General features: G+C 36.7%; 7 protein-coding genes across 14 annotated transcripts; 1 reads left to right on the top strand and 6 right to left on the bottom strand.

Moving 5' to 3' along the window:
* Nucleotides 1-16,525: 16,525 nt before the first annotated feature.
* Nucleotides 16,526-17,335, bottom strand: LOC107770126 (uncharacterized). The gene has a single exon (XM_016589399.2). The coding sequence runs from the start codon at nt 17,333-17,335 to the stop codon at nt 16,526-16,528; it is 810 nt and encodes a 269-aa protein (XP_016444885.2).
* A 6,589-nt stretch (nt 17,336-23,924) lies between these two features.
* LOC107770145 (cytochrome c1-2, heme protein, mitochondrial) lies at nt 23,925-29,039 on the bottom strand. 2 transcript variants are annotated; one of them, XM_016589418.2, is made up of 8 exons: nt 28,890-29,039; nt 28,590-28,664; nt 27,297-27,517; nt 26,097-26,376; nt 25,950-26,021; nt 24,570-24,686; nt 24,403-24,468; nt 23,925-24,320 (listed from the first exon to the last, which is right to left on the bottom strand). In XM_016589418.2, the coding sequence occupies exons 2-8, from the start codon at nt 28,647-28,649 to the stop codon at nt 24,204-24,206; spliced, it is 933 nt and encodes a 310-aa protein (XP_016444904.1). In that variant the 5' UTR covers nt 28,650-28,664; nt 28,890-29,039; the 3' UTR covers nt 23,925-24,203. The 2 variants fall into 2 exon arrangements, with proteins under 2 accessions (XP_016444904.1, XP_016444912.1); XM_016589426.2 differs by having other exon boundaries at nt 28,759-28,901.
* A 2,180-nt stretch (nt 29,040-31,219) lies between these two features.
* On the top strand, nt 31,220-35,417 carry LOC107770173 (kelch repeat-containing protein At3g27220-like). 2 transcript variants are annotated; one of them, XM_016589449.2, is made up of 7 exons: nt 31,221-31,661; nt 32,013-32,204; nt 32,324-32,553; nt 33,304-33,474; nt 34,283-34,388; nt 34,502-34,708; nt 35,043-35,417. In XM_016589449.2, exons 1-7 carry the CDS (start codon nt 31,458-31,460, stop codon nt 35,211-35,213), a joined length of 1,281 nt encoding a protein of 426 aa, XP_016444935.1. In that variant the 5' UTR covers nt 31,221-31,457; the 3' UTR covers nt 35,214-35,417. The 2 variants fall into 2 exon arrangements, with proteins under 2 accessions (XP_075090693.1, XP_016444935.1); XM_075234592.1 differs by lacking the exon at nt 32,013-32,204 and having other exon boundaries at nt 31,220-31,661.
* Nucleotides 35,418-36,027: 610 nt separating this feature from the next.
* Nucleotides 36,028-42,075, bottom strand: LOC107770159 (COP9 signalosome complex subunit 3). Of its 3 annotated transcripts, none has more exons than XM_016589434.2 (11): nt 41,670-42,075; nt 40,980-41,095; nt 40,636-40,882; nt 40,043-40,100; nt 39,825-39,914; nt 39,283-39,348; nt 37,749-37,838; nt 37,421-37,579; nt 37,222-37,343; nt 36,480-36,552; nt 36,028-36,417 (listed from the first exon to the last, which is right to left on the bottom strand). In XM_016589434.2, exons 1-11 carry the CDS (start codon nt 41,864-41,866, stop codon nt 36,349-36,351), a joined length of 1,287 nt encoding a protein of 428 aa, XP_016444920.1. In that variant the 5' UTR covers nt 41,867-42,075; the 3' UTR covers nt 36,028-36,348. The 3 variants fall into 3 exon arrangements, with proteins under 3 accessions (XP_016444920.1, XP_016444927.1, XP_075090692.1); XM_016589441.2 differs by having other exon boundaries at nt 36,503-36,552; XM_075234591.1 differs by lacking the exon at nt 36,480-36,552.
* Nucleotides 42,076-42,914: 839 nt separating this feature from the next.
* Nucleotides 42,915-50,629, bottom strand: LOC107770136 (sister chromatid cohesion 1 protein 2). 2 transcript variants are annotated; one of them, XM_075234590.1, is made up of 13 exons: nt 50,270-50,629; nt 48,121-48,406; nt 47,952-47,989; nt 47,841-47,884; nt 47,192-47,250; nt 46,574-47,115; nt 46,244-46,355; nt 45,605-45,741; nt 45,038-45,528; nt 44,826-44,862; nt 44,691-44,712; nt 44,422-44,554; nt 42,915-43,671 (listed from the first exon to the last, which is right to left on the bottom strand). In XM_075234590.1, the coding sequence occupies exons 1-13, from the start codon at nt 50,391-50,393 to the stop codon at nt 43,549-43,551; spliced, it is 2,148 nt and encodes a 715-aa protein (XP_075090691.1). In that variant the 5' UTR covers nt 50,394-50,629; the 3' UTR covers nt 42,915-43,548. The 2 variants fall into 2 exon arrangements, 1 of the variants encoding a protein (XP_075090691.1); XR_012701323.1 differs by lacking the exons at nt 44,691-44,712; nt 44,826-44,862 and having other exon boundaries at nt 44,422-44,584; nt 45,023-45,528.
* Nucleotides 50,630-56,463: 5,834 nt separating this feature from the next.
* On the bottom strand, nt 56,464-60,316 carry LOC107793940 (transcription termination factor MTERF5, chloroplastic-like). The gene is made up of 4 exons (XM_016616390.2): nt 60,044-60,316; nt 58,674-58,723; nt 58,329-58,544; nt 56,464-58,179 (listed from the first exon to the last, which is right to left on the bottom strand). The coding sequence occupies exons 1-4, from the start codon at nt 60,118-60,120 to the stop codon at nt 57,071-57,073; spliced, it is 1,452 nt and encodes a 483-aa protein (XP_016471876.1). The 5' UTR covers nt 60,121-60,316; the 3' UTR covers nt 56,464-57,070.
* A 576-nt stretch (nt 60,317-60,892) lies between these two features.
* On the bottom strand, nt 60,893-66,592 carry LOC107793939 (uncharacterized). 3 transcript variants are annotated; one of them, XM_016616387.2, is made up of 4 exons: nt 66,024-66,592; nt 63,557-63,832; nt 62,939-63,076; nt 60,893-62,616 (listed from the first exon to the last, which is right to left on the bottom strand). In XM_016616387.2, exons 1-4 carry the CDS (start codon nt 66,351-66,353, stop codon nt 61,087-61,089), a joined length of 2,274 nt encoding a protein of 757 aa, XP_016471873.1. In that variant the 5' UTR covers nt 66,354-66,592; the 3' UTR covers nt 60,893-61,086. The 3 variants fall into 3 exon arrangements, with proteins under 3 accessions (XP_016471873.1, XP_016471874.1, XP_075090690.1); XM_016616388.2 differs by lacking the exon at nt 66,024-66,592 and adding an exon at nt 63,937-65,160; XM_075234589.1 differs by lacking the exon at nt 66,024-66,592 and adding an exon at nt 63,942-65,160.
* Between the last annotated feature and the right edge of the window lie 3,345 nt (nt 66,593-69,937).

Below are 69,937 nucleotides of genomic sequence, written 5' to 3'. Positions count from 1 at the left end.
GACATACTCAGGCGATATGGGATAAAACTAAACCCCGAAAAGTGTGCGTTCAGCGTAAAAATAGGTTCAGAAGTTGACCGGTCGCATCGCTTAGTCGAGATTCATCTCGCGATCGTCTGACAGGTGTCATAAGTTTTTCGGCGTACTCAAAAAGGACAACGGTCTCCTATGGACTTTCGAGTACGTTCAAGCCCTGAAGGAGTTAAAGGCTTATCTATCATCACCACCATTGCTTGCCAAAGCAGATCTTGGGGAACGTCCCCTCGTCTACCTCGCCGTATCCGAAGTAGCGGTGAGTGCAATCCTGGTCCAAGAAGACAAAGGTACGCAATCTCCCATCTATTACATTAGCAAAACCTTAATCTACGCCGAGACGCGGTACCCTCACCTTGAAAAACAGGCACTAGCCTTGGTTGTAGCTTCACGAAAGCTTAGACCCTACTTCCAAGGTCACCCCATCTTGGTAGTCACGACTTTCCCCTTGAGAAGTATTTTGCATAAGCCCTAGCTATCGGGAAGGTTATCTAAGTGGGCCATAGAATTAAGGAGCATGATATAACGTATCAACCACGGATGGCAATAAAATCACAAGTCCTCGCCGACTTCAGCACAAAAATAATGCCTGAAGTCGAAAAAGAAGCCGCCCATGCTTCTCCGCAAACACAAGATCAATAGATTTTGTATACCGACGGCGCTTCCAATGCGTCAGGGTCCGGACTGGGACTCGTGCTCGAGGTCCTGATAGGCGAAGTAATTTGCCAGTCCATAAGGAGCCTGTATATGACTAACAATGAGGCCGAGTATGAGGCCGTGATTGCAGGATTAAGGCTAGCACTCAAGTACAGAGCGAGGCGGGTCATCCTATGCTGCGACTCGCAGCTCGTCGTCAACTAAGTCACAAGGACTTTCCAGATCAAAGAGCAAAGGTTGCAAAAATACCAAGCCGAAATTTGCAAATTACTACCCGAGTTTGATGAATGCAAGCTCGACCAAATCCCTCGGGCACAAAACACTGAAGCCGATGGCCTCGCCAAATTAACGGCAGCCACCAAAAGTATAACCGGCAAAGGAAACGTGGTTACCCTACTCCACTCGTCGATAGATCAAATTGAGGTAAGGACTATAAATCTAACTTGGGACTGGAGCAACCGTATCATTACATACTTGCAGGATGGCGTACTCCCATATGATAAAAAGGAAGCCAAGAAACTTTGGATGCAAGCGGCCAGGTACAACATCATTCACAATGATCTATACAAAAGGATGTACGGCGGCCCCTAGCGAAATGCTTGGGCCCAAATCAAACGCGGCGCGTCCTAGAGGAAGTCCACGAAAGCCATTGCAGGGCTCATTCCGGCAACCGAATGCTGGTCAGATACCTTATACGGGTAGGTTACTACTGGCTTACTATGAAAAAAGGTCAAGGTCAGACCACTCAAAGTCGGGGATTACGTGCTCAAGGCCAAAACACAAGCAAGCAAAGACCCGCGAGAGGGCAAACTGGGAACGAATTGGGACGGCCCATACAAAATCACAACAGCAGAAAACAAAGGGTCATTTCAACTAGAAACAATGGAAAGAAAACTGCTACCGAACAACTGGAACGTCGCCCACCTTAAGTACTTCAACTTTTAAGAACAAGCGTCCTCCAAGTCATACTCATTTTCCCTCGCTTGAGTTTTATCCCAATTGGGTTTTCTCAAGGAGGTTTTTTGACGAGGCGATAAGGGGGACACTCCAAGCCGAAGTACAGATGGAAAAGGCACGGGACAGTCAATTCATCGCCCAACCTCTCGACATATCTCTAGGTTGCCCAATGAAGGGACTAGATAGATCGGGACTGGAATGCCAGCCTAAAAAATATGAAAATTTCTCCAAGTATGAGCAAAGCACAAATGTAGGTTCGCTTATGTTTCCAGAACATCATTGCCTCAGTATCCACTCGGCCCACGACCACAGTCGAATAAATAACATTCGACCTCGCTCTAATTAACTCACATTTGACCTAGCTCGAATTAACTAAAGTGACATTCGACCTCGCTCGAATTAACTCACATTCAACCTCATTCGAATTAACTAAAGTGACATTCGACCTCGCTCGAATTAACTCACATTCGACCTCGCTCGAATTAACTAATATTCGACCTCGCTCGAATTAACATATTCGACCTCGTTCGGATTAACTAATATTCGAACGCGCTCGAATTGACTCACATTCGACCTTGTTCAAATCAACACCTACCGGCCTCGGCCATGACCAAAACCAAAATTCTTATGATTAAGCCGACCAAATGATAAAACAAAGAAAAGAAGCATACAAGACCAAACAGAGAAAAGAATCATAAACGAGCAGCGAAAATAGCATTTCATACTTCAAAAATATTCTTTACAAGGGCTAAACAGGCGCCCACAAAAGTATGCACAAAAGTTACAAAGCAAACGAATAATTACTTGCCACCAGATCCAGCAGCGCCATCGCCATTAGGATATTCATCCTCGTACCAGGCGTCCTGCTCAATCCCATCCAAGTCTTCCTCGCCATTGCCGGGCCCCAGTGTAGCAGGGTCATAGCCGCAGGCGATCCGAGCTGCACGTGCCTTAGTACGGGCATTCTCAAAATCAGCCTCAGGAACTCTCCCCGCCGTCATCAAATCTCTGAATATATCTAGTTGGGCCTCAGCATAGATCCACTTCTCATATAAATCCCGCGAAACATCAGGATAAGCATAAGTGTGAGAGGACGGTTGGGACAACAATTGCGTCTTCTCGGCCTCGAGAGCGACGATTTGGTCACCAAGGATCGAGACCTCTTTCTCTAACCCCCATATTCGCTCTTCTCTGAGTCTGGCCATCTCCAAATCGTTTGCCCGCTTAGATCGGAGGACACGGATTGCATCCTCCAAAGCCTCCACTTTTGTCGAAGCCGCCAACTCGGCCTTCTCCAAATTCGTCGTCTTCTCGGCAACCTCGCTATTCAAAGCATCGGCGCTGACCAAACATTGCTCGAGTTCAGCACGCAGAGACACCACTTGGACCTGAAGGTCCGCACATTGTGCCTCAATTCCCTTGCTCACTTCGAGCTCCTCTATTTGTCCCTCAACGCCGCTTCGAGGACGCTGCACTTGCCGATGACCCTCATCAGCTCGTCATCTTTCTGCTTTAGCTCGTCCCTGATGGCTTGGAAGTTTCGGTTCTCACCGAACAGCTTACAGATGTCGCGGTACTTGGTGCGGTATTCAAGGTACTTCCTCTTCGTCTTATTAAAAATGGTCTTGCGCCTCTCTTCTTGGAGAGCACTCTCAATCTCCAAAATAATGATCTGAAAAGAAAGAAGGAAAAGAAGAAAATCAGTTAAAGTCAAAGAGTAGAATGTAAGGCACGGAAATTAGAAAGGTCGGAAAACTTATACCAAGGGCGAGGCCGGCTATGCCCGATGACATGGCGGCATCGTCCAACGTCTCAAGGGTCCTGCCCTCCATTTCGGAGCAAAAGGGACTTAAGGAGGGGACTACATCTTCTGTATTTACCAGTAAGTCCCGATCCATAGGAACCAAGATGGTCCTCGAAGACCCAACTAACCTAACCTCAATGCAAGTAAACCCCTCGCTCAGCATCCGGACCTCGTCAGGATCTAGATCGGACCCTGTCTCATAGCGGCCCTCAGTAGCTCCTTCGCCTCTCTCATGAGTAGACATGGTGGGAATGTCGACTGGCCTCGAAGACGATGGCTCCTCTCTCAATACAGTGCCCGAGACTTCCGTCGATGACCCGCCAACTCCGACCCCAGCCTCAGGCAAAGTCACGCCTTCCACGGCCACCGGTGATAGCGGAACTTCAGACGGCGGGCCAGCGTCAGTTTCAAACATGGCAGTGGTCGGCTCATGATCATCCCTCGAAGAATCCACTGCTCGGATGGTTCCATCACCCATATCTACCGACCTCCTTTTGCAAGGAATCAGATCTCCCTCACTCGGCGATGATTCATCTATTAAGTGCAGCACGAGAAAGACCGAAGTCTCTACTGCTGAGGCCGCCGACGATCGGCTAGATCTAGTTAATACTGGAGGTCGAGCAAAAGTGGTCGGCTGGGTAGGCTTGTCCGCAGTCGCAGTAAGGGCGGATCCCGTCGTAGTACTTATTTGGCGGAACGTAGGAGTAAGAGCCCTCGACCTCCTCGAAGCTCTCCGGCCTAACAACAAAAAGAAGGTTAAGAAGTCAACCCCCACAATACGATAAGAAGCAGAAGGCCGCAGCAATAAAAACTTAAAGCAAACAACTCACCGATCGTTGGGGGCTTGGGCCTAAACTTCTTGTGGAAGGCCGACCATTCACGGATCCCCACCGTATGGGGCAAGACCTGGAAAACCCAGTCATGAATATCTGCAACCAATTGAGGGGCCTCGGCCTCAGCTGAATAAAGAAAAAATGGAAAGATTACGCTACAGCCAAAATAAGCAAAATAAATACTTAGTATAGATACTTACGAGCATAATTTCATGCCTTAGGAAATCCATTGGCATTTGTCACTACGTCCTCGGTCTTGACGTAGATGAAATTTAGCCAGAACCGACGATTTGCTTTAACATTCATCTTCACTACCAGGCTCTTACTTCTACGGTGACGAAGGTGTAACATCGTCCCCCTATGAAAACTGGGCGCAAAGAGATGCATCAGGTGGCGAATAGAAATTCCGCGGCCGGCCAATTCCGCGTACTTTGTCAGCATAAGGATGAGTTTGTAGATGTAAGGAGAAAGATGGGTCAGGCAGATGCCGTAATAGCGGAAGAATTCCTCCGCCAATGAGGGAAGAGAAAAAATATATCCCACGTAGAACGGATATGCGTAGAATGCGCAATATCCACGGCGGTGAATCTGCACCACATCACGATCGGCCGGGACCAGGTCGATATGGACCGGAATTTTGAACTTAGCCCTGAAGTCAGCAAGGGCAACCGCATCCATCTCAGATTTCACGGCCTTAGGGTCCTCCTCGAGCCGCTTTGAGAAGCCCGACCTAGCCTTCTCGTTGCGAGGAATTATTTCCTCTACCGTAGGGAAGCTTTCGTCTTTTGCAACAATGGCAGCCCCATCGTCATGAGAAGGCATGCTCACTGCCAATGGAGCTGGGTCAGATATCCCCCCAGAATTAGAAGATGTATTAACCATCTTTAGTCGTTTATATATGAAGAAGATGCAAGCATAAAGGAGGTATGAGTAACAGAAGTTATCAAAATCGGAGAAAACAGGGATGCAAAGGTGAAGGTAACGAAAGCAAGAACACTAAAAGAAAAAGAAAGAAAGAAAGAAAGAAAGAGATAGAGATTCAATATTTGAAAACAAAGGATCAGGCATAATCGAGAATACAAATTTTCGATGCCTAGCACGAATATTGAAACGGCAGAGGCATGGGAAACGACGCAATACATCAGGAAAACGTGTAATAATGACGCATGATGTCATGACGTCATTCTGAATTGACGTAACGGTAGGTTATGGCTCACGAAGCGCCACATTACCATCTCGCCAAGAGCGTTACTACTCGACCTGCTCGCCTAAATCTCTGAACTACGACTAGCGAAGTCCGCTCATCGAGGTCGTCTGAAAGACGGCCTCGATAAGTGGAGGGACTAACTCTATGGGTCAAAATCTGCCTAAGGATATTCGACACGAAGTGGTATTACCAAAAGTAATTTGGCCGAGGTCGACTAGTAAATAATTAGACTCACCGTCGAGCAGCCAATCATGGCCGAGGTCGAGTACCAAAGGAGGCAGTAACGGCTAGTTTAGTAGCATGATCTTAAAGAGAATATTCCGTTGGATATTCTCTATACTTGTACTTTTAGGGTTAATTGGGGGCATGTCCCTATAAATAGAAAGTGGGATAAGGTGGAAGGCATGTACTCCTTTCGTTTCAATTTAGATGAGGTAGTTTGACTCGGCACGGAGTATAAGAAAATAAAGAAGATTTTTGAAATTTGTAGTCTTAAAAGTTTAAGGGGTAAAAGCTTTATGGGGTCATGATATTTGTGTGGTTATAAATGCTTCTCATTAAGAGTAAAGTGGGTAAAAATGAAGGGTTTAAAGTTGAGTTATTTCCAAATTTAGAAATGTGTTATTTATTTTGGAACAGACTAAAAAGGAAAGTACCTCATCTAATTTGAGACGGATGGAGTAATATTCTCTGATAAGAACATTATTTGAAAAGCAGACTTTCTCTCTGGATAGAATACAAATACTATCTTTCCAAAAAGATTCGATTGTCTATTATTCCACACTTTTTTCATCAGATCCGAGAAGGGCCCCAATAATCTAGTATTTGTCTATCATTCATCATTGTCATAAGAAGGAATCATCCACCTCATTCAATATTGGGTGAATCGTGTTCCATATTTACTTTAATGTCATTTATTGTTATTTATTATTTGATATTCTTCTTCATTAATGATTTTGAAACATTAAATACATGTTGCATTTAATCTCCTTTCAATGTTGCTCTACGTTATTCATATTAATCGATTATAGATCTGAAGTTATTATCATTAACTAGGTTTAACCTCTCGTTATATGATTTTTTTTAATTTAATCAAAGATCTATATTTATTGGACAAACACTATCATTGTTTAAGCTTATCAAGCAAAAGAAGATCTACTTATAAGATTCATGAAATCTGCTGAATGTGTTATCTGTTCTTATCCGTAGTACTATAGTATAACGAAACACTGATGTCAGGATAAGAGGCATACCCATTAGGAATGAAAAACTTCTTCGGTAAAACATTTTATGCTAATTCATATTTCATAATTGAACTTTATTCCCGAAAACAGTAAAGACACATAATTTTATCTATTATAACAGCAAGTAATAAAATTTTACCACCTATAACAATAACATCACAAACTTTATTTATTATAACACTAAATTCATGTCGTCAAGACAAAAAAGTAAGTAATAGGTGAAGTACAATTACTGTTATACGATAAAAATTGTATAACTTTACTGTTAAAGTAAGATAACATTAATATGACAAAAAATAGTTCGCAACTTTAGCGTAAGAATGAGTTAAGTTCTGAAAATAATGAGGTACAAACGCTTATATAGACAAAGCTCACTTTATTAGCTCCTCTTACGCAGGTTCTAGGTGTCTAATAGCCTGTTTGGTCAAGCTTCTACAATCCTATAACTATTTTTTTTTCTTCAAAAAAAATATTTTTTTAAAAAAGTTGAAGTGTTTGGCCAAGTTTTTGAAAGAAAAAAAAGTGTTTTTGAGGGGAAAGCAGATGCAGTTTTTGGAAAAGCAGAAAAAAATAGTTTCTCTTCAAAAGCAATTTTTGAAAAATACTTTTGAGAAAAATACACTTAGAAGAAGTTTTTAAAAGCTTGGTCAAACACTAATTATTGTTCAGAAGTGCTTTTCAAATTAATTAGTCAAACACAAACTGCTTTTCATCAAAAGTACTTTTGAGAAAAACGCTTTTGAAAAAAACTTTTTCAAAATAAACTAATTTTTGAAGCTTGGCCAAACACGCTATAAGTCAGTATAGCAATGTTATAGTCTCTAGTTAAACATGAACTTTGAAAAATTACAACAGATCAGTCAGCAAATATAATCTATTTTTAGTTGCCATCTAGCTAGCTTGTCCAATTATTTCAATCCTAGCTCCACTAATTAAAATGAATAAGTTAACTGTTATCCTTAGACATAAAGGGTAAGGGAGAAACAAATTAAATGCAGAAAAAATGATACTCTATTCAATAGTCTAGAAATCAATGTTTTCCATGTGATATATAATTATTCAATAATATCATGGATGTGCTTTATTACTCACTTTTCTTTTACCAAAACGTTAGCAAGATGGTTTTTGAACAAACTACAAGGCAAGTTGGAGAATAATGCCCATTCTTTTCGAGAAAGGAGCTGTGCAGCTTACATTTCCACAGTAAATAGGAAATTTCCTCTTTAGAGTAAGTGCAAAGTCCTAAGAAGAGATTAATCACTGCTAAAAATCTGCTAAAAATCGATCAATTATTTCCGACCAACGTTAGTCAGTCTAAAAACCGTCCAGGTTGGACGAAAAATAGGGAAAAAAAAATTTACATTTTTTTTAAACTAAATACCGACCAACGTTGGTCGGTAAATTGGTCAACGAATTGACCCAGCTGGTTAGACAAAAAAAATTTGGATTACCGACCAACGTTGGTCGGTAATCTGAATTCAGTTTTTTAAATTTTAATAATTATTTTATTATTTAAAATATTTTATAATATTTAAGAATTTATATTTAAAATTACCGACCAACGTTGGTCGGTTAATGTAGGGGAAGCATTTACCGACCAACTTTGGTCGGTAATTGTTATTTTCTGCAAAATAACCGACCAAAGTTGGTCGGTTATTACGTCAACATTGATCAAACTTTCGAATTACTTTTATATTTACTATCTAAATAATATAAATGTAATTCGTTAACACTTTTGTAATACAAATAATGAATACACTAACATATACTATATATAACATGCTATTTGTAAATTGATTCATCGACTTATAACTTACTTAGATGCATCGATGAATATTAAAAATAAAACGTTTGACCTATATCGACTAATAGTAAAAACAAAACGTCTCGACTTATATCGATTAATCTAGCTATGCCATGCATTATTAGTGATGAATGAATGAAAAATAAAAGAATTAATACTAAACATCTTTGACATATATATATATATATATATTAGTATTTGACATATATATATATATATATATATATGGATCACAAATTAAATAAACGAAAGAAGCTATTAGTATTAAGTAAACGAGTTAAATTAATAGGTCAAACATGGTCAAACTTTAACAAGCTATATATATACACACTAACATATACTATAACAAGCTATATATATAGTTAAAGTATTACAGTGAAGTGTGTTTGTGTGTGTGTATATATATATAAGAACACGAAGCGCTAGGACCACAGGGTCGGGTTCTTTTAGGGATAGACTTGGGAAGATACTAATTAGTATATATACTTTATCATCAAATATATCTATTTGTAAATTGATTCATCGACTTATAACTTACTTAGATGTATCGATGAATATTAATCGATGATTCATCAAAATGTCTCGACCTATATATCGATTAATCTATGTCATGCATTATTAGTGATGAACGAATGAAAAAAGAAGTTATTAGCATCAATTACAATATAGTGTATGTGTGTGTGAGAGAAATTACTCACATACTTAATTATAACTTAGAAAATTTACTTAGATAGATGCTATTATAATTTATTAAAATTAAATAGTTAATATAATTATTTATAAAGATTATGCTTATAGTTTATAATTATTTATAATAATTGTATAGTTAAATAAAATAAATGCTTGTAGTTTATAATATTTTTTTTATAGTTTATAATATTTTAAGAAAAAAACACACAAAAAAAAGAATTTAATTTTTAAAAAAAACAAAACCGACCAAAGTTGGTCGGTTTTTGGTCAAACGGTCAACACTTAATGTACCGACCAAAATTACCGACCAACTTTGGTCGGTAATTCTGAAATCAGAGAATTGAAAAACGGGAAAAACCCCCATTTCTCTCTTATTTTTCCCTCTCTTCTCTATTTTCCTCACTCAAAACCTTCCCCTCTCCTTCTCTATTTCCCTCACATAAATCTCATTCCCCACCCCGCGTTGCTACCGCCCAGCCCTCGCCGTCGCCGTCGCCGTCGCCGTCGCCGCTGCCACTGCCACTGCCGCTCCTCTCCTTCTCCATCTCCTAAAAATTCTAGGTTTGAATTACAACCCATTTATTTATTATTTCTAGGTTTTGTTAATTAGTTATGAATTAGTTTCAATTGATTAGTGTTTCAATTATTTGAACATTGTATTTTATTGAGGATTAGGGTTTAGGTCTTGTTTTTAGTTTTGTTAATTAGTTTTATTAACTAATTAGTTTTGTTAATTAGTCAATTAGTTATGAATCAAACTTTTAGGGTATGAGTTGAATTTCTTTAGTTTAGTTAGTTTATGTTTAAACTCGTAGGATATGAATTGAAATTTTACTTTTTAGGATTTGTTCTTGTGAATTGAACTTTTAGGATATGAATTGAACTTTTAAGATATGAATTGGACCTTTTGGATATGAATTGAACTTTTAGGATATAAATTGGTGTAATTAGAAAAAAATAATTATCTTGAATTAACTAAAAAAGATATAATTAATTTATAATTGTAGAATAAATTAATTTGTTCTTGTGAATCAAACTTTTAGGGTATGGGTTGAATTTCTTTAGTTTAGTTAGTTTATGTTTAAACTCATAGGATATGAATTGAAATTTTAGTTTTTAGGATTTGTTCTTGTGAATTGAACTTTTAGGATATGAATTGAACTTTTAAGATATGAATTGGACCTTTTGGATATGAATTGAACTTTAAGGATATAAATTGGTGTAATTAGGAAAAAATAATTATCTTGAATTAACTAAAAAAGATATAATTAATTTATAATTATAGAATAAATTAATTTGTTCTTGTGAATCGAACTTTTAGGGTATGGGTTGAATTTCTTTAGTTTAGTTAGTTTATGTTTAAACTCGTAGGATATGAATTGAAATTTTAGTTTTTAGGATTTGTTCTTGTGAATTGAACTTTTAGGATATGAATTGGACCTTTTGGATATGAATTGAACTTTTAGGATATAAATTGGTGTAATTAGGAAAAAATAATTATCTTGAATTAACTAAAAAAGATATAATTAATTTATAATTATAGAATAAATTAATTTGTTCTTGTTTTATTTGTATAGATGGAACATCGTACTTGGATGTACAATAGAAATTATCCTAATCGGCGGGGATTGCGGGAGGATTTTGTAGAAGGGGTTGATGACTTTATTAGACATGCAATGTCACTTCCACCATACCAAAGTGAAGGAGTAATTAGGTGCCCTTGTGTCAGGTGCGATTGTATGAAGTTTAAAAAATCGGAGAAAGTTAAGCTTCATCTTTATAGGAAGGGGTTTATAGAGAATTACTTTGTGTGGACTAATCATGGAGAGATCGATGATAGCCATGGGATATTTTATAACATGGTTGTTGGTAAAAGTAGTAGGTCGGTGGAGAATACAAATCTTGATTCTAGAATTCAGGATATGGTTGCGGATGCTTTTGGGATGCACTTCGGGGGTGAGCCCAATGAAAATGTTGAACAAACTCCTAATGATGACGCAAAATATTTTTATGAACAGTTAGAGGAAGCTAGTTGTCCACTACGTGAAGGAAGTCCGCACTCTGAGCTGTCTGTTGCAGTTAGATTACTAAGTATCAAATCTAATTGGAATATTTTTCAAGCAGCTATGGACTCTTTCATTGACCTTATGAGTGAACTAGTTGATCCTAATATCAACTTACCTGGTGATTTCTATAAGGCAAAGAGATTGGTTTCTAAGTTAGGACTTTCGTCAATGAGAATTGATTGTTGTGAAAATGGTTTCATGTTATATTATAAAGATGATGCAACTTTAGACAGTTGTAAATTTTGCGAAAAGCCTCGTTTCAAGAGGCTTTCCAGTGGGAATATGGTCGTTGTCAAGGCGATGAATTATTAACCTCTTATACCTAGGTTAAAGAGGTTATATGCGTCGATGAGTTCTGCTCCTCATATGAGATGGCACTTTAAAAATAGAAGACCACCTGGTGTTATGTGTCATCTTTCAGATGGAGAAGCTTGGAAGCACTTTGACAGGACATATCCAGATTTTGCTAGTGAACCAAGGAACATTCGGTTAGGTCTGTGTGAGGATGGCTTCACGCCTTTTTCTATATCTGCGACACCATATTCATGTTGGCCTGTCTTTCTTACACCTTATAATCTACCACCTGAGTTGTGTATGACTAGTCCATATATATTCTTAAATTGTATTATCCCCAGTCCACATAATCCGAAAAGTTTGATTGATGTATATTTGCAACCTTTGATTGATGAGCTAAAATAATTATGGTATGATGGTGTTGAAACATATGACATATCAACCAAGCAGAATTTCAATTTACGTGCTAATTTAATGTGGACTATTAATGATTTTCCTGCGTATGGAATGTTGTCTGGGTAGATGACTGCTGGGAAGCTAGCTTATCCTTACTGCATGGAAAATAGTAAAGCGTTCACTTTGAAACATGGCCGAAAGCAATCATGGTTTGATTGTCACCGTCAATTCTTGCCTGATGATCATGAGTTTAGAAGGATGAAAAATGCATTCAAAATGAATAAAGTGGAATATGATTCTCCACCTCTAAGTACGTAGTGAATGGTTATAAGTTTCATACAGAGGATTGCTCTAAAAATAAAAATAGCAACAACAGCAGGGTGTGGGTTCAAGGTGGTGATGGCAACCAAGTTGGAGATATCGATTATTATGGTATGGTCAAAGAAATATTACAACTAGAATATACAGGTTGGCCATATAAGAAATTAATACTCTTTAGATGCAAGTGGTTTGACCCAAATCCAACAAGAGGTACAAGAGTACACAACCAATACAACATAATTGAGGTTAATCATACGAGGGAGTATGATCGCTATGATCCTTTCATAATTGCACATAACGTTAGGCAAGTGTATTATGCTCCTTATCCATTGCGGCGGAATAAGTTCGATTGGCGGGTTGTAATAAAAACTAAGCCTGTAGGTAGGGTGGAAGTCGAGAATGTGTTAGATGTTGCATATCAAAATGATATCTCCAATGTTCACCAAATAGTGGACGATCAGTTAGAAAATGATTTGGAACATCCTGAACGCATATTGGAAGAAGTTGATATAAATGAAGTAACAATTATAGAAAATGAGGACGAAGAATCAACTGATGAAGCTCAAACAAGTGAGGACGAAGAATTCTCGGACGAGGAACAATACGTCGATGAGGATTAAAAAGTTAGTTTTTTAAAGCACTCTCGTTTTATAGCTAGTTTCTTATATGTTTCAATCTAAATGTGTATTATATTATGCAGATGGCAGGCAAGGGTCAAGGTAACAATGACCCTACTAGTTCTCGGGGTCGAGAAAAGGGTAGGAAGGGAAAGAGGAGGGTAGAAAATAATACTCCCTCTTGTCCACCCTTTTCAGAGATGCCTATGTCTTATCCTCCACCACACGGCTATACTGAGCTGCCACAGCATCACGAGCTGTATACCTTCATTCAGACACCCAGTCTTCCATCACAGGGACATACAGTCCAGCTGCCTCACAGCCATCTGCATCGCAGCCATCTACATCACATCCACATGGATCACATCCCTACATATCACAGCCACATGGATCGCATCCATCCATGTCACAGCCACTCGGGTCACAGCCATCGGTATCACATCCACTTGGGTCGCATCCAGCTATGTCGCACTCACAGGGATCGCAACCATCTTCATCATCAACTCTATCTATTGCAGACCTTCGCCTGCGAGGCAGTAGCTCTGACCCGCCTACACCGTCTTCACATGCCTCTGATACACATGCTTCGGATGGTGATGACGAGGTAGTGCATTATGATCGATATGGCAGGATCATCTTAGTCCCTGAGGGTGATGGGTAAGTGTTATTCATTATTTTTGCGTCTATTGATTTGTAACATTTTTACTAAGATATTAATATATTTTTATTGTTAAATTACAGGTTCAGGACGGGTAATAAGACTACGAGGATAATCACCAATGCCATCAGAAAGTATTATGATGGCCCTTATGTGACTTGGACTGATTGCCCATTCTCACTGAAGGAGCAAATTTTCAATCAATTTAAGGTATAAATGTTCTTTTAAACAGTTTAATAATTTATATTTATGATGTTTCCATCTAATATTTAACTTTTGAAATACAGAGCAAGTGTGTATGGGAAGATCGCTATAGCGCGGAATTGGCTACAAATTTTTATCATAAAGCTCGCAAGAGATTGGCGGATGCTTTCTCGGATGCTAGAAAGAAGAACAAGAGGCCTGGCTGGTTACTTGAGAATTTGTGGAATGATTTGCAAAGGCCATTACCGCAGAGTTCTTAGAGAGGAGCGAAAAAGGAAAGAAAGCTCGCGCATCCGAGAAGGGAGGCTCCTTGCACACTGGAGGTGCGATCAGCCTAGGGACAATAAAAAGAAGATTGGTACGTAATTGTTTAAATTACTTTACTTTTCTAAGTATATCTATTCTATTTATTAACTAAATTAATTTGTTTTCAGAAAAAGAAGTATGGGCGTCCAATGAGTCATGATGAGCTATTCAAGGAGACACATATTGTGAAGAAGAAGAAAGAGGGGGATCAAGATAGGTGGGTCGAGGACCGGGCCTCGACTGCATATGTAAGCTTTCAATTTTCTTTAAGTATTATAATTTACTTTTATAAAAATTTTGAAATACTGATTTAATTTAAAATAATATAGGGTCGCTACCAAAGTAACGTGGAGGAATTCATCCGTAGTCATCCAGCTGGTGAATCGGGTGAGCCAACCCAACCTTCGGACGAGGATGCTGAAAGAATATGGTTGGAGTCTGTTGGCGGTCCAAAATGGGGGAAGGTATACGGGCTTCCTACTAAAAACTTCCATCGCTATAAGTGTGGAATGCGAGAAATAGGGACTTTTTCGCAAGGCGAACAACTTAATAGGGAGAGCCTCTCCGCTATGCGGGAGACAGTGACAAAGCTCACATCAGAGCTAGAAGCGGCAAAGGAAAGAGAAAGGCTTAGAGATTCTCAATTCCTTGGCATGCAAGCTCAGATCAGAACTCTCCTATCTAGTGGAGCTTTTCCGTTGCCCCAATCTCGTGAGTCATCTCCAGAGGGTCGACCTCCACGTGATCGTTCATCCCGTCCTGCTCGTGATCGTTCCTCCCGTCCTCCCCGTGATCGTGCTTCCCGTCCTCCACAAGACCGTTCTCTATATCGTCTTGTAAATGAAAGTTTATCAGACGGTTATGATGATATTGTAGAAAACACCCCTTGACTTTTATATACTTTGAACTAGACAAATAGAACCAGTTTTGAACTAGTTATAATTAGTTTTAACTTGGTTTTGAATTTTTATGTTCAATTAAACTTTAATTTGTTAGTTTTAAAGTATTTATTGAATGTTTTGGTTGTTGTTGTTGTGTTGTTGTTGTTATTGTTGTTGTTGTTGTTGTTGTTGTGTTGTTGTTGTTGTTATTGTTGTTGTTGTTGTGTTGTTGTTATTAGGTGTATTTGTATGCTGGCAGGTGGTATAGGTGCCAAAACAGGCATTTTATGCCAAAATTAAACCCAGAAAAAATGGACCAAAGTTGGTCGGTTTTTAATAAAAAAATAAATTATTCTAAAATACCGACCAAAGTTGATCGTTTAATGAACATTGAATTCTCAGAATTCAATATTACCGACCAACTTTGGTCGATATTTTACCTGCACTGTTGAGATTACCGACCATAGTTGGTCGGTAATATTTAATTTTAATTATTTTAAATATATATATTTTTTTAATTACCGACCAAAGTTGGTTGATTTTTTTTAATTTTAATAATTAATAAAAAAAATATAATTTAGTTAAACCAACCAACTTTGGTCGGTAAAATTAAATTAATAAAATATGTTTCCGACCAAAGTTGGTCGGTAAGTAATTAAACTTGTCAGATGGTCGGTAAGCCATTCCGACCATCAAAACACCGTCCACACCGTAATGGTCGCGTTTTGGTCGGTAATTATCCATAATCGACCAACGTTAGTCGATTTTTTTGATCGGTTTTTAGCGAATTTCTAGTAATGAATTCACATACTTGTTACAAACTCACTCTGCTATAGCTAGTTTTTTGTAGTAGCATATAATTTTCTCCGTAGTTTGTTTCCATTATAATATAACAACTGTAGTTAATTTTGTGTTTACTGTACTTTCTCGGTTTCTTGTAGTATTTGGTTGTCAATACAATTATTCATTTATTCTATATCAAAACAAATACAATGTGTAGTAAATGTGGATAGAAACGTTGGAAATGACATGATATGTAACGGGATAGAAAATGAAATTTATTAAGTAATATTAGAGGTTAATTAGTGTTGGATATGATTTCATCTGTGGACAATAAATTCTTAATTTCGGCAAACTTCTTTATATTTAATTAGAAGTAGAGGTGGGAACAAGAAGCTAGTGCATCATTTGAAGAGTTTTTGGTACCATTCCGTTTGAAAGAACTTTAACAAGTGATGTGTTGTTCATTTTCTTGCTCAACAAATAAATATTGAAATTAACTGAATTATAACAACCGCATATATAGTTTGTTATCAATTTCACACTTTTCATTTCCAACAAACATTTTTTACACTTAGAAGTAGAGGAGTTTGAATAAGATCAAGAGCATATTTTTGCCCTAGATTTTATCTTCAAAAGCACAAATTTTAGAGATCATTATTTTTCTCACTAGGGTTCCCATAATATATTATAATAATATTACCTTACCTTAATAGCAAGCTTGGGATTATCCTTTGTTGGTAGAAAGAAGGAATTGAAGTGTTTATTTTCCTTCAAATCCCCAAAGTAAGTGCAGCCTTAGCATCAAATCTCCATGCAAATCCTCCAAAATCCATCTTCCACACGTCACAAGGCATTGTCCTTGTCTGTTTCACCTTATTCATTGTATAAACAACTCTCACAGTGCATGCAAAAGCTGATAATCGTACAGTTTTTTTCTCCTTCAAAACTAACCTCACCACCATCTCCGGCGGCGCTCCTCCGTCTTCTAACGGATCTATCATTCTCCGATACGCTAGATTCACCCACTGTACCCTATCTAAGCCGTCCGATATCATACCTGGACACGTGTCAGCTTCCAGATTCTTCATCTTCTCCGTATCCGTACTTCCTAAGGCTGATAAATCTACCAAAGTGTTTGTTATACCATCAACCATCACCCATGACTCCACTACCTTCGCAGATCGCATCTCCGCCGTCCGATCTAACAGATTCGGTGCACCGATTGATAAAATATCGATATTCTCAGATTTATCAAAATTCATCCAAAAATTGATGGTTTTTGGGAAAGATCTGTTATCTGGTGAGCGTTTAACTCCTCCACTACTTTCTGGCAGTAGTTGTAGTGTTACAACTGTTCCATGATCATCCAAAACTAAGGATCCATCTTTTGTTTCTTTGTCTTCTTTTTTATTCTTGTAGTTGCTATTTTTCTTAACTCTAACGTACTTTCTCTTTGTTCTTCTTTTGCTAACCACTTCAATCTCGTGAGTCTCGATCGTAGAGCCAGAGCCTGAAGAATTAGCGACGGGTTTCGGCGCAATCGGCCGGAATCTTAGCATCATCTTGTTGATTATTGTCATATCTTTTGGTGCGCCTGAGTATTCTGGGCCGGCCCAATTGTTTTCGATGTCCATGAAATGAATATCTAGCTCTATTTACATGCGAAGAGCGGACTTTAGACTAAAAAAAAATAGGCTTTAGCCGGATGCCGAGATGATTATCATAGTTACAGGCAATAGTCGTAGGGCTAGGAAATTACACCACGTGTCTAGGGCAAACCCTTAAGCCGAGAAGAGCTGTGATTGGTGGGATGAGATCAGGTGGGTCCCAATAGTAAAGCAGCATATCCAGCGAAAATGGAAATAGTTTTGCTGTGATTGGTGTGCCAAGTGAAAACCAATGGGAAGAAGTCACGTATAGAGCACTGAGGAAAAGAAGGAGACACGTATGTACCTGGGTAGAAGCAAAGTGGGAATGCTTTTTCTAGGAGGTTCCGTTAACTGGACGCGTGTCCGTTGTTTGAATTGTTTGAGTATCCAATATTCCCACTGCCCTAGCTTGATCGTGTGAATCACCTCCCCCCCCCCCCCCCAGTTGACTGACACAGATATTTCTTCCCCCCTTTTTTTTATTTTTTCGTTTTCGCTTTCTTTTTAGCACCTTTGAATTTCATAATATGATAGTTTTATTAGGCGTGAGATTATATATAACCGATTTAAATTCAAATAAAAAAGAAAACTGTGATTAAAAATGAAGGCTTCTTCTATCTCTTTTCATGTGGCTATGGTTGAGTAGACAAAGTATTTTTTGATCCCGCAAAGGAAAAAAAAGACCTTTGGTATTTAAATAGCATCTTTATAACTTGTATCTTAAAAATGCTATGATATGACACAAGGATGGCAACAATAACAATATATCTAGTGTGTTCTTATGGGAGGTCTAAGGAGGGTAAAGAGTCTGCTTTCGATAGACCTTCGGCTCTAGAAAAACATTTTCAAAAGAGGTTTGAAACCTATAAAGGGTAAAATGTATTTACAGCAAAAATAATAAAGATAATCAAAGAAAAATAAATAATAGCAATAATAAATATGAAGAATAAAATATTAATAGAATAATAGCAATAATAAAATACTGATATAAAGCACATAAAGTGCTCTAAATTAGAATCATACTCTACCAGAGAAAAATCGTTTGACTATAATTAATCTTTGACCTTCATGCTATCCTATATAGTATCATGTCCTCGTGAGCTGGAGATGTTTTATGTCTTCTCTAATCACTTCTCTCCTATTTTTACACTGTCTACCTCTCTACCTCTTCTTAGGCCTATCGCTACCAACCTCTCGCACCTCCTCACTTGGGCATCCGTGTTCCTCTTCTTCACATGTCCGAATCTTCTCAGCCTCACTTTCTACATCTTATCTACCACGTATGCAACTCTCACCCTGTCTCATATTTCGTTCCTAATCTTATCTCTCCTACTATGCCTACAAAGCATTCTCATTTTCGCTACTTTCATCTTCTGAATTTATGAGTTCTTGACTAGCCAATAATATGCCGCATAAAATATAGTTGGTCTCACAATCACTTTATAGAACTTATCTTTTAACTCTTGGTGGCATATTCTTATCACATAGGATACCCAATTTCATTTTATTCAACCTGCTCTAATACGATGTGTGTCATTATCGTCGATCTTCGTACTTCCTAGGATTATTGACCTAAAGGAAATGAGAGGTTTAAAATAACTTTTGTTATTTATTAATGAAAAGAATTATTGGATACGTGTGTTTGTGAAATATGTAATATGTTTGATATATAATTGAGAAACAGAAAATTAATTTGTACACCACCGTCCAAAAATATTGTGCTTTCAGGCTTTAGCACATGACACAAAGATTTGACCAGGTCGAATTGGATGGGCAAGAATAAGGTGGCCAAAGCCCAAATAATCCCAAAAAGCAAGTGAGGAGGACGCTCTCAGCTGTTGGGGGTGGTGAAGGAGCTGCAAATATTTGGTTGTGGTTAAGAGGGTATGACAATCGGCCGCGTGGATGGTTAAGATGAAATTTTGGGATCCAATTTTAATAATAGTGGTGAGGTCATGGTACAACGACAATTAATTATATTGGAGCAAAGACCTAAAAAATACAGACTAGCTCCCAATAGAATCTGATGCCACCACCTGCCTTTGAATAGCTCAATGGGTATTCAGATTTATCTTACGATGATAATGAGGTTCTTCTTAGATATAAAAATATTCTTGCCTTTTTTTTTTCTTTCTAAAAACTAGTACTACTACTATTTAATAACTTATCTCTAGACTCTAGGAAATACCTCTCTTTTTTTCTCTCACTCTTGGTTTTCCACTGAGTAGGGATTTGATTAGCTGCTGAGTTTGAAATCATTGTTTTAAAATTCAAATACATAAACTTGAAATTCAGTCATAGATTTGATTCGTTCATAAAGTTCGAAAACAAAGGAATATTGGTACTACTATTTTAACTTCCATGTGTAACTCTGGTATGAGATTGAAAAAAGACCCAAATTAAAATCATACGCCTCCCACCGTACTAGCCAGCAATAGCAACAACATATTATTATAATCACACAAATGAGGGTTGGGGAGGGTATAATATACACAGCCTTACTCCTATCCCTGACAGGGGAGAGAAACTGTTTTCGGTAGACCATCGGCTAAAGAAGTTAAAAGAAACCCTGATAGCAAGTAATAGCAAGACAAATAATTAAATTACTAAATCGAAAATAGCAACAGAAAATATGAAAGAGGTACCGATAACAAATAATAGCAAGATAATATATTTAAAAAACTAAATCCAAATCAGCAAACGAGAATATGAACGAAGTACTACCAGCAAAGTACTGACTAAACAATGAAAAAAGTGTCTTACCGAAGCTGGAGAATAAGAGAATAGGCTTTTTCTATATGGAAATTTAATTCGTACAAAGTATCATGATGATGAAAGCTGTAAAACCATTGGAAGTGAAAAAGAAAGCTCAAAAGCCGGGTAGAGTACTCGAGCAAAAGAATCTATAACCCTAATATTCTACGTACATAGATAATTAAATGGATGTATGAGTACTTGTTTATTTGTTTCTCATATGCATGTTCTGAATTAGTATATTTAGCTAAAAGGTATCAAATAAATAACATAAGAACATGTTTTAAAAGAATGTATATTGCTTAGGCCTCACCCCCGATTTCATCAAATGTAATTCTAGCTGTCTTAGAGAAGGTTTACTTTAATTTTTTCTTATGTTTCTGCTGAGCACCATTAAATATACGCATCAGACAATTATATGTTCCTTCTTTTTTAAAAAAAATTCCCACAATTATATTCTTGTTTTGCTTCCATATAGCTTTATGATATCTCGTGATCTGTCGTTGAAAACGTAGGAGTAGAAGTAGTGACAGTAAACCATGTGGTTGGGAAGGAAAAGTATATATGTGGCTATTTTCTACAACAACTAATTGGCTTGGGTTTGTTTCAGATATTATAATAATTGTCCAGTAAAACTTTTTCTTGGTTTTCTTTGGATTAATTATAGCATACAAATATTTACATTAAAAAAGTATTCAGTTTTACTACTACTAGTCTACTAGCTACTACAGCTGTACCCTTGGACAATATTAATGGATTGTATTTAAGGCAACAAGATTGACTAAAGATCAGCGGCGGAGTCAGAATTTTCGGTAAAAGGTTTCATATATAAAATTAAATATATTAGAAAATCAAGAGGAGTTAATACATAATATAAATATATATATAATTTATTTTTTTATCTAGTTAAACAGTGTATTTTTTTTGCAAAGGGGTGTCATCTTATAGGGTGGCTCCGCCACTGCTAAAGACTGTTCCGATAAGTTTCAGCATCTAAAATTAAGGAATGTTTCTTTTTTAATTTGAACAAAATATAATTGTTCTTGATAATTTGTAGTTGCATTTTACGTCGATTGAAATTATAATTAATTTTAAAAAGAAAAAGTATTATTTCCTTTATTCGTTGTTTGACCTTCAGATTTATTTCTTCTTTAACTAGCTTTTGGAACAACATTTAACATTTCAGAAACATGATTTTAATATAATTTTTATCTCATAACTCAAACATACCATAAGGTAACATTTATGTAATTTTTCAAAATTGTATGATTTGTGTTATTTGAAAGTGTAACCTTTGGATCAAAATTTAACATCTATGAGTCCTTAAATTTAATCTCTTACTGCATATATATGAGCTTTATGAGTTTCATTCAGGCAAGTATATATGTTGCGTCCAGCACTCTTTGGGTATATAGATATAATAACATGATGCTTCCTTTGAGGTATCCACATTACACATGGCACAATTGTAGTCTCTAGAGAAATGAGCAATTGCTTAACAGTTTTACTTCATCCTTTCTATTTTATATATATTACGTTTTCTTCACTTTAATTTGAAACATTGTACATAGTATTTAATATCGTTCTGCTTCTACTATTCTACACAATCACAAACTTTAAAAGATTCTCGTTAAATTTTTTTAATCATAAATTCTGATATGATATTTTTTTGAAAAGCGAGACAATAAAATCCAGAGGAATTGCTGGTAAAAGCCTATAGGCTATCTCTTCATATGCAACAACAGGTGTCATCCCTTTCTCAGTTCCTTAATTCTGTGGTCCTCAGAGTGAAGCCATCAATTTAATTTCTCGACGCTCCTTGCGCCATTACCAAAAACTGGAATAGTTTTCAACTATGTGATATAGCACCTTGTTATTTATATATACTTTTACCTAGCTCTGGAATTTTGGTTACATGACTCCTTTTACCTAACTTTGGAAGTTTGGTTACATGACTCCTTGAAATCACATGTTTTGTGGAAGTAATTTCGTGTATTAAGCTCAAAATATCGATTATGTAAGGCCTAGACATTTCACAGGTCGAATCATTCAGTATTGGAGCTCAGACAAATATAAGTTTCCAAGTAAGTTGGTGCAAAGAACTAGTGATCAATCAATTAAATTGAATTAAAAGTAATAAGTGCAATGGCGTATACAGGTATCTAGCAACTTTTCAGATACGAGTAAGTAAGCGTTTTTTTCTGGTATGAATGCGTAAGTGTATTTGTCTTGCTACTACGTGTTAACATCCGCCAATCATGAGTTAGCATCTCCATTCAAGATTTTTAAGTTACTTGTTTTAGCAATAGAAGAATTTCATGTTTTTTCTTGAAATTGTGTTGTGGCTAAACAGTAGACGCCCAGTACTTGTCGGGTTGTCGTTTACGAATTATCTAAGATAGGAAATCTAATTTTATATTAGATCAAATCTCGTACCCCAAACCTTTAACAAGCCAATCTTTCGATGGCATGTATGGTCCCTCCAGTCCGCAATAAACAACTCGTTTCCTTCAATCATTCACCGATCGACAGCCAATCAAAATATCTAAGGAAATTCAATTCTTCTCTATTCTCATTTCCATATGATATTGGTGAAGGGACACGTACTTGGACGTCGGATGTGATACGCTAAGTTAATGGACAAATGGGAGTATAATTTTAGTTTGTGGAACTTGGCTATTGGCTAGTTTCTAATTGGTGTTGATTGGGACAACCGGACAAGTTCCGTTCCCATTGGTAACCTTTTCTTCACAAAAGTGATAGAGAAGAAAAGAACATTACTCATGATATTATATCTACAATATATACTTTGAATGTGGTCCCTTAACAACTTGCAATCTTCAAGAAAATCCCATTATTTGGCTCTCTCAAATGTGTCGAATTAATAGTGACTTACATTTCATATATCATTTCTTCAACGGAAGAAGATTATGTAAAAACAGTTATCTTGTCCTCCGTTTTAACGTATATGATCAGATTTTCAAACATGCAAAGGACTTGGGAAGGGGTAAAAGGAGGAAAATCGATTTCCTTCTCTTGTCTAGCAACTTTATCAAGTGTGGTCCGACTTGGATAAAATATTAGTAGTACCAGTGACGGGGCCACTTTATAACAAAGGGTGTCAAAATACCCCTTTGCGAGAAATATATGATATATAGGTAGGTAAAAAAAAAATTATATGTATATATATATATTATGTATTGATTTCCCTTAATTTTCTGATATGTTTACTTTTATATATTTTGACACCCCTTATCGAAAATTTTGGTTTTGCCACTAAGTAGTACCATCGTACTTTAAGAGAAGGGGAAAAAGAAGAATAAAACAAGGCCTATGACATACCATTATAGTAATGGCAAAATCTTTGCTGATTTCAAGAAATTTTTATATATTAAGCAAGAAGTACGCCATGCTAATAAATTCATTTCTCATTAAATAGAAAATTTCAATGAGAACAAGCGAAGCACTTTTATTTGCCAGAACCCGTTAATATTCAGTTGTTCGATAATACATGTAACACACGTAAAGTGCAAATCCGCCAATCCAATAGCAATAAACTTACCACTACAATTTTTATTCAATCAATGTCGTTGTTACCCCTTGGAATAGGATTTCAAATGCAATATTGCAGCTTTAACAAGTTTAGTCGTAGAACTACAGATGCAGCAAGGAAAAGTTGTGTAAAATTTCACAAACAGAGAACAGCCAAACAAGCTGCACAACATGTGTTACAACCTCCAAAACAATGCCGAAAAAGAAAGATGCCTTTTGGGAAAACGAGGTCACTCAGAAACCTGGGAATATAGCAAACCACAGGAGAAGTTTGAACAAGGTGAGAATGTCTCCCCCATAAAAGCCAAACTTAAATAACTAAAGTTACAGGAGCTTCTTATTCTAACTTCAAATAGAAGAAAATTTTATAGCCTGTTCGCTTTGCCCAAGAAACAGGCCATTCCAGAGTAAGAGGTAAAACAAAAGTATTTTGAGAAAGAAAATATTATTTGCCTGCTCAAGTCTCTCAACAAGCATTCGAATAGGGGATGTTCTAATTGACAACATCAAGGACCAGCTTCCGTGATTTGAGAACAGACCACCTCAAACGCCTGTAGTAAGCAGCTTGAAGTAGAGCAAGGGACAACACAAATATCCACTTGAAGCCCATCTGCAATGGAATACAAATATATCAGAAATTACTACCAAAATTAGCACAAATATCATCTGTATAAACACCAAAAACAACAAACCAGTTTTCTCTCTTCCATCTCTGGTTCAGCAGCCCAAGTTAAAAATGACACCACATCTTTCCCCATCTACAGCATAATATAAGGACAAATTAGCATAATAGATTAGTATAGCCACAGCTGTGAAACTAGACACAGCCAGCTCCAGTAAAGTGACAAGGAGATCCAACCTGAGCTTCAGTTGCAGGGGTACCATCTTCATATTCAACAGCGCCGTCATTAAGCATTTTAGGCATCGCAATAGCTCCACCAGGGAAGTAAGGATTGTAGTGAAGTCCTTCACGAATCTACAGTATAGTTGAATCTTGACAGATCAGTCAAAGAGACAAGATACACCAATTTCCTACTCTAACAAAAGATAGAAAGAAAGCAGAGAAAAAAATGAAAGGGGAAAGGGAAAGGAGGGCAAGTGTGACCAGTAGTCTCTGGTAATTCTAATTATCTTCTAATTAAATGGTTAACTTTGATAAGATAATGCTCGTAGTAAACAACCACAAATAGGAGGGTTAAGTAAACAAATCAACAAATGCATCAAGCATGTTTCTAGAATGGAGATCCTAGATAGGATCATTTTAGGATCCAATGATTGGATCATAGTAGGATTGTAAGATCCAAGCAAATATACAAAGAACAAAATAGTATACATGTTATATTTGATTTTTTATTCTTTTGATACGGCGGTGCCTGAGACAACTAGGGTGCACCTCGACTATATCACCAGATACCTGCTATCCCACCAGCACATGTACCGGGTAATTCTGCCACCTATATTTGATCATAAGCTAGAAATGAGGTTAAAAAACAAAGTTGTAATATACATAGGTCAATTCTTTTGACATGGTTTATTTGCACCCATGGTCCTGGATTTTGTCGCACAGCCCGCACAATTGAACAACATACAACAAAAGATCATAAATTGACAAATTAGTAGCATCACTGTGATTGCAAAGAAGTTTTAAGATCTACAGTCTGAACTGCATTTAATACAATACTACAATCAAGACCCTAAATTCTCATACGAGATTCTATATGATCCTATGCAAGTAATTGTGATCAAACATAAATCCTACTCTAATCTTCCCACTTCTCGATTCCACTAGCAATTGGTTAAATTATACACACTACACAGAATGAGAAGCCTAATCAGTGTCAAAGCAGTTCAAAAGCCCAGCCCCCTCTACCGCAGTATCGAACATATCACACAACAAGCGCTGGAAAGTTATCCTACTTTGGTTACAGACGGAAAGAAGAAAACACTTTGTCACCATTTACAGTTGTCATATGTTAGGAGTAACTTCTCTAGAGACAAACTAGTGGGTTCAAATGTTTTGAGAGAAACGTGAGACTAGAGAAGTAATCCCAATTTACATAATTTCTCAGGCCACACAATCAGCTAAACATTGCGGAAAAAACATAAAGCAGAAACAAAACAAAAGGAAGATAGAGGAAAAAACATTGTGTATGTAAACCAGCAGCGCAAAAGCTATAAAAATATCCAAGAAAAGAAATTAGTGCCTAGAAGAAGATACACAAAGGACACTGATACATACCGAAACACCAGCAGGAGGATCACGATAGCCAGTTAGAAGGGCAAACACATAGTTTTGACCATTATGACGTGCCTGAGAAACAGAATGTAAGAAAACTGTGGCTGGTAACAGTTAACACTGAAAATAGAAACAGAAGGGAGGCAATACTTTCGTAATAAGACTTAGATCCGGAGGGTAGGCTCCCCCATTAGCAAATCTAGCAGCTGCTTCATTTGAATATGGCTGAGGAAAACGATCACTCAGTTTACCAGGACGAGTGAACATTTCACCCTCATCATTAGGCCCATCAACCACCTCAATCTCAGCTGCCATTGCCTTTACTTCCTCCTCTGTATATGCTACCCCAACCAAGTCACGATATGAAACAAGTGACATTGAATGACAAGATGCACATACTTGTTGATAAACCTGGTGACCACGACGAATCCTGTTTGCCAAAAGAGCACCCAAAACAATTCAACTAAAAAAATATTATACAGCTCATTATCAACAAAAAAAAAGAGACTACAGCTAGTTGAATTCTGTAAGCAAGGCTCAACCACTTTCTTTTTATCCCAGTAGTATAAACTTAAGCAATGCCGAATATCTCATAAACGCAAAGATGCAAAAGGTGACTACTATGATGTTCTATAATTGGCGTCTTGAAATTAGAGAGACAAGAATTACAGTTGTCACCAAATGATAAGAAGTAACTTTCATACTTGATGCTGGGAATGAAATGATGCAACATTTAGAACACAACAGCAATGTGATGTTTGGATCATGAAATTCTTAAAACAATATCGTCACTCTATCTCCTCTTTTCCACCCCTTTGTGTGGGTTGTAAGAAAGAGTAGGAAAGGTTATGCTAGGAAAAGCCCTTTCCAGCCAAGTCCTACTATCCTCTAGCCCTCTCAAGGAATGCTCATCCTAATCCTTTGGCATTTTTTTCATTTCATATATGAAAATTCCATGTGTTTGGGCCAAACATGAGAATGGAACAACATTTCCACTCTCTATCTGGGTGGAACAGCACTTCATTTAGAAAGGTCATTCTATGCAATGCCTCTCTCTTCTAAACAAAACCACAGGTAAACGCAAACAGAACGTAGTGCTCTTTAAGTGATTGAGCCATATAATTGTTGGGATGCACCTGTCAAAATCCCTCTAAACAAATTCCACAGAGTCACCGAAATCCTTATCATTTAGAGGGATGGAAACATACACTTCACAAAACATTCATTATCAGAAAAACACATAAAAGTCTGAAGTCCTTATCCTTTCTTCCGAAGGGACAAGGAAAGAGGGGGAACAAAAAAAAGATAACAGAGAGCCAAGAGGGAATAGGAGATTCAGGAGTAACTCACGACGCGTGATCATATGAACTAAGAATGCCTGCGTGAGGCCACGGATAGCTTGGACATTCCAATCCGTGTTCAGCCTCATCAGCAGATGCTACTGTCGCAAAACCTAAGAGTCCAGATACACCTGCTCCAATGAGTGCCAATGATCTGAGGGACTTCATGCCAAAAGATCCAAATTCTTCTTGAGCTTGTTTGGAAGCAATGGATGATAAAATTGGAGAGGCCTGAAATTCATGTGGTTTTAATGAAAGAATCTGAACAACATGAAATATTGATAGGACCCAAGTCTTTCAACTATATCAGTAGCAATCACAAAATCTTCCACATCAGCTATGAGCTTTAAGACAAACAGCCATGATTTCTCATGCTACCTTTTGGCTTATATGAGACCAAGCAGTACAACACTTTTACCTATATAACTGTGTACACAAGCAGGAAAATGCAGACCCCAATATGGAAAAAACAATCAAATGCAACAACAACAACAACCCAGTATAATCCCACTAGTGGGGTCTGGGGAGTGTAGTGTGTACGCAGACCTTACCCCTACCCTGGGGTAGAGAGGCTGTTTCCGATAGACCCTCAGCTCCCTCCCTCCAAGAACTCTCCACCTTGCTCTTGGGGTGACTCGAATTCACAAAATGCTTATCCTCTTTCCAATTTGCATTGTCCCAGAATGCTCACCAGTTTGCGATTGAATATTTTAATACAATCTAGCTACACTTAAATTTATACATAACCCACTTCTACTAGTCTTAAAAACTTCAATCCACTATTATATTTTATTCTTGTACATACACAAGTCAAAACATGAACCATCATCTTTCTTTTTTATGACGGTCGTGTCGGGGCCAGATTGTGCACATCTCAACCATTCCACCAGCTACCTGCTACTTCCCACTAGACCGAACACCGGGTTACTCTGCCCACCAAGACTTAGGCAGGTGCGAAGAAATCATCTATTGTTTTTTTTTTGTCTCAGCTTAGATTTGAACCTGAGACGTCATAGTTCTTCATCCACTTCATTGACTACTAAACCACACCCTTGGGTGCAAGAATATGACCTAACATATTATCGAATAAAAACTAAACAATTGTTTCCAGAATGGCCAATGAAATGCAGTTCAAATACGGACATCATTGCACACAAAAACCGGGAGATTAGAAGCAATATTTGAAGAGATTAATTAAGGTATGCATTTGAAGGCAATAACGTCTCTTTATTTACATAAACCAACAAACAGGAATATATACATCTGCTAAAAAGTAAAAACAAAAAGCAAAGTACAGCCATACCGAGGATTCAGATTGAAATTTCCTGCCTAATAACCGATGGACTGCTCTACCTCCCAACATTTTTAGTCAAGCCCTCTGTCAGTGCACCAAAAAGGTAATAATTTAGGAAATATGAGATAAATATAAGTCAATGGATCTGATTATTATACTCCAAACTCAATACGCTTACTATGATCTGAATTTTTTTCTTTTCAAAACAGCGTCAACAAGAAAGACGAATCCTAAGATGCTTTTCAAAATGAAACAAGCAGATTCTAAGAGCTTCGAAGTATTTGAGGAGAAACGAAGGACCAAGCTTACCGGGCAGGGATTGTAGAGATAATTGATCGACGGCGATAGGACAAAAGGGCCTGCGAGATCCGGAAAACCAGACTATTCTTCGAGAAAACTCAGAATACAAAGACGAGGTTTTGCTTGCTCCAGTACGAGCTGTTCTATCTTTTCTCGTTGGGCTTTCCGAGAATTAATGGTATTCGGCCCAAAGAAGAAAACAGCCCAGTTAATTTGATCCAGTTTGGGCCTTTGGAGGATCAATGGAAGTTGGCCCAAATGAAGACTACCTCTTTAAGCAAATGAATTCACTGTATACTTTTACTGGCCAGTATACAATTATACATCTATTATATATTGATCATAGACCATTATACATGATTTTTTTTTCGTGTGTGTATATGTGTGTGTGTGTTTATAAATGGTACTCTCTACTTCATTTTATGTGTCTCTATTTTTTTTACTTTGTTTAAAAAGGAAACACATCTTTATATATTTGAACATAATTTAATTTCAAATTTTTTCGTATTATCTTAATAATATGATTTTATTGTCATATGAATATTATGGCATGTTTAAAACCATAATCAAAAGTCTTTCTTTTTAGAAAACTACTTGGGAAGAAAAAAATCATGCAAAAATCTCATGTGTATTTAATTGTCATCTTCTTATGTCTTAACATAGAATTTTCAGATCATACTACTAAAAGAACATTAATAATGGACCATATAACTACCTTGACAAGATTATTTTATATTAAGGAAATGATGGATCAGTTATTTTTTGAATTGAAGAAGATGATCTTAAAAACCGATGTACCACCCACATTTTTAAAACGACGTGATTTATGGTACTTTTACTATGCAGTTCTAAATAGGCGGAATGGCTTCCTGGCCACTTAACGCCGGAGTCGCCGACACTAGACACAAGAATCAGAAACACTATTTTTATCACTCACACATTTGATATAGTCTGACAAGAGGGGTTGCTCTAGTGGTAAGCACTCTTCGCTTCCAATCAAGAGGTTGTGAGTTCGAGTCACCCCAAGAGCAAAGTGGGGAGTTCTTGGAGGGAGGGAGCCGAGAGTCTATCGAAAACAGTCTCGTTGTTGTTGTTTGTTGTTGGCTTCCTGGTCACTTAAACTTGTCGGATTTTTAAAAGTCGACACATAAACTTTCTATTTTGCCATTTGAACACTCGAACAGTCAAACTCATTTTTTCCGTAACTAATAAACGCATCCGACAAGAGACCATGTGTGTGTGTATTACACATACACATACGTGTCTATATAGTGAGCAAATGACCAATGGATGACTTATGCGTCAAGGGCGCGAAAACCCTAACCCTGGTACCCTATTTCACTCCATAGACCCCCCCCCCCTCATTTCAACCTCTCTCTGACCAAACCCTTCCATGTTCATTCCAGAATTTTGATGATCGGAGAAGGTGAGAAGATTTTGGAAAGCGAAAGATCATATGTAAGGCCCATAGGCCATCATAGTAGGCACTCAATAGGCCATCATATGTAAGGCCATTCTCTCCATCGATGAATTCTCCATAAGTTCGAAAAACCTCGTCGAGAATGGCACTTATCTACTTATTGTTGAATTTGACTCTAGGGTTTACAACAACCACCAAAGCTGTCATTTCCTCGTGGTTAAGACCCCCATCGCCATTTGCATAAAAAAATCTTTTCACCTTTTTCGATCACTGAATTTCAGAATATTCTAGATTCTTTTCACCTTCTCCAACATTCAAAAATGACTTGTTTACGGTGGTGGATATGGCGTGAGGTCAGCCGTGCTGGATGAACTTCCAAAATCGATCATAATCACTCACCCCCTTTTAAAATCGATCATAATCACTCACCCCATTATTTTATTTTCGTTTATTATATGTTAATCTTGTTCTGATCGAGCTTCATTTGGTCCAAGATGCAAAACTTAGCTTAAACTCCACAATGAGAAGATATACAACTTTTCATCATTTTCACGGTCCGAAAAAAAGAAAATAAAAAATAAAAATGGAGCTTTAGATTTTACAAGAAGGAGGAATGGAGCTTTAGATTTTAAAAAATGAAGGAAGAGGGTATTTTAGAAGGAATGAATAAGAAGATACTTAAATACAGCCAATTTTGTAATGTTGGGCATTGGGAACGGGGCTTTCACACTCATGTGCGTTGTGTTCCTCACGCGTCATGCTGATTAGGACCAATTGACGCGGCATGGGTACGATCAAATGACAAATATGTTTATTAGTTACGGAAAAAATTAGTTTGAGTGTTCAAATAAAAATGTTAGCCGTAAAGTTTAAAGAATAAGATAAATTCTATGGCAAGGAATATTCAGATAAAAGAGGAGGGAGGAAGATAGGTAGTGACCGAGAAATTAACCAAAGAAAAAGAGGGAGAGGGAGAGAGGAGGCAGAAAACCAACGGTGAAGCAAACTAGCAAAGAGAAAAACCATTAGCGCCCGCGCTTCTTCCTCTTAAACAATCCTTTACACTGATAATCCTATCAATATATCAGTGCTATAATCATAACAAATAATGACTATTCCCTACCCTCAGCTTCTCTGTATTACTTATTACAACAGAAATGGTAAGATCAGTAGGAGGAAAACACAGTTTCTCAAAACCCATCATTCTTCTCTTAGCATTCGTTGCTCTTCTTGGAATTTCCTTAACAAGGGATTTTCGTTCCGCTTCTTCCTCTCCTTATATTTCCCTTGCTAGCTCTTGGTCTCGTGACAAATACCGTATTGTTACTGCTAACGTCTCCAATAATAATGACTCTCCAAAGGTTAGTCTTAAAAAAACTTTCATTTTTAGGATTTGGGTAATTTTTAATTTGACGGTTTTCTCTGCAAATGTCAATATAATAATAAACTGTCTTTTTAGGATTTGGGTTGTTTATAATTCGTCATTTTTCTCTATAAATGTCAAATTTGTAAAAAGCTGTCATGCTTATGATTTGGGTTGTTTTATATAATTCATTTTTCTTTGTGAATGCCAGTATCATATAAAGCTGTCATTTTTATGATTTGGGTTGTTTTTAATTTGTCATTTTTCTCTGTGGACTGCCAATATTACAAAAAGTTGTCATTTCTAGTATTTCGGTTGTTTTAAATTTGTCATATTTTGCTGTTTGTAGATTCATGAAGTAGGAAAAAGTAATAGGGATCGCTACCCGGAGAGAGCATTAGCAATGACCTATGCTGATTTGCCTGCTCCTGAATTAAAATGGGAACTAATGCCATCTGCACCTGTGCCTCGTTTGGATGGGTACTCAATTCAAATCAAGAATTTGCTTTATGTTTTTGCAGGATATGCAAATTTAGACCATGTAAAGATTTCCCTTTTTTTTTCCTTTTCCTTTTTTTTTGGGGTGAATTGGTAGAGTTAGTAGCTTGAAATCTGAGAATTGGGAAGTTAATATATACTATGTATGTGTGCTTATTATAGGTGCATTCTCATGTTGATGTGTACAACTTTTCAACCGATTCATGGACAGAGAGTTTTGAAATTCCAAAAGATATGGCGAACTCACATTTAGGGGTGGCTACTGATGGAAGATACATATATATTGTGACAGGACAATATGGTCCGCAATGCAGGGGCCCTACTGCAAATACATTTGTTTTGGACACAGAAACCAGAAAATGGGAAAGCTTGCCACCATTGCCAGCACCGAGGTATGTGTCCTCACTGACTATGCGCAGAACACCTATATTTTGATGGAGACACCCTATGTTTAATTCAGGTTGTTACCTATGCGTTTCTTTTGTAACATTAAACCTAGATAGTCCTATCTTTGGTGATCACAATATGACAGTAAATAGGGGTTGTTGATATAATATCAAGGCGCCTAATATCAATCTTATTATCATTTGCACGAGTAAGAAGCTGATGTATTTAGAAGTGGGGTTCATTTTTGTCAGAGAAATATACTGCGCCTCATTCCCAAACAAAGTTGGGGTCGGCGATATGAATCATCACTTCTTTCTTTAAGCTCAACTGATATCATCATCAGAGATATATAACTACAATTAATTCAAACATTCTTGGATTGCAAGAATTGAAGTGTGTGCTCACCACGAATATGGAACATATATAAAAATGATAGTAAGAATAATAATTAAAAAAAATAGTCATAACATTAAAGGTCCTCTAACAAATTTAAAGCTTATTCCTAACTAGTAAGTATCACCTATATAGATCTTTTTCTTCGATTGTGTCCTGTTTATTACAAATTTGTTGATTAGCATCTCGAGCGGGGTCCTTTGTGAAATTGTCTTGGTAGCAACCACCAAACCATATTTCAAACTCTTCATCTCCTCAGGATCCTAATTAGCATCATATCATAGTGATACAATATTGAAGTAATAAATACTTTAAGGATGAGTTTAATACTCAAAAATAAAGTACTGACTCCATGTTTTCAGGTATGCACCAGCAACTCAGCTTTGGAAAGGCAGACTCCATGTGATCGGTGGCAGTAAAGAGAATCGTCACACTCCTGGAATAGATCATTGGAGTCTTGCAGTAGCAAATGGCAAAGCCTTAGAGAAGCAATGGCGCACTGAAGTACCCATTCCTCGTGGAGGACCACATAGGTCTGTTCTGTTGCTTTTTTCTACACCTTCTTATGCCAGAAAGTATCATTTAAAAAGCTAAAGCTAATGCCCCTTGTTTCCATTTAATCACGGAGTTTACGAGGAGATTTAAAGTTGATACTATGTTGAGGTCAAATGTTTCAAGATTGAGTTTGAAACTGTTCAGTAACATAATTTTGGTAAAGGTCAATTCATATTGTGTAACAGGTCATATTGGAAAATTTCTTTTCCAATTAGTTGGAAGACAATGTATCTGTTTTGTGTCCATAGGGATGATTATTTTCATATTTGGGACTGTAACTATTGATGAGCTAGTGTGTCTTCAAGCTATGTTGGTTCATTTTTGTTTTTTTGATAAGGTATCTATGTTTTTTCATTTGCTTGCATAAAATCTAGTGCTTTAGGCTGCATTTTGATTTTTGAGTATATGTTGGTTCATTTTTGTTTTTTTGATAAGGTATCTATGTTTTTTCATTTGCTTGCATAAAATCTAGTGCTTTAGGCTGCATTTTGAGTAAGAACCCTCGCCATTTGCTTGGAATATCTTAGGGATGGAAGTAATCTAAGTTATTAATATGGAATGATTTGTCTTTGTTCATGCTATCTTCAATTAGAAGATTAAATGTGCTATATCTTCTTTTTGTAAGATTTTGTAACTCGGAAGCAGATATCCCTTTGTTCTTATTTTACATGAAAGACATAATTCACATTGTGAGAATCAAGGTCATCATGTTTTCTTCAAAAGTATAAACCTGGTTTCTGAAATGCAATTTACTTCAAAATCTGATTATGAAACTATTCCCTACAGGGCTTGTATTGCTGTTGATGATCATCTTTATGTAATTGGTGGTCAAGAGGGCGATTTCATGGCCAAACCTGGCTCCCCTATCTTTAAATGCTCACGAAGGTTCGAGGTATTAAATCTTTCGTATTATTATTTCAGTTTGATCTGCTGGTTTTGATTTATAGTCTTATTTTTAAAGTTCTTTTCAGGATATCGCTTTAATTTCTATGTCTGTGGCTTCAGGTGGTTTATGGCGATGTTTATATGCTGGATGAAGATATGAAATGGAAAGGGTTGCCTTCTATGCCAAAGCCGAATTCGCATATAGAATGTTCTTGGGTTATTGTAAATAATTCTATTGTTATTGTTGGAGGCACAACAGAAAAGCATCCTGTGACCAAAAGGATGATCTTGGTCGGAGAGGTGTTCCGATTCGACCTGAACACACTGGTAATATTCACCTGTTTTGTACCGCGCATAGCGTATGTGCATTATTTCAGAATACATCATTTGACTAATCAGGGTTAGATGCCTACATCACATACCCTTGGGTGCGCGACCCTTCCCCGGACCTTGCGGGAACGCGGGATGCCTCGTGCACCGGGCTCTGCCAAAAAAAAAAGAGAATCATTTAACTAATTCTCATGCAAATGCTCGTCCTCACGTATACTTAGTCTTACATAATTATGAGAAACATCTTTAGTATGTTCATTAATCACTTGGCACACATACTTTTAGAGTAAAATCAAGATTTGTAACATTGAGTTCTTTACTATTTCTGCAGACATGGTCCGTCATCGGAAAGATGCCATACCGTGCGAAGACGACATTGGCCGGGTTCTGGGATGGATGGTTGTACTTCACCTCTGGACAGCGGGATAGAGGACCAGATAATCCACAGCCCAGGAAAGTAGTAGGAGATATGTGGAGAACCAAATTGAGATTGTCACACTGATGACTGATGTGCTACCAATTCCTAGCGGCCATGTTGCTTTACAATTTTATTGAATGTCAAGGTTACCTTCATTCAGTGTTAAAAGGAAATGTTAGGTTTGTTGGTTAGTATCATTTTGCCTTTTGGATTTTTTGTAATGTCAAGGTTAGGTTTTTACTACCGATGAATGTGGCGGAATGAATGAGATCCTTCCGCTCTTAATTAGATCTCGAGTTTAGAGAAATTATTGGAGGTGGGCATTTTTTCGGGCCCTATGTAGTGCAAATCCAAATTAATCGGATTTGTGGGTACAGGATACCCGATGGTTGTAAAAAAAAAGAAAACGAAGAGGTAGGTTCATACATTTCATTTAGGCATTATTTGCTAATTCGTGGCTTGAGCAGTAGTCACCATCGACTTCAAGCTATTATTACAAATGGAAGTTTCTTTTAAATTAGTGGGTCAATCCTTGAAAATAGAATTTTCTTGATTTTGAACGGGAATGCAATGTGTATTTCTCTTTGTTGTTTGAATATTTTGCAAACAAAATTTTTTTTACGAAACAAATTTATGAGATTACACTAGATTTTTTTGTAAAGTTAACCTTGTCAAAGTTAACTTAAATCATTGAAAGAAAGACACGAAACAAATCTGAACCTCGAGTTCAAGCCATGATTTTTTTTTGTTGTTGGTAAAGAGCACTTCCTCTTTAAGGCCCTGCGCAGCGCGACTCACAATTAGTCGGGACAACTCATCTCAACTTGCCCAAAAAATAAAATAAAAAGAAAGAGCTATCCATGTCTGTCGTAACCCAAAGCTGGCAGATCTTTAACCATTCCGCAAACTACTACTTGAGATAAATTTACTAGAACATCAAATGAATCTGATCCTCCTAGTCCTAGGGTCCTATTGCAAGGAGAAAGTATCCTTCTTGTCAGATCAAAAGAAACTAGAGCAAGCAGTGCAATCTGCCCAAACAAAATGAGACAAAGCGACAGAGGAAACAAGCTTGATACTTACTAACTGAACCAGGAGTTAACTACAACTATTTTCTTACTTTTGGCGAGGGGCACAGGAAACAAAGTTTGCTTATACTTCAAATGAACAGATCTAGCATCATTTGCCATATTTACTCAGAAGCTGAACTTTGCTTGTCTCAGATGGTGAATTTCTGAGGAACACTATCAAAATCATCAAAATCAAATCTCTGTCTCTCCCTACCAACCTGCATAGCAAGTATACACAAATTAAATTTAGAGAAAATTACAAAGCTAGTGACAGATCTACCTTTGCTAGGTACATAGGATCACATGACATAAGTTCATCCATGGAAGTCAACTTTTTCGACAGCACCATAATTCTGCAATAGAAAACAAAAGGCATACATCACTGCTGTTTCAGATATCTTTGTATAGCAATTGATAAGAACACTAATAATAAGCAGGATTCGCATATTGTTGGTTCTTCAAAACATACGTACGCAGGGTGAGAGATGTCTATGACGAAGAGTATCATAAGTCGATAGAAAAACCTCATCCTATGCGCCGGATGAAAATTCTTTACCCTCAATCTACTATCAGTAAATGATGCAAATTTCAATTCAATATCGCCCTCCCCTTACCCACTAACTTTAGAAATGCCTCCTTATGTGGGCAAATGGTGCAGATATACACGTGATGGATGGAAATCGTTATCCCTCTATACACATCATATCATCCAACATTAGTACCACATGCAGAAGATTAACCTCATTCCAAATCTATTGGGAAGTTCTGATTAAACTGTATTTTAAATGCCAATCAGTATTCAGTAGCAGTCGCCACCACATTGAACAGAAAAAATGACAGCCTAATTACAAGAAAAAACATTGACTTGATCCTGAAAGTAATCTAAAAAGGAATATGAGAACATATCAAGTTCTTAAGAGTCATAGGTGCAATTATTAGGATACATCACCTAATGAGCTGCTTAAGGGAAATTAAATTCTTGGAAACTCGATTTCCAATGACCAAAATAACATAAGTCTCACCTCTTAATTGATGAATCGATGTGTTCAATCATTCCACATGTTTTATACTGCTCAGGATCCTCCAGAAATCTAACCATACCATCCTTCTGGTTGATCGTTGCATATATCTCACCATCTTCAATCTGTAACCAAATGCAAAACATCAACATTTCAAGATTCAGCCTTGAAGACTAACACAACCCAGTAGATCTCCACCTACCATCTGAAGCACATGCATTTCTGCCTCTTTAGGGCCTCTTAGCTGGACAGTGTTAGCAATATCTTGAAGGGAGAGTGTTAGGTATGTTTGAGTTAACCGCTGAATATTGCGCTTATACATAGAAGACACTACTTGCATCACTAATCCAAGATTATTGTCCTGAAAAATAAGGAAAGGATTATCGAAATTTACACCTTTCACCAAAGATAGACTCTCATGGGGAGTATGAGCTGAGATACCAGATAAGAGAGCTTTACTATGCACCCATGCTTTCATCTTAACACCTCTAAGACAAAGAAATGCACCAGTGTGACCTCAGAGAACTTACAGTTTCAAACTTTTCCTTGTTTGTCTGAACAAATGTTTCAAGCTCAGCAATTTTACCACTGCCATAACTACTTGCCAACTCCAGGTAGGGCTGCTCAAAAGGGAAAAATAAACAAATTAGTAGATCATACCAGGTGTAATTTTCCCCAGAAAAGCGGAAGGCTATTTAGACAGACAATAATTATAAGTAAAAGCCTGCTCTTAGCATAAGAGGTGACAAATCTTACTATAAGAAACAAAAATAGAATTCCGATATCCATAAAGGTTAACAAGTCAGAATTGCAAAGCGGAAAGTGAAAACCAACTAAGCAATTTTGGCAGACAAAAAACTTAAGAAACTGTATGCTTACTAGTCCTCCTTATAAGACTTCATAAAAGAAACGTAGGATTCTCCCGATGTCATTAGCAGTTAATAGGCCAGATTACAACAAAAATAAAAATTAATTTAGCTGGTATTTTGAAAATCCACTCACTTAGGTTTTAATGTGTTCCAAAACAAAACAAAAGCCAGCAATCTATTTTTCTTGCATTAACTGCCTAATTAACATCTTGGTAAAATTTGAATCACACTACATCAACTAACATTACATGCAATGACTATGCCAACAAACCGAATCATTAACTTAAATGTACATAAAAAGGAAGTGCATAATCTTGTCCATGTTATATTCTACACAAGAAGAGCATACATGCTAGAGAATTGGCCTAGATCTTGTTGTCTGTTTAATCTCTTTCCATTTATACCCTAATCAGATTTCTACCACTCACCTGTTTGTTTGTTTTTTGATAAATCAAATTTTTATTGTATTAATCACCGAGATAGCGCCAAAGCATATGTACTCGTGTACGAAAGACTTTCTCGGTCTCCTGTCAAGCCTATCCAAAAATGAGTTATTCCTTTAAAGCAAAAAAAATAATTAATAAAACACAAGGTGTTAAAGGTCTTAAGCTGCTTTCACTCCTTGAGATATCCTCCTATCTCTCATTTCGTCCAAAAAAAGGATGGCAGACTAGCTCCCCATGCTGCTTTATTCCTGCTCCCATTATCCCTCATCCTCCAGCTTGCTATAGCAAGACTACCTTTAGGAGGGCCACTGACCGTCAAATAGAGAAAAGACTACTGCCTAAAGCTGTTGCAATACCAACTCAATAATGATTTGAAAGGAAAGTCTCATAACTTGAACTGGCTATACATACAAGCGAGCACAGTTTTCCTAAATGCCATGAGCCAACAAAAGATGCCACTTCTTCAAACTCCTTAATTTATTTTCATCAGTTTAACTTAATGTTGTTAATTTGAAAGCACTTGCTGTATGTTCTCGTTTCAATTATCCCCACTAATACCGATTTAAATGCAATGCTTATATTTTGAAACATCACCCAGATCAATACATCATTTCTAATACCAACTGTGTGTGCTCAACAGATCTTGCATTGTCCAAAATCAAACAAGGAAAAAAACACAAATTCCATTCATTTTGCTGCGAGCAGATCATTGCTACTTGGATCCAATGTTTGCACAATGACATAATTACCTGAGCGTAGGTCTTCAAATTCCTTTGAGCCACGGACGAAGTGTACTTCGGAAAACTGATAGAGAACTGCCAGTAGAAGTAAACATCAATTTAATCAGGACAATGAAAACCAGGCAGGATGAACAGCACAAACATGGTCCCCCAGATTCTTTTTCTTTTATTGGTGTGTGTGCGTGTGTGCAGAATGGCGATGAGGATGTGAGGTGGATAGGTGGTGTTTACATGAGATTTTCTAAAACATGTTTTCATATCCAACCCAATCACCAGTCAGTTCTCACTACATGGCCTAGAGCCCTAGACTACCCTAGGCACCAAAATTATGACTCTTTCTGTTACACCTAAATAAGATACATGAGTAATAGTACCATGTCCTGAAAAAAGAAGGTTATATTTGTCATTTGATGACTGCTCCGTCCTCAGAAAAGAACCCACATAAATCTTATAAACTGCCCTCCAACAGAGATGTCTCAACAAGATAGTATATTGCTCACAGAAATTATTATATAATTTAAAGCAAGTAAAAACAGTGGGAAAAAACGAACCTGCCCAACATGAATCAGTGAAACCAAAATGTACTTTTTGTAAGCTTCAACTGCTATTGCATTCAAAGTAGACATAGGTGCTGTCACAACCTAAAAGCAAATATCAGCAAGAATCAGCATAAACTAACAGTCATATTCTACGTAAGGTAACTTGAGATTATGAAAAAACAAAAGCAAATACCAACAAAAGAAATTGGAATGAGAAAACAATCACATACATTGTGTAAGAGTTCCAATGCTTTGCGGAACTGCTTTTGTCCAATGCAAACCATCCCCCTGTTGTTATGTCAAAATTATAAGACATATCGACAATTGTAAGACATAAATCCATAAATATTGCATGAGTAACTAAAAGATCATGTATTAGGGAGCACCCCTTGCCATGATGCACTTAATGAAGGTCCTCTAGTAATGGTGACATCAGCAAAACACATGATTGAGGATGGGGGTGTTAAAAGCTTTGTTGTTGAAACTTGTGAAGCTACACAATGTCAAGAGAGACAGAGGTAAATAAGTAATTCCAATATCATAGCACATCCAACACATTATTTAAGTTAATGCAACAAAGCCCAAAGCTGAGAATGACAAACCCATTTTGAGCAATATTAAATTCTTTTGGGAGATTGTTGAACCAAAAAATATTTTGGGAGATAATTGACTGAAGTACATTATTTTTTCCTTAGTAGACGGGGCCCATTATCCACCGTGTTCAGAACCGAGGGCCAGAAAAGAAAAGGGGAAATTTTAGCAAAAGGGAAAGGACACACAAAGCCACCACAACCGAAATGAACTCAAAGCTGAAGCTACTGACCCATAGTAACAATAAAGGAAAAAATCCCGTGGCTGATCAATCTCATATATGTCATCCTCCAGCACAGTGATTCCGGTTTTATAGCACTTTGCTAATACGCAAAGAAGAAGAAAATCAGGATGCAATGTCGTCAATTGCTCAGATGAGGATTGCAGTTTGCGAACAGCAGTCAGCATTGAAGCCACACCACGAATTGGAGCTTCCAGCAATATAACTTGATCCTTAAACCTTTTACAAACAGAAATGACTGCAAGCACAAAATAACATACAAGCCTCAATATAACTCATGCCATAAACATGAATATTCCCAAAAACAACCTATTCCAGAGATCAAAGCAATTCACATTTATCAGGCGCCAAACGAATTTGCTCTGCAGCACATGAATTGATAAATCTTACGACAGAAACAAGCAATTCATTAACTTGCTCCTTTGCAGCTGGGAAAGACATGCACGCCTCCCTGTTATAGTTAACAAACATAACCATATGAGCAAAACACACTAGACAAAGTACAAGGGTTAATTTCACCTATAGTGACTCAACTTTTTGTTTATTGCACAAATATCACGAAACTTTTTTTTTTGGTAACAAAGAAAAAGAACAGTCAACTTTGCCCAAGTATCACAAAAAGTCACTAGACAATTTTTTTTGCAGCCAAAGAGTCATTCAACTTTGCCTAAGTATAACATAAAATATCTCCTTTGTTACCTCCTAATGATTTTCTGTGACACTTGGGCATAGTTAAGTGACTTTCTGGTTACAAAAAGTAGTATAGTGACTTCAAGTTAGAACTCTAGTTTTAGCGACATAGTGCAATAAACTGAAAGTTGAGGGAACAATGCCTGCAATATTGCTGTTAAACACACACTGCGCTTTATTCCACAGATGGTTAAATTCTGTGATATTAAAGATTATGTAATCAACTAATTAATCAAGTGTGCCTCAAATCCAAAATTAATAAGGGAATCCTCATAAACCCTAAAACTTGGGAATAAACACATAGTAAAAGATAAAAAGGAAAAAGGGAAGTTTACAGGATATAGAGGAAGCCGAGGGAGTGAGTGTTGGGGTCAAGTTCAGCGAGCGAAGAGAACAGACGAGCGAAGTCGGAATGGAGAAGCTCTTCCGATTGTTTGAGGAAGTTGTGGAGCTGAGTTACGTCTGATGGATTGCTCGATAGCCCTTGGATTTGAGCCACCAGTGATTCTACTGAATTCATGTTCAGATTCATCTCTTCTTACACACAACCGAGCTATGCAACGAACTGATTAAAGGACGATATCAGCGGATTCTTGTTTCTTTAACTTCTGTGATTCTTAAGGACCGAGGCTACGATTGGGCCTTAAACAATACCCACCCAAAATGAAGAACGAAAAAAAAAGAGAAAGCTACTTGAATAACTATTTTTAAGCATGTATAAAACTTCTTTTTATTCTTGAAGTTATGATAATGCTTAGATCAACCTTTTTTTTAAAGAGAAAAATAATTTTATTAATCAATTATGAGTATCATTATATTAATCTGATATTGAATGATAAAGACTTAGTTGTGATGTATTTGATCCATGTGAAACAATATAATGGATCTTCGTGAAACACTTGATTGCCAAGAAATATCTAACCACAAATTGATCACTTTGTGGATAAAACGTGAGTTTATGGGATTCGAGATGCTTAGATCAACCTAAAAGTCTATCAATTAACATAATTTCGAAATGGTAGATTACTAACTAGAAATGCTAATGAATTGATAATTTTTTATTTTTTTTAATAGAGCAATTAGGAAATATCTTCTAAACTTTTCTATAAGCACCTCAATACATGCTTGGCATAAAGATCTTATAATGTCTCGTTTAGAAAATTAACATATAGTAATAAGAATTTGCTTCTAGTTTCATAGTCGGTTATTTAGCTTTTTAAAGCACAACTAAACCTTAGGTACGATAGCAATTCCAGAAAGTCTCAAATTAAGATTATGACAAAGTAATATGACCAAAACCTTAATGACGAAATGTTTTAAATCTCTACCCAAAAATTTATTAAATGCCCCCATAGACACTAGTCATGACGATCAAAATATTCAAGACTTAACACACTACTTCATGCCACATAGTACCAAACCCCAAAACCCTGTTTGTTTATAACTAGGATCCACGATTTTCTTATTTTTAAGTTGTATTTTTCAGTAGTTTTAACCTGCTGTAAAATGCTTATTTTACCGTTCAATATATGTAGATCTCACTCCAACTACTATTAGAAGTTTAGAATCCATCGATATTACTCATTCAAATGTACACAATAATTCCAGTAATCCATCACTATTAGTAGGTGCAGTAGCTATCAGTACTTGTCAAAGTGCTACACAATTATTGACAACAAATTCAAGTAATTTTTCCGAAATTTACATTCATAAGTTAAAAGCGGAGCCTTGGCGTAACAGGTAAAATTGATGCCATTTGACCAGGAGGTCACTGGTTCAAGCCGTGAAAACAGCATTTTGCAGAAATGCAGGGTAAGGCTGCGTACAATAGACCCTTGTAGTCCGACCCTTCCTTTTTTTTTTTTTTTTTTTTTTTTTTTATACCATTCATAAGTTAGAAGATCCTACACATGATAATTTACAATAATCCAACTCTACTCATAGGAGATTGTTGAATTCACTTCTCCCAAGTGAAAGAGCCAAGCACAGAGCACGATGCAATCTGTCACTGTTCCTTCCTCTTTCACTCTATATCCTCCTACTCACCCAACTACAGACTCTAAAGAGAATCAGGTACTTGCAAAAAGGAATATGCAAGTGATTGATCCATCTACTACTCTTTACATACACTGCTCTAAGAAAAGGCGTAAGCATGTGATCGTTTCCTGCACTACTATTTACCCACACTGCAACCTATGTTAAGATAGTTACAGATCAGGACTTTGAGTGGATGCCCTTAGCTTCAAATGTCTGCTTTAGTCTAGGAAGTTCTCGCAAAAGAATGCTACTATAGGCATCATCCTGTCGCACGTCTATCCATCCTCCTGATTTCAGAACCTGTAAGAAAATTCAGCATAGTAATTAATACACAATATGTCTATGTGCATATCGCATTGTGTCCAGATATATACAAAGACAAATATATAACTACATATCCACCCTATCTGACATTAGCATTTGGTAAGCTGCTCGTACGCAAAGAACACGGACACTCACGTCAAGAATAGTTAAGAATAAGTATAGATAGAGAGAGATCTGCTGTGTGTGCAACCCAACGGTGCTTTACATGTGCTCTATAGGTGCAAATCTTTCAAGAATAAGTAGGCAGATGATTTTCCAACCATAATAGAAATAAGGACATCTGGTTTAAGCACCAGTATGGAGCTCAAAAGAAGTGATCCAAATGGGACTCTCACGACTTCAGATTCAATTACCACCTCAATTCTAGCTATGAATTATCATTTGCTGAATGCTATTGTGAGGATCTTAGCTGCTGGAAGACCACGTCACTAAACACCAAAAGATGCAAACAAAAATAAAAGAAAGAACACTCCAAGAAACCCTTTTCTCCATAAAAGAGGTTAAGAGAAAAGGTTTAGAACGGCTACAAGTGAAGCAAGCACATACAGAGGTACCAATAAACAAGTTAAATGGTTTGGAAAAGTTAAGGAGAGGAACATGAACAGAATGAATCGAGTACAGACAGCTGATCGACAGAAGGGACACGAACTCCTGCTCGAAAGCTCTTTAATGTATGTACCAAAACTTGAAAGATTTAAAAAGCTTAATGGATGCCAGAAACAATACCAGTATCTCGTAGAATGCCCTTGAACTCTGTTTCTTTGTTTTCCCCTGCAGAAGGGAGGACAAGTTAACAACTTCTACTTTCTCCTTGCCCTTTCGAGAAAGAAAGTTTTCAAGCAGAAATCTGGCAACTTTTCTGCATGCAAGAAAGCAACAGAATGAATCTCTAGCAAAAGCAGAAGAAAGAAATCTTCGGCAAGATTCTGGGAGTTGTAACAAAAAGATAGGGGTAGGGGGAATAAACTGGCAGTGAGATCCCCCATTCATCATACCTTGTTCTCAAGGAAAACTTATCTGCAACCAAAACAAGAACTTATAAGAATGGCATCCAACTAAAGTATTATGATCCACTAGATCATATTACCCCCTACCCTCCAAAAAACCTAAAAAGGCCAGTACTGTCTTACATTTTTCTGAGATATCCCCTTCAGATGAATTTATCTCCTGAAGAAAGAGGGCATTTGCAACAGTTAGCGCTTATTAGCATTAAAATAACAGATATGGACGACAACACATTCTGATGAAACAAACAACAGATTAATCTTTACAATGCACTTCTATAACTCAACACAATCTCCTGCACTCAAGTCGGGAATCGGACTACTCAATCATGTTATACCTCATCCATCAAATCCATCTCCAACTCTTGATCCTCCATTTGGGGTGCTCCTTCTTTTGTGCTTTCAGTTGAACTTGCTGGTTCGTTGTGTGATCTAGAAATTCCTTGCATGTCATGAAATCTCAACGAGCTTGAGCCAGTGACGGGTGTTGCAGGAGCAATAGGTGTCTGTTCACCATCATATCTGAGTGTATTAGGAGATTCTGGTATACCCACATGCAGAGGTGGTGCAGGAGCAATAGGTATTTGTTCTTCACATCTGAGTTTACCAGGAGATTCAGGTATGTCCTCACGCAGAGATGACAATGGAGCAATGGGTATGTCCTCCTGCATAGATGTTGCAGAAGAACCAGGTATTTGTTCCCCATATCTGAGTGTATTAGGAGAACCTGGTATTTCCTCATGCGGAGGAACTTCTACTGTTTCAGCAGGCCCATCCCTTGTTGATCTAATTTTGCAAATTGCAGATATAATATCAATTGAATCACCACCTGCATTGCCATGGTTGGTTAGTTAAGTTTCGTAAAACACGGAAATGGCAGCAGCAGCATCGAAAAGCTTACTCACAAGGAATTAAAGGCTCCTCGAAACTCTGAGGAAGTGAGGAAATTTTATGCACTTTCCGTGCAAGATAACTGGTATGAGGGGCTTTTCTTCTCTTGCATACCAAATCATTCGCATCACCGATCCAGCGCTTGTATACCCTGCATGGTTGGATTGTGTCACACCAATCTTTTCTAAATATGCAATGAACTTAACAAGACTTTGTAAAGAAGGTTACAACAAGAAGAATCATCAGCAGAAACCAAAAAAGCGGCTTTCATGGAGGGCATCCACAACATCATTATTTTCATACTATCAATTAAACAGGATTCATTTGAAAACTCTCTTGTAGGACTGCATGACATAAGCACAATAAGATGAATAGTACAAGTGTGAAAAGAGAGCATTTAAATGTTAAGACACAGAACTCAACACGCCACTGGCAACAACTGCCCAGATCTAAAGAAATTGAGAGCTCTAGAAGAAACTATAATGACTGTCCATTATCCTACATGCCAAAATCACTTTCCAAACTGCTACATCTTTGTCAGTTATCGTACTAACGGAACCGCAGAATGAAAAGCCTCATCTCTGCGAATCTATCCTGCATAAGATGTCTTAGTGCAGACCTTGAATGGTTGAAAAAGACAAGAAGGATCATACTTGTTTGGGATGACGATAGATTCATCAAATATGCACCTCCGCTTCCTTGAAATCCGAGTACGCTCTTTGGTAGCTGGGGTGCGAACAGATATGAAATCTGGTGATGTAGATCCTGAATTGAAAGAAAGTGTTGTTGGTTAAACAACAAAGCTGTGTTAAGAAACATAACCTATCTGCTTAAGTATCGAAAGTGAACAAAATTAGATTTGTACCCAACAAGCTACCAAAAAAAATTGAAAAGGGGACTATGGTTCCTTTTTTCCTTTGATATTTTTTTTTTTGGGGGGGGGGGGGGGGGGGGGGGGGGGCACATAATGCAATTTTAATCACCTGAGAGCTTGATCTCTGGGTGTACATCAATACAGAGGGACACTGAACGATCATGTTCAGTCCGATCCTTCCCTTTTCTAGAGGAAGATGCTTCAGCATTTTTCTTTTGTTGCTTTTCCACGGAAAATGATTCACCAACGCCTGCGGGTCCTTCATCATCTAAATCCCCTCCTGTATCAGGGTGTTTTAAGAGCCCAATTGGCTGACGAATTTTCTCAGATTGTTGACTAATATTGGTTCCTGCTTCAGTGTCTACGATAATCATTGGTTCTGCGTGTTCTTCCAATGATGACCTCTTTTCAAAAAAGTGCTCCTCATTTACCAAGTTCCCAGCATTAGACTCTTTCATCTGCTCATCAGTCTGGTGATCAGCTGTCTTATCAGAGGTCATCTGAAAATCAAGGTCCCCAAATGTCATAGGTTCAAAGCGCTCTTCTAAGGAGAACCTAGTCCCATTAAGGTGCCACAGCGCTGCCGAGTGGCCTGAGCCAAGTGATGGGCGGAAGTGAACATCTTTGTCCATCAGATGAGGTGAACATACGCTACACCATGAAAAGTTAACACTCTTAGCACTAGAACTACAATGTTTATTAAGAGAAGTATAGAATCAGAGCATACTCTCTAACTGGAGTGTGATCTGTGGTCAAAGACTCTGAACGAGAGACATCTTCTTCGTTCTGTAAGAAGCAGCTTAATTGTCATGTATGCAAGAAAATCCATTGAAAAGAAAAAGACAAGGAAGTAGTTAAGGAGAAATTCCAAGCAACTCATGACATCATTAGAAAAAACTAATAAAGGTGACCAGCACTAAACTCTCTCTTATTCAAGTACCATTAGAAACTAGCAGCTTGATCAATCAAATTATTTCCTCAAATTGAACACAGGCACCACTAACACTTTCCGGTACATGTTCAAAGAAAAGCAATTACTTTAATAAATGAAATATCTTGACAAGTACAAATCACACTGACCAGTTTGCACACAACAATCTACAAATAGTAAACTGATACGATAATATACACTACAACAATCCAGGTGATCTAGTAATCCTCTAATTTTTTGTCCTGGCAAAGAGTTTAACAAGAACCACTGAATATCCAAGGAACAGAAGTATTTCTTGCCAAGCGTAAAAGTGATATTAGTGAATAGAAAGCAGAAAGTGAGGTATTCTGCCTTCTTCTTTAGAAATAAAACCTAGTTAGTAGTTCCACGTGCAGAGAAATATGCTTTTAAAAGACCAAAAAGTGATAATAAATTAAACGATTACCTTGCTAGATAAGCCAAAGCGTGTTTGCTCACTTCTCCAAGCATCTGATCATAAAGCAGAAAAGTTATAACCAAGTACCCGCGGATGAAAAAACACAGAGATGTGCAGTACCTGAAAGCATAATTTCTTCACGAGATGCCACATGACCACTTCAAACCAGCATATTGCAAACCAAGATTGAAATGATTAACCCCAAACAAACAATCAGGAAACCGTGAAAGGAAAAAAGAAAAACAAAATATACAAATTGGCACTTGACAGCACAGTATACATATTTCACCTGCTTGCATTTTGATCTTCCAAGACTTCCAATTCAAAAGTATCCAGTTCAAATTTCTTTGGTCGTTTGATAGAGCAGTTAGGAGCACGCAGACCCTCAATCCTGAGAGCTGATAGTTTGCTTGTTGATCTCTTGTGAGTTGCAAAATCACCAAGTTTAACAAGAAAATGATTACAATCATGTAGAAGATATTCTACTTTCTTCGAGTATATTCTCACCACACCCAGGAGCAGGGGACCTAAAATTCTGTAAGTAACCACAGGAGCTCCATCCTTCAGAATTTTATCTGAAAAGAAACAAAAGCAGTAAATGAGGCAAAAACAAAATCAGTCAAGTAATTGTTAACACTTTTAAGAACTACTTTTAGGTGCTACAATTTAGTGCCCCAATCAAACAGCAACAAGAATCTGAAATCAAAAAGATGCAATGAGCATTTGATTACATACAGACACAGCAAATCGTGAAGATGTAAATTGAAAAAAAAAAAACACCATACCGAAATCTCATCCAAGGAATTCTAGAGATTTAACACAAAAAAAAATAAATAAATAAAACCCCATACCGAAATCTCATCCAAGGAATTCTAGAGATTTAACATTTAACATCAGCGATTATCACCCAATTTTGAAGTAAACGTTCACACTGCAATGTAATGCCCAGAAACTTTTTCCCCTGGCTTGGAGGACATTCTTATTTTCCGTGTATTTACAATTTTTTTACAGTGTCTTGCGAAGTCTGTTATAACTATAGCATTCGTTGCCCCTAAAACATATTAGGTCACAAACTATGTGAAATATCCGAATAACCAGTATGACACAATTGAATCCTGTGAAATATCCGAATAACCAGTATGAGAATTGAATCCAATTCACCTTCCTGGCCAAAATTACAAAAATGAATGACAAAATGTACTGCTAGCACACAATTTAGGAACAACTGCCCATACCATACTCCGGTATTAGAAGGCTTATTCAATGTACTGATTAACATTGTATACGGGTAAAACCGAGCTCGATATTCGATCGAGCTTCCAAGACTCCCTGATTAGGCCGGGGTCAAAATATCTGTGATCGGGTAAGGTCGAGCTTGAAAATCGATCTAACATCCGACACAATCAGCCAAGATCGAAATATGGTGATTGAGATCGAACCCAAAGCATTGTCGAAATTAGCCATCGAAACCATCAGATTTGCCCTCGAGTTAACCGAAAGCGTAACCGGTCATGTTTCTAGCGGTCTCGAAGAAAGCTTTGCCAACTCATCTGACAAGGGTCCGTAATTCTCGCCATTAACCAATCATTATGGTACAAATCACGGAACGACTCAAAAAGGGAACCAACGGTAAGCAAATCAAGGACTTTTGCCTTTTATAGAACAATAAAATAATACCTTTTTAAAAGGTAGATCTCCCCTAATATATAAAGGGGACTTGACAAATCATAAGGGGCAATGTAATATACACTGATAAGCAATACATTCTCTAAGTTCTTGCTCTTTGATATTTTGGTGTCAAATAAAGTGCATTAAATTCAAGGGTGGCCTGCTTTCCTAAGCCGAAATCATGCATTTCTTGTGGTTTTACGGTTAATTTATCATTATTTATTTCAATTGCAATCTTATTTATCGCTTTGTATCAAGTTAATCCGCATTATCTTTTAAACCACTAACAAATTCAATTGTTATCCGATTTTGAGAGTAAATAAACATACAACACAATGGGTACAGAAAATAAGCTGCTATTTGGGACACACAAACAAATTACATGAACTGTGCATTCAACACCAATATAAACAAACTACTTTTTTTTAACTAATTCAGCGGAACACCAATAAAAATTAGAGTTTTAAGTTGTAAACACCGAGAGTGTAAGAAATATCTACACCATCACGTCATTTAAAAGGTAATTGGAAGTAACTTTATTTAATAACATTGATTCGTAAACTAGCATAAACGGTAGATAACTCGCTATAACAGCTTAAATTACACTGATGGTGTAAAAAAATCGTTAAACTGTCAGTGTACATGGCTTAAATCCTTTACTAAAAGGGTTAAAAAAAACCAGCAATGTTAAAAGACTACTTTTAAACTTCTTTCTATAAATGAAAAGGAAAAAAACGAGAAAGGAAAGAGCAGAGAAAAAGGAAACGTACCAACAGAAGAAGGGATGTTGGTTTGCTGAACTTGGTCCTTCTTGAGGCGTTTATGAAAATGAGCAGCAAACCAAATGGTGCGTAAAGCCCCATTCTTTGAAAGTAGAAACTGAGAGTAAAACATGTTGTTTGTCTCTTTACCTATATTTGCTATTGCAAAAGAGAGAAGCAAATGCCTCCCCTTTACACTTAAAATAAATATGTGTAGGAGATGAATCAAAGTGTAGTCTGTGGATATATTCAAATTTCAAAAGAGAAAAACCGCTGCGAAGGGTCTCACACAGAGAGGGAAGAGGAGGAGGAGGAGTTGAGTTTTGAAGAAGGAAATGGTTCCTGGTAGTGTGTCAGAGAAGTCTCCCAATTTTTTGTTGATTTCATTTTTCGAACCAAAAAGACCCAACATGACGATATTGACCTTCTTTCGCTCTTTTCTGTACTAAAATAAATATCCGCTCTAATTTATGTGAACTTATTTAACTGAGTATGAAGTTTAAGAAAAAATAAAATTTTTGTAATTTATGATCCTAAACAAGTCAAAAGAGATTTAGAGTATTTGGGTGGTTATTAAAGTTTCTCATTAAGGGTGAATTGAAAGTTTAAGCTAAATTGTTTTCAAATTTAGAAAAGAATCATATTTGTTGGAACGGATAAAAAAAGAAATAAATTTATATAAATTGAAACGGACGGAGTAATTGTTTTTACTTGTGACAAATCGAGTATTAAATGCTTTTATAATTAACCCTAATGACATTCAATTCGATAATAATCCATAATACTACTTGATACTCCTGTTTTTTGTCGTCTAAATCTTCACTGTTTTTTTATGCAATGAAACAACTACTATTGTCTTGGTATACATTTTTTTTTAATTTAGGCATCTACTAAACACACTGAATTTTAATTTTGAAGAGAAAAGGGAAGGTTAAATTTGAAAAGTGAAATTTTTTCTTTCATTTGTCTGATTTATCGGCAGTAAATAAAAAGAGACAGGTTTGTGCTTATCTATTTTGGGGCAAACGGTAACTTCGATGTCCGGTGTTTTTCGGGGCTCTGACCCGATTCGAAAATGTTTTTATCCTCTGCTTGCCAGCTCATCTTTTGACTGCAATACGTGTCATTTTGACACACCCTTATCACCCACCCTCTGTCAATTCCTAGTACACTTCCAGAATCATTGACTAATTATATTATATTATTACCGTTAAAGAAAAGAGTTAATCCTGTAATTCTTATAAAAATATTATATTGTGGATGTCCATTCAATACTCCACTATAAATAATTTTTCTGAAAAAAATTATCCATTTAATACTCTATTAAAATTTATCTACAAGAAGCTGATGTATTCAGGTTGCAAGCAACTCAATGAAATAATTTGCAGTAGTTTTTTATTAAACAGGCAGGTTACAGGCAAGTTGCAAGCAGCTCATGCAGACAGCTTACAAGCACCTCATGCAGGCAGGTTGCAAGCAACTCAATGAAATAATTTGCAACAGTTTCTTATTAAACATGCAGGTTGCAATCAGCTCATGCAGACAACTTACAAGCAGCTAAAGAAAAGCCTTGCAGCTGCTTCCTGAAAAGCCTCGCAACTGCTTCCTTTCTTCTATAAATAGAGGAGTTTTCAGTTCATTATGAACATAACTTTGAAAGTTGAATAAAATATCAATCTCCCTCTATACTTGTCTTCAGTTTATTTCTTTTATAGTTTTTATTTTATTACACGTTATTAGCACGAGATTGTGCCATCTCAAGCAAATACTCCAAGGTACGAAGTTTCTTTTTCTAAATATATGTTTATCATGCATGTTCATCACGTCTTTCTTGCCAACTAATGATGCAGATGTCATTTTACTTGGATGCGGTCTCGCAAAATTGGAAAGAAAAAATAATTTTACTTAAGCTATTATATGGTCGCGAGACTACACATGTAGTTTATGTGGCAAACAGTTGGGGACTATGTATACTTATACAATTGCTATTTTTGTACTTATTTTCCTCCTTGATCGTTTAGTGAAGGATTAAAAGGTGAATAACAATGCCAGATCCATCTAAACTCCAGCAGAGTTTATGACAAATATATAATTACCAACAGTGGTAATATTTCCTAAGTCTCGTTGTGACTTAACTTCATGGTTCACTTGAACTCCAGCAGAGTACGGCCACCAGAAGCGGCTATGTTTCATATATCTCATTGTAACTAAATTTTGATAATCACTAGAAGTGATAATTTAGGCTTGTTATGGTTACAATGAAGATAAGTTATAGAAGGTAAAATAATATGTATGTGAGAAGTGACCCGCCTTCTTCTTCAATTTGTACTATATCATATATCACAGTAAACCAGAAGTTTACTAATGCAAAAGTGGTCACAGTAAACCAGAAGTTTTACTGAGGCAAAAGTAGCTACTGTAAACCAGAAATTTACTGATACAAAAGTAGCCACAGTAAATTAGAAATTTACTGATGCAAAAGTTTATGCCATAGTAAACCAGAAGTTTACTTAGAGATAGCACGTGTCATGATAAACTTGAATTTTTCATTTGTCATTTTTAAATGAGCCATTTGAGAATTTAGATAAGCATATACTGAAGAACTAGAAGATTCTTCAAGAATTCTCTTGTGTTGCTTGTTCTCGTAATAAATTGATTATACCAGCTAAAATTGGGACTAAAATCCCTGAATTCTGGAATATATAAAAGGTGAATATGGGCACATTTACCTATCATGTAAACCACTTATAGATGCATATATGCGATGGTTACATGTATGTTTATTGTCAACCTGCAGTTTGACATTTGAAATTGCCTTTCTCAATTAAGAGCATAATTTTCAGATTATGAAATCAAGATAGTTCATCTTGATGATGCTGGTTTATATCCAAGCTAGTTTAGCATTAAATACCTCCTATTAATGGCTAAACTATTGCTTATGAGAACAAAGCCTCATGTGTTAGTCTAAGATTTTCTAAATTGCATACAACAACACTTATATGCATCAGACCAACAAAATATGATAAGTCCTCCCCTCACAATTGGTTTAGGATCAAAAACCAAATATTTTTACTATCTAATAACTTTTGATGTGTGGTATATGATTAATTTCTCTACCACAATGCACAAAGATATGTTTCCCAAAGAAGATTGGGAATATGAGTTAGTTTTTCTAACATTCGGGGGATGGAATAAAATAGCTGAAAAATATGCTATATGAATCGAATTATCATTAATATGATCCTTGCTTAGAAGATAATTCAAGTCAAATTCCAGAATCATTTGCTGATCCAAGATTAAATATCATATTTTAGCTGCAAATGCTCCTATTAAAATTAAAGTCCCTGAAGGATAGAGTTAACTGTACGCATGAAGCATGGTAGATCAATCGGTTCCAAAGGTAATAATCCTTGAAAAAAATAGGAGCAAATGATCAAAATGATCATAATAAGGAAGAAATAAGCTCTGGAAGAGCCCACAACATAACATTTCATGAAACTCTAGAAGAAGTTCAGGTACCTAAAAATAAAGAAAGTGATGAAATCTCAACAAGTTATGTCGCTTGCGAATTGATACAAAATGATCGCCGACGATATATTTGATACAATATAGTGCACAATATTGTAAAAGATTGTGAGGATTGGACCTGTAGTCCAGACACCTGAAGATGTCATGCCATTTAAATGTAAGTCATAACCTATATGACTCATTTGATTAATTATATATGTAGATCCCTGAAGGATTTAAAATGCCTGAAGCAAATTCAAAATCTCAGGAAATGTATTCAATCAGATTACAAAGATTTTTGTGCGGTTTAAAGCAATCTGGGCGCATGTGGTATAATCGCCTTAGTGAATATTTTTTGAAAGAGGGTTACATAAATGATGTTATTTGTCCATGTATTTTTATAAAGAAAATAGCATCAGAATTTGTTATACTCGATGTTTATATTGATGACATAAATCTTGTTGGAACTCCAGAAGGGCTCCAAAAGGCAATTGAATATCTTAAGAAAAAATTTGAGATGAAAGATCTTGGAAAGACAAAACTTTGTCTTGGTCTGCAAATTGAACATTTAGCAGACGGGGTCTTTACCCATCAATCTGCCTATACATAAAGGGTCTTAAAACGCTTTTACATGGACAAAGCGCACCCATTGAGTACACCAATGATTGTTCGATCACTTGAAGTGAATAAGGACTCGTTCCGACCTCCAGAAGAGGATGAGGAACTCCTTGGTCCTGAAACACCCTATCTCAGTGTAATTGGTGCACTTATATATCTTGCTAATGCTACAAGGACTGACATAGCATTTTCTGTTAATTTACTAGCAAGATATAGCTCTTCTCCTACACGGAGACATTGGAATGGGATTAAGCATATATTGCGATACTGATCCCCATAAAGCTCGATTTTAAACCGGTAGGGAATGCGTATGGTTGAGATCAGTGATTCATTTCATTCGAGAAAAATGTGATTTGGAATGTGATAAAAGATCCACAATTTTATACGAAGACAATGCTGCATGCATAGCCCAATGAAAGTGAGGATTTATAAAAGGAGATAGAACGAAGCACATTTCACCAAAATTATTCTACACACGTGATCTTCAGAAAAATGGTGACATTGATGTGCAACAAATCCGTTCAAATGACAATCCGACAGATTTGTTCACTAAGTATTTGCCAACTTCAACTTTTGAGAAGATGGTATATAAGATTGGAATGCGGAGACTCAAATATTTGAAACAAGATTTTCATCAGGGGGAGTGAAATACGCATTGTACTCTTTTTTCCTTACTAAGGTTTTTTCCCATGGGGGTTTTCTTGAAAGGTTTTTAATGAGGCAGCTAGAAATACGTATTACTAAATATGTGTACTCTTTTTCCTCCACTAGATTTTTTCCCACTGGATTTTTTCTAGTAAGGTTTTAACGAGACACATTATCTTTTAATGAACATCCAAGGGGGAATATTATAAAAATATTATATTGTGGATGTCCATTCATTACTCCGCTATAGATAATCTTCCCGAATAAGATTATCCATTTAGTACTTTATTGAAATTTATCTACAAGCAGCTGATACAGGCAGGTTGCAAGCAACTCAATGAAATGATTTCAGCTTCTTATTAAACAGGCAGGTTGCAAGCAACTCATGCAGACAGCTTACAAGCAGCTCATGCAGGCAGGTTGCAAGCAACTCAATGAAATAATTTGCAACAGTTTCTTATTAAACATGTAGGTTGCAAGCAGCTCATGCAGACAGCTTACAAGCAGCTAAAAAAAAGCCTTGCACCTGCTTCCTAAAAAGTATCGCAGCTGCTTCCTTTCTTCTATAAATAAAGGAGTTTTCAGTTCATTATGAACATAATTTTGAAAGTTGAATAAAATATTAATCTTCCTCTATATTTGTCTATAGTTTATTTCTTTTATAATCTTTATTTATAACAGTAATATGTATATTGATTTTATTATTTTAGAACACGCAATGCTTCCGAAAGAAGAAAAGGATGTCCGACATAAGTTTTTTGGGTGATATAAAATAAATTTCTTTATTCTCAAGGAAAAGAACACTAAAACTTTGAGAAATAAACCAAGAAGTATTATGACGGGATAGATAAAAAAAGAAAATCGTCCACAACTAAAGGTATAGGGGTAGAGCTCTAAAAGTAAAAAAATCTACATAGATATCAAAAATCAAGTGAAAATTCAAAGAATATTTTTGGCAATTAGGACTTTCTTTTGTATAGAAGCTCATAGTCATGCTTCTTTTTCCTTTTTCTGATTTAATAAAGTCAAAGAATTTTTTTAGCAATTAGGACTTTCTTTTGGATAGAAGCAGAGTCATATATTATTATTTTTTTCCTGATTTACTCGTTATTCCATATCTATTTGCTTGGCTAATTCATATTATGCTGAATAAATTTTTTAACCAGATAACACCCCCACTACTGAAAGTCTTTTTATTCGAATTTAAAAGTTCGAACTAAAAGTAAAATAATTTTAACCATCCATCACATTCTTCGTAGCAGTGAGTGCCAAATAAACATCTAGAAAGTTTATTTAGTTTAAGATTTGGACTTGAAAATGCTCCACTCTCCACAACACTTGTGATGCTATATATGAGACTTTGCAGATGCTCCACACTCCACAATGGCTATTTCAAATCAAGGAAGAAATCTTAAAATTTAACATTCGATCTATTTTCCACATGAAAACATGATATATAGAAAGAAGCAGTCAAATTGAGTTGTAGGCCTCATTACATAATAATACAGGAAGACAAATTTCCCTTGATCTCTCCATACATAGTACATATAACTACCTGAACTAAACAGTGACTAAGAGGTGTTACATTGTCTAGGAATAAAAGAAAACATAGCTCTAGCAAAGGATTCTGTCGAAAGCCTTATTGTTCTCACATATAGTGTTGATCTCCCAAAGAGCAGTCACTCAGTTAAGAACATGAATGACTGCAAATAAATCCTGTCAACAAAACTTGCATCATATTCTAACCTATAAACACAAATTGGTTGGACATACCAACTATACTAGAGTACAAAATACAGATAAAGCACGTCGCCTAAGAGCTAGTCTACGAATATCAGTCTATACAACTTGTATACCAAGCACCGGAGGTGTCCACACACTCAATAAGAGAAGAGGAAACAAATTTCCCTAGCATCCATCAAGACAACTTCGTATAAACATAACACTGCTATCTTCACCTTAGCAATAACTGAAAACCATAACTTTTAGCTCAATGGACTTGAAAATCTAAATGCCAAAATCTCCACAAGCCATCATTGGCTAGTTATCTAATAATTTCTTCAATTTTCTCTTCAAAGCCTTATTGAAAGCATCCTCCGACAGTGACAACATCTGGTTCAGCAACAACCTTACACCCGTCTGAGTCATAATGGCGAACCTGGGCTTGATTCTCTCTTCTAAACTATAACCAAAATACTGAGGAAACTTGACCAATTCTGCTCTTGGATAACCCATGGTCAGAAAGAAATTCCATTTTAAGATCAACTTAGCCAAGCTAAAAGTATATAGAGCACCGTATCTTGAAATCATTGCAGCAACTTCTGCCATACTGAACCCCTTATCCTTGAAGAATTCAGTAACAGGCTTAACGTTGGCCTCAATGCTAAGACCAAAAGTTTGAGGGCATCGGTAGAGAAGAACTCCAACATCAACCCCCATTGAACGGAAGTACTCAGTTGCAGGCCTTAGTTTGTCCTCCACACTATAACTTATGATGTTTGGACATCTGGTTAGAACCTTGCTCACACTCTCAGCAGATAAACCCATTTCATAAAGAAAGTCGACTGTTGCTCTCAGTTTAGGCCTGCTGTAAGTGAGAAGTGCAGGAAACCGGTAGATTACTTTAGCCCACTGTTCTTTATCAACGCCCAGTTCTTCCAAGAATGCCATCGTTGGAATTAAATTCTCTGAGAGGCTAATTCCACATAGTTGAGGCCTTTTGCTGAGAATGGTTGGAACCTGTGATCTTGGCACTCCAAGATCAAGGAGAAACTCAACTACTGGTTTGATTTTTCCCTCAAGACTATAGTAGGCAAAAGCAGGAAACTTGCGTGTGATTACTCTAATCCTTTCAATATCCATGCCCAGCTCAACAAGGTATAAAATATGTGGAGGAAGCTTTCCAGTCGGTCCAATATCACTGACTCGTGCCAGAGCCTTCAGCTTCTTGGAGTCGAGGACAGCACTAGGAGGTGAAGCTGGTGTGACAGGAAGAGGTACTTTTTCAATAGTTTCTTCTATTTTTTCCAGAACAGGTGGGTTCGGAAAGCTCTCCACAACATCCACTAGAATACTTCCATATTCCTCGTGGAGTGCCTCAAGGTATGGAATGAGAGCATCCCTAATCTCAAGAGTTGTTAGTTCTCGTCCTGCAAAATAAAGGAAATTCACAGTTGACAGATGAACTTAAACAGAGAACAAAGCTGTGAATGTAGGCAGTACGCGTTCTGCGTATTCACAGATGTACAGGCAAAGAAGAAAGTGGAGGAGCAAGAGAATGAATCTATTTAAACCGAACCTACGAGGTAGCGAGACTTGTGAACAGAATGCAGCCGAGAGACGAGGTGATCAATAAAAGGCTCTGATTTGTTGATAACTCTTGCTGAAAGAGCATTGCTTAAACCGTGTTTCTTCAGAAACAATGTCAAGACAGCTTTTGCTTCTTCCTTTTCTGCAGCTACAAGGTTTGAGGGCACCACCCTTAAGTTAAAAGAACCATCTATTTCGGATTCAGCTGTCAATCAAAGGAAATGTACAAACGTTATGGCAAACCAATAACAGCGCTGGTTGGAGGAGTTCCAAATGATGGTTCCAACAGTCAATTTGGGGTAACACAATTGATATTCAAAATTTAGAAACTTACAATACTTCGCTCGGCAAAAGAAAACCTTCTGAGGAAAAGACAGTTCAATCCTGAAGAAAGTTTAACTAATTATTCAAGCCCAACTTAAAGAGAAAAAGATATGCCACAAAACCAAGAGTTACATGTCTATATAAAAGTATAACCAAATCTTATGCCTGTGTAATGGTAAAACCATATACTGCTTATATTACGTCTTCTTTTCATATGGTTGGGGAAAACAGGATGCATTCAGAGTTCTTATCCTAGACAAGTGTTATTGTCACATCACACAACCACTGAGAATGTAGCTGTAAGAGAAAATTGGCATAGAACAATTATGCCCCAACCCCAAGCAAGTTGGGGCCAGTTGTATGAATCCTCACTGTCCCTTATCTCTCCATTTAAGTCCATATCAGTACAACACTGTTACAAATTAGTTTCTCCGGCAGTAGAAGTTCTCTACATTTCTATAAACATAACATAAATCTTAAGTCCACCTCAATACAATATTATTAAAAAAATAGGTTATCCATCACTAGAAGTTCTTTACATTTTCTACGGACACATAAATCTTTAGCAAGACTTGAAAATACTCTTAGCAAACATGGACCTAAAGTAAAATATACTAACTTGATTAAAACTTAATCTCAACTAATTGGTATCGCTTACATATAAAAAAATTCTTCCATTGTACTCTATTTAGGTCTGTAGGATTCCAGGCGATTGTAGGTCTTTCTCGACAATTTTTTAAGAGTTAGGCATACATAGTTCCCAAAATAGGAAGGGAAAATAATAAACAAAACAACTTTTCTCTCCATTGGCCGTAAAGCTTTATTAGCTACAGTCTACAGCTGCACGATTTTATAGGAATCAAATCCTAGAAAGTGTCCCCGCAGAGTTCAAATCCATGAGTGATGCTCATTACAAACACCTTGTTTCATGTTCTCACAGAAACTTAACACCAGAGATTTGAGTGGCTTCTAAACCAAAGCAAATTGCTCATAATTCATAATTCAAGCATAAAGATAGCAGTATTATAAAATTAAGGCAATTGGAGAATATCCTTTACTATATACTAATTAAAACTGGTAATATCTAGCCCTGCTAGTTCTAAGAAACTAAGCTAATGTCCTATCATGTTCGGTCTGCAAATGGAAAGTGGTAACCTAGTTAACAGGTTACAGCACCAAAACATCAGTGCAGAAAGCAGACAAGGGAAATAAACAGATAATAGCTAGCATTCTGCCCTCAAGTCATGGGACAAGTTTAAGTTTACAAGGAAAGAAAGAGGCATCCCTAGTTAGAGGATCATACACAAAGCTGTAGCATCCCACAAAGAAAAATCATTAGAAGACTAGTAAAATTGCGATATAAGTCTAAGATAACGTTACCGATAAAGGGGTAGTCGCGTTCTTGAAAGAAAGGCAAGCTTTGGGTTTGGGGTTCGGACTTGCATTAAAGATATCATTTCTCAGCTGCTTGCTAGTGTAGCCAATCCTGTTACTGTGAAAACCAGTGTGAAGCATTGAGTATACAAGAAAGTGTAGTAAAGCGGACTTTGAGATATTTGCTTGGAATTGGGTTTCGGGTGTATTACAAGATTTTCGGAGAGAGGAGGGTTTTGGACCGCAAGTTCTCTAGTGCCAAACACAATCTTTTGAAGCAGCAATAAGATGTTCGCTGATTTGATTAATGATGAAAAAGCGTGTGCATTGCACGTGACCAGGTAAAATGTCAAAAGTGATACTCAACATATGCTTCAAGTTACCATATCATCCCAAAGTATTTTTTTTTTTTAAATAACCGTGGCATCCGGGCAATAAAAGCAAATGAGATGAAATCACCTACTAGTATTTTCGCTTCATGTGGGATTTGAAGTTTTGAACTTGAGACCTCTTGATTCTCAACCCACTTCATTGACCAGTCACACCTAAAATTTGAACTTGATACCTCACAATTCTCAACCCACTTCATTGACCATTAAATCACCCTCCCAAAATATATTTATTATGTTATGAAATTTTCCTTAGATGCCCCAACCATATTGGTTCAATTTTCATTGGAACGTCAACGGTAAGTAGGTTTACATGAAATAGAAAATTAAGTTATCATAAGTTGAAAAGAAAGCAGATGATTATGTTGTGGGAACATGTCGATCTGCAATATCTCAAGTAACTGAAGCTTGATAGAAAGAAAACTAAAACCCCACTCCCTACATGATGAAACTGGGCGGCAATAAAAGCTATCATCTTCTCAACTGTTCTTTTTCTCGTTAAGATGGCATTTACAGACGAAGTACTACAAGATGAAGTACTACAGATACTAAAAGAGAAAAACTCTACACTGAGTAATAACTCTTTTAAGCATATGACAATGAAGTAGTAAGCTAATAACTATACATCTACATCCTCTTGCTTATCGCTGAGGAATATCTCTACTTGCTAAAAATAGCTTCTCTTGTCACAAGCTTTATTCCCCTCACCCAAAGCTCTGCTGTCTCGTAATCACCCTCACACACAAAGTGCACTTCCTTGTTCTTGGTCGTGATCACCCTAAATATTCCAGGTAGCTCAGCATCACCTTTTCTTTGCCTGATCTTCTGAAACTTCAAACTCGGCCCCACTTCTGCCTCCCGGCATACAACATTACGCCCACTTGATTTTCCCCAACGCAATATTCCAGCAGCTTCAACCATTTTAAGAACTTTCATATGTGGAGACCCTTTACCTCCCTTTATGTGCTTCTTCACTTGGGCACCGGTTAAGACCAGTTTCCTAGCAAGTTCATCCAGTATCACCCTCTCTGCCTCATTTTTCTGTGTCTTCCTAGCAAGGGAAAGTGCAGTTTCACCCAATGCGTTCTTGATATCGCATCGTGCCCCACAAGAGATTAAGAATTCACATGTGCGGCCATGCCCTTCCCTTGCTGCAAGCATGAGTGGTGTGTAATCGTCCCCATTGGACATGTTTACATCATAACCCCTGGTTGTTAACTGTTTAACTGCATCCAAGTCGCCACATCGAGCTGCACAATGCAGTGCATAGAAACCTGCAGCGTTTCGACTACCCTGTTCAAGAGCAAATTCGAGCAGAACCTTTTCAAACCGATCACGATTTTGATTTAGTGCACAGAGGGTAACAGCAGTCTCCCCAGATTTGTTCTGCAGCTTGACATTAGCCCCGCCATGCACAAGCAATCTGAAGCCGTCTACATGACCCTCTGCAGCGGTGATCATTACAGCGGAGAAACCTTGGTCATCTTGGCTATCCAGATCAATATCTCCTCGTGCAATCAGAGCCTTTAAGGATAAAAGGTCCCTGGATTGAGCCACAAACAGTAATGGCAAAAAGACAGACATGTTGCTTGACTTGGGAATCTTTTCACTCTGAATGACTTCCAGAACTGCACCTTGAAAACCAAGCTTCCATCGACTGGATGCAGCAATGGAGCTTGCTGATTCACCAGCTGCATTAACCAAACCAAAATCAGCACCAGCTATAGTCAATACTTTGAGGCAGTCTTCCCTCTTGAATCTCGCAGAGATCATTAAAGCTGTATCTCCTGTGTCCGTTCTTGAGTCTATATCACAGCCGAAGTCAATCAAACATTTAATAACGCTTGAGAACCCAAGTCGTGCTGCCATATGTATAGGGCGGAACTCAACATTCCGAGAGGTTTTAACTGGAGATTCTACATGAGCACCACATTTCAGAAGCACTGAAACTGCTCCTGCATTACCACAAAGAATAGCATGGTGGAGAAGAGATCTTCCACAGAGTGTACTGGGGGCGAGCCGCTGGAGGAGCATTTGCAGAATAGAGCCACTAGCTTCAAAGTACTCCACAGCACACCAAGTAATGGCATAGGGATCTGCTAATCCAGCACCTACTCGAAATTCTTCACCTGAAGCTGCATCCCAGGACCAAGCTCCAAGATGGACTGGGCCATCAGTTTTTGCGCCAGCCTTGGGAGTCCAAAAACGAAGGGGAAGGCCAAGTTAGTCAATAGTAAAAATAAACATGGCTCAATGTGAAGTTCTCAAAGACAATAGTGATCTGCTTGCCCTATCAGTTTCCTATGGGATGAAAGACATTGCATCAGGTTCAATTCTTTTCTTTCTTTTTTAAGTGGAGCATCAGGTTCAATTCTTGAGTAACATATCCAAATTTTAACTAGGATTATACAAATGGGAAGAGGATTCTAGTTAATTGCTGAGTATATTAAGTCAAGCGTTGCATTTGAGAAGCATTTAGTCAATAACTAGTGATCCATTTTGAGGCAATTACCTCAAGGAGTAGACGGACTACAGAGACTTGCCTACTAACAACAGCAGCCACAAGCGCCGAGCAGTCAACATTTGTATGCAGAGAAGGTTTGCATGACTGGAGCAACACACGATTTGTAGTATCGACATTCACTCCACACTGCATCAAGCAAGCAACAATAGTGTCAAGACATTTACGACATGCATATGGTGGCCACAGTTGCTCCCAAGAAGAAAGATACAAGAGTAGTACAGAACAAGCAACCAAGGCACAGTACAATGGTAAAACACTTAAAGAGGTAGCTGGATGTATAGATCAAGGTGCACACAAGTTGGATTGGACATCACCGTCATCAGAGGAAAAAAAAATGTGTACACGAATATCATTCTCAAATATCTCAAGCAGCTCAAAGCAGTGAACCCACTTGAATTTGCTAATTTGTAGCAAATAGCATTTAAGGGTATCAGCAAGGAGAGCAATGCAAAAATGATGACAAGATTTTCTCTTATCATAAATGTTTTGTAGTTTGAACTTGAGTTGGAAACATCTGACTTAATGTTAGCAGTTCACTTAGTGTCATATTATCATTAGTGATAACCTGCACAAATATAGTATCATAAAGCTAGTCTAATGTTCCACCTTAAGGAGAGTGTCCACAACATCTCCAAATCCACGGCAGCATCCAGTGAAGAAAGCATGTACAGCAATCCGAGGTCGAATCATTTCTGATTCCATGAGCATCTCGACAAATCTTGCATGCCCATGACAGCTGGCCTCCAACAGAGCTTCCTCACAAGCCTGCTGAGATGCCCCAGCTTTGATTAACATCTCCAAGATCTCTTGGTGTCCCTCCCTCACTGCTGCTGTGGTTGGGAATCCGCGGAAAAGTTTTTGATTTACATCGGCTCCGATACTCTGCAATGTTAGAAAAATGCCAGACTAAGTTACTCAGACCGCATAGTTTGATTCGATGAGGAAAAGAAGGAAGCGAAAAACTCCAAAGGATAAAATTGATGAACCTCACAGTTGACAAGGAATCTTATTCAGCTTGCAAATATGTGCGTGGAGACAACCATACACAAAGAAAGAGGGATAAGAAAGATAAACACTATGTTATTCAGTTTCCAGGACTAATTGCTTGCACTCTTATATCAGTGAACTGAAAATGAGCCACCGGGAAAAGCACAGGGCCTAATTCTGTCCTAATCAGCTTCAAAAATAAAATCACACATGATTATCAACTTTCTTTTGATAAACATTCAGCTTCAAGTGTTTTGATTTTTCACAGTTAGGACTGCATGAATGATTTTCGTTGTTACCTACGCATTTCAATTTTCAAATGATTCCAGTAAATGCCTTTTAATCCTAGTTTTGCTATATTATTCCATTAGAGTCTGATACAAACAGAAATTAAAACTGTTATGGGAAAAGCTGCAACAGGAAAATTGCAAGTCATAAGTTGCGGGACCTCAGTGAGTCAAGGTACAAATGTCACGGTGGAACCGAGCACTCAAACTGAGCTTTACTGTATTCACTTTTACAACATTTCTCTGCTGATTTCATGATTTAGTACCTTGTTTCAGCTAAAAAATGAATAAAGGAGCTAAGTAGTTGAAAGCAGAATGTTGCTTTTGAAAAGAATTTTAGTGAAATCTCTTGATTGACTCATTTACCACTAGCAAGTGTTAAATGAACACCCAAGTGTTATCACCCAAAATTGAACAACAGCTGAAAACCACTAGCAGCGAGACGAAAAATTGTAAGACGAGGAAACGCAAATAAATGAGTAGTAAGTAAGTAATAAACACGGAGAGCAAAAAAAAAGGTACACAAAAAGAAAATTACATTAAAAATATGGCAAATAATAGACCTCAAACAAACGCTCCCATAATAGTAATTAATTAAAGCAAATTTCTTTGTAGGGAATCTTAAAAGACAAGTTACAGCGACGATGGTTAAATCAAGTACTGAGAAAATAGGTGACATCGTTTTCCATAATCAAGTAGTTGAAAATTAAGTTTCTTTGTTTCCTTGATAGGTAAAAAATTTCTAACCAAAGATGTCGAGAGAAAACAGGCGATAATATGGTCGAAAGGGACAAAAGAAAAAAGACGGGGACAAAAAAGTTAACAAATGCAGAAATAATAAACGAAAATTGTAAGGAAAAAAAGCTCGATATTAACTACGAGCTTTATCACTACTTTTATGATAACGACAGAAGACCGGACGGAAAGATGTAGTTCTTATCCAGCAAAATTCAAAATTCAAATTACTTATAAAAGGCGATGCAAAATATAAAGTCTTTAAATTTTTTAACGGAGCATTAATTAGAGAAGATCACCATAATGGCTAGTCATATCATAAGTCATAACCAAAGCTCTGCATTTAAGATAATCAGAAATGCAGGTGGAGAAGTTTCAGCTAAATTCACTGACGTGATAAAAATTTTCTACCATAGATTATTTTAGTATAGAATAAAAATGAATGTGCGATGACATTTACAGAAAATGCAAAAATTTGTAGTATAGAATAATCATTTTAAAGTACATGTAATTAATATTTTTTTTATCGAAACTCATTTGGATTATGGATCAACTTACAACCAAGAGATTGTGAGTTCGAGTCACCCCAAGAGCAAGGTGGGAGTTGTTGGAGGGAAGTATGCCGAGGGTCTATTGACAGACTCTCTAACTCATGGTAGGGATAAGGTCTGCGTAGACACTACACTCCCCAGACCCTACTAGTGAGATTATACTGGGTTGTTGTTGTTGTTATTTGGATTATGGATCAAATAACATTAAAGGATAAATGGATATAAAATGGATATAACCCATATTAGCTTATGTGTCATTTATTTTTGGATTTTTATCATAAAATTTAATATCATATCATATTTGTGGTAGGGTTTGAGGCAAAATAACTTTTAAGTAATAATTATAAAGTTTATGGATAAAAAATAATTAAAAGACTTTAGTGCTATATCACACGAAAGAATAGTCAGTAATTTAAATAATAAACAATTCAAATCAAGTACGCAAAACGCTGGAACAACAACAATAATTTATTACTAATTGAAAGATGGAGAGCAAAGCTGAGGTTATTTTACCAGTAGTTTTCTAACAAGAGCAACATTTCCATTTTGAACGGCGAGGAACAATGCCGTAACGTCGGTTTTAAACTCCTCGTATACGATCCTAACTTCGTTCGGCAACTCGTCGTGTGTCACGACTTCCGCCTTTCTCACCTTCAAGCACACATCGCCGACGAAATTTACGTCAACGAACGGATCGGCGATGCATTCGAGAGCCAATGTCAGATCGTTTGAATGCGAAGCTTCGAGAAGAAGACGGGAAACTTCAACCTCGTAGTTCACCGGAAAAACCTGTTTTCCGGCGAGAAAACCACCTCCGACAACTGAATGTCCGAACACAGTCATTTCCGACGAAAAAAGTTGTAGCGCAACGAGAAGTTACTGCTTTCTCCTCTGTGTCTCTCACAAGCTTTTTACGTGCATCTGCGACACATCTACAGAGGAGGTGCAGAAGAAGCAGAGGAGCAGGAAAAGAATGGAGCAGTGTGAGTTTTTATTTGTTTAATAGTTTTGGAAAATACGAAACTCAAAAGAGGAAACTTGAAAGAAGTGAGCGCCAGAGTTAAGGAGAGTAGTGAGGGTTGAGACAGCGTTATATTGGGCCTGACCTCACTCTTTTACCATGGTTAAAACACTGGTTTTTACTAGTAGTTGACCCACAAGCCGCTACTCTCTGTTGATGGATCTAGGCTCTCGTAACGAATTTGTATTTTCTAATTATCAAATCAAATTAATTATATCGAATTATTAAATTTAAATATCAAATTAAATCAATAAAAGTCAAATTTTTTAATATTATATTTTTTAATTTTTTTTCATAGAGTCTTCATAGCATAAACCATAAAATTTATGTTCCAAATATTTCTTTAATCCTAGTAAAACAGAACTATATAAGGTGTTTTTTAATAAAATAACATAAATATGAGATAAGTCAAGGCATTGTACTAAAATATTCAACAATAAAGATAATAAATTGCATAAAATAAATATTATTAATAAGCCATAATAAAAACAAACATAATTTAAAATTACTAATAAGTTGCTAAAATAAGTACGACTAATAAGTACGATTATTTACATGACTAAACACTAAAAGAAAAATAAGTTATGTATTTTATCTAAACCATGGATAAACTAAAAAAATAGATATCCAACACTATTTTCATTCATAGTACAATTGAATTGAATGTTTTTTATTAGCATTAGTATTGATTTGATTTTGGTTTAGGATTTATTTGAGTTACTAATATTTATGGACTATAAAACTTATTTGAGCATCCAAAAATTATAAGTCCAAGTTTGAAATAATACGTTAAAAGATAAAACTATGAAAAAACTTAAGAACTATTTATAAACTACGCTACAATAAATATTTTTATGTATTAAATATATTTAAAACATTCTATACATATAATGTCGGGTTGGTTTGGTTTTGGTTTAATTTTTTTTAGTTCAAATCAGACTAAGCCAAATATGATCGGATTTTTTTTTTCCCAATATCAAACCAAACCAAACCATAGTCGGATTTTTTTTCTCGGTTTGATTTGAATTATCGGGTTGATGCGGTTTGTCGGTTTCATTTGTACATCCCTAATTGCACCTATTATTGTAGCAGTAATTTATTTTACGCATAGATGTATTTTTATTTTCATTTTATATTGTGATATTTGATTCCATCTAATTATTGTGATGTTAATTTAGTTATATTAGTAAAAATTTAAATGATAGTTAAAAAGTTTCCTATTTAAAAAGGTCTCCTATATTATGAGGTCACTTTAGGTTATGTTAGTGAAAAAAATTTAAATGATATAGTTCAATTTTTTTAGGAATAGTCTAAATTTGCTAGTGACAATGTAAAATTGCACAATTTTATCATATGTCCTACTCTAGTTCCGTTTATATTGTTGCTTGTAGTAAATCGCCGTGTACTTACCTATGTCCTTAATGAAGCTCTGACATGGATTGAATAGATTCCAGGTGTCAAAATACTTTGAAAAAAAAGTTCAACTTATTGCATACTTATAGGTTTTAATAGTTCAATGAATTTGAAATACTGTGTACCTTTGAATTTATGTGAATTCATTTCACAGGATACGGAGTTTAAAAAAAGAGAGAAGACTTTTGAACTTGTAGTGTAAAATGAGGCACATATATTTTATGTGGTTATAAATCATTGCATAAAGGTAAATTATTTTTAAATAAGAAAATAGGTCATTCTTTTTTACACGAACTAAAAAAAATGACGTAAATTAAAATGGAGGGAGCAGTACACTTTCAAAATGAAATAGTATCAATTACTGTAGATTAGATGAAACAGTAAACCGCACTTACTAGTAAATCCCTCTATCTGCGTCTGCATAGATGCTGTATCTAGTGTGGGCCATGATTTTGTTGGGGTTAGAAATTGGACGTTAGGATTTTGGAGGTAAGTGGATGAACGGCATTATCGACCACTAAGGATTGGGGTATAATTCCTTTATTTTTAATTAGAGGTTCAAGTTTAAATTTGAAAATATTTTTTTTTTTGTTAGGAAACAATTTTTTTTTAATGGGCTCAGGCGGTGCAAATTCGAATTAGTCATATATCAAAACTGATACCAAACACCGAATGACAAACAAAAAAATATAAGTAGAGGACGGCAATTGCGTGAACTTTGATCTCATCGAGAGCAACTATAGGGACGGCTTTGATCCAGCTACTATGGCAACCGTTTCCGCAGACGGAAGCCGGAAATTAGGCCATATTGATCATCTTACTTTTTAAGATATGGTTTGAGTGCCTAAATTTTGCAACACATGTCGTATTATGCTCTTTGGATTTAAGACGACTTCCAGCTCAATGGAATATAATTAGCCAAGAGCAAACGCACCCCCAAAGTCGAGTATTATAATTGAAATAAATAACCAATACATGCTAGTCTCAATAGCTATCTCAAATGCAATAAATTTCACATATAGTTGTTTATCTTTTTTCGTCATTATTGTTTTTTACTTGTTAGCTTGTATGAAGGGAAGTAATTTACTCCATTTAGCTTGTTGTTAGCTTGTATGAAGGGAAACAATTTACTCCATTTCTAAGCATCAAAGTTCAAAAATACTTGTGCGGTTGAAAATTATTTTTATAAATAAATAGTGATGTAAATTGAATAGAAATATTGAAAATGATACTTAATAATCAGTAGATATGTTTCGTTAAAAAATGATTACTCAACACTCTTTTAGCTGATTTAACTTATATAAACACTTTCAATATTTACCAAAGTATTATTTTTTTAAGGTACTCGTAAATTATCTGTCTTAATATTGACAAGAGGGTATGGGCAGAACGGGACTAGAACACCGTTCACCGCCCAACAGGGATAGACAAGGAGATGTGTACTCCATTATATAATTTGGTATGGCTAGGCCTAGGGGACAGGGTCTGGTCATATAAATGGGCAAGAGAGATTGAGAGAAAATCAAGAGTAATAATGAACAATCCGAATTGGTGAAAGTTTACAGATGTGCAAATGCAGTTCTGCACTGCAGTCTGGAACTACTTTCTCTTTTTTACTAACTGTGAAAGCTAAAATTTCCCTGTTTGTGCACGCGATTAGTCCACGTCCACTACTCGGTCAATACGAGTATAGAAGAAGCCATTGAACTCAAATCTTTTCTCTTTTTTTCGGTTTAAGATACGATAGAGACCTCAGTCAACCTTTTCTTTGACCAGCTTTCTTAATTCTTAGTACCAAAACTAACATATAGAAATATAAGGAGGAGGAACACTCTCAAGGAGTATTTTTTTCTACAAAAACAAGTAGAGGTTCTTTATTTTCCTCAACTCAATTTACAAAGATGACTATATATGTTGTCATTGATAGGAATCCTTCTTAGATATTGATAAAGAAAATAAACATAACTCAAACTCAAAAGTTAGCTAAAGAATT

This window comes from Nicotiana tabacum, chromosome 17, assembly GCF_000715075.1.
Source record: "Nicotiana tabacum cultivar K326 chromosome 17, ASM71507v2, whole genome shotgun sequence".
Classification (NCBI taxonomy): domain Eukaryota; kingdom Viridiplantae; phylum Streptophyta; class Magnoliopsida; order Solanales; family Solanaceae; genus Nicotiana; species Nicotiana tabacum.
This window is presented reverse-complemented; position numbering and strand designations above follow the sequence as displayed.

What these genes read in the sequence shown, in the direction of transcription:
- LOC107770136 (XM_075234590.1), bottom strand. Translation starts at nt 50,393, where the DNA reads ATGTTTTACTCTCAGTTTCTACTTTCAAAGAATGGGGCTTTACGCACC. An exon ending in CCCAGAGATCAAGCTCTCAG is followed by an intron (nt 46,356 to 46,573) that starts GTGATTAAAATT and finishes CTTTCAATTCAG; the next exon opens with GATCTACATCACCAGATTTC. An exon ending in CGAGGAGCCTTTAATTCCTT is followed by an intron (nt 45,529 to 45,604) that starts GTGAGTAAGCTT and finishes ATGGCAATGCAG; the next exon opens with GTGGTGATTCAATTGATATT.
- LOC107770173 (XM_016589449.2), top strand. Translation starts at nt 31,458, where the DNA reads ATGGTAAGATCAGTAGGAGGAAAACACAGTTTCTCAAAACCCATCATT. An exon ending in GATATGCAAATTTAGACCAT is followed by an intron (nt 32,205 to 32,323) that starts GTAAAGATTTCC and finishes TGCTTATTATAG; the next exon opens with GTGCATTCTCATGTTGATGT. An exon ending in AATGCTCACGAAGGTTCGAG is followed by an intron (nt 34,389 to 34,501) that starts GTATTAAATCTT and finishes CTGTGGCTTCAG; the next exon opens with GTGGTTTATGGCGATGTTTA.
- LOC107793939 (XM_016616387.2), bottom strand. Translation starts at nt 66,353, where the DNA reads ATGACTGTGTTCGGACATTCAGTTGTCGGAGGTGGTTTTCTCGCCGGA. An exon ending in CTCTTGTTAGAAAACTACTG is followed by an intron (nt 63,833 to 66,023) that starts GTAAAATAACCT and finishes CTAACATTGCAG; the next exon opens with AGTATCGGAGCCGATGTAAA. An exon ending in TAGTCCGTCTACTCCTTGAG is followed by an intron (nt 62,617 to 62,938) that starts GTAATTGCCTCA and finishes TGGACTCCCAAG; the next exon opens with GCTGGCGCAAAAACTGATGG.
- LOC107770126 (XM_016589399.2), bottom strand. Translation starts at nt 17,335, where the DNA reads ATGACAATAATCAACAAGATGATGCTAAGATTCCGGCCGATTGCGCCG.
- LOC107793940 (XM_016616390.2), bottom strand. Translation starts at nt 60,120, where the DNA reads ATGATATCTTTAATGCAAGTCCGAACCCCAAACCCAAAGCTTGCCTTT. An exon ending in ACGCGACTACCCCTTTATCG is followed by an intron (nt 58,724 to 60,043) that starts GTAACGTTATCT and finishes AACTTTCTTCAG; the next exon opens with GATTGAACTGTCTTTTCCTC. An exon ending in CAAGTCTCGCTACCTCGTAG is followed by an intron (nt 58,180 to 58,328) that starts GTTCGGTTTAAA and finishes TTTATTTTGCAG; the next exon opens with GACGAGAACTAACAACTCTT.
- LOC107770145 (XM_016589418.2), bottom strand. Translation starts at nt 28,649, where the DNA reads ATGTTGGGAGGTAGAGCAGTCCATCGGTTATTAGGCAGGAAATTTCAA. An exon ending in AGTTCATATGATCACGCGTC is followed by an intron (nt 26,377 to 27,296) that starts GTGAGTTACTCC and finishes TTTGGCAAACAG; the next exon opens with GATTCGTCGTGGTCACCAGG. An exon ending in ATCTAAGTCTTATTACGAAA is followed by an intron (nt 26,022 to 26,096) that starts GTATTGCCTCCC and finishes TCTGTTTCTCAG; the next exon opens with GCACGTCATAATGGTCAAAA.
- LOC107770159 (XM_016589434.2), bottom strand. Translation starts at nt 41,866, where the DNA reads ATGAATCTGAACATGAATTCAGTAGAATCACTGGTGGCTCAAATCCAA. An exon ending in TCGTTTGGCGCCTGATAAAT is followed by an intron (nt 40,883 to 40,979) that starts GTGAATTGCTTT and finishes TTGTGCTTGCAG; the next exon opens with TCATTTCTGTTTGTAAAAGG. An exon ending in ATCCTATGTACCTAGCAAAG is followed by an intron (nt 36,418 to 36,479) that starts GTAGATCTGTCA and finishes CTTGCTATGCAG; the next exon opens with GTTGGTAGGGAGAGACAGAG.